Source organism: Quercus suber, unplaced genomic scaffold (assembly GCF_002906115.3).
Source record: "Quercus suber isolate HL8 unplaced genomic scaffold, Cork oak 2.0 scaffold_471, whole genome shotgun sequence".
Classification (NCBI taxonomy): domain Eukaryota; kingdom Viridiplantae; phylum Streptophyta; class Magnoliopsida; order Fagales; family Fagaceae; genus Quercus; species Quercus suber.
Window position 1 is genome coordinate 104,524 of NW_027069922.1, and position 61,276 is coordinate 165,799.

Consider the following 61,276-nt stretch of genomic DNA (forward strand, 5'->3'; position numbering starts at 1 on the left):
GCAGGAGCAGGGGACCTGGGCTCAAGGTGGGGTAGCTCGTCATCAACCTGTTCATCTACAACCTGTCTAGGAGAATCATCAAAAATATCTGGAGATGGAATAGAGAAGTCCAAAGGAGGATCAAGAGTATCTGTAGAAGGAACAGGAGACTCATCTGGAAAGATTTCTAAAACAGAAGAGTTAGTAAGGGAAGAACGAAAATGAGAGAGTTCAACAAACAAGTGGTGTTCCCAAAAGACAACATTACGGGAAACACGAAGACGATGAGAGACAGGATCATAGCACCGATACCCTTTTTGAGTTTCACCATAACCAAGGAAACAACAAAGTCTAGATCGAGGCTCTTAAGATATTCTAAATTTCTTAAGGGGCACTCCACTAAATAAATTTCCTTACTTCTCTTAAAATAAATAAATAAATAAATAAATTTTCTTAAATCTTAATCATTCTTTAATAATTTAATGATATAAATTTTGCCATATCAGTATTCTACTAATAATAATCTTAATTATTTTATTTGTAACATTATTTTATTATTTTAAGAGTACTGTTAATGGAATGTTGACACGGCAAAATTTAGACCTTTAAATCATAAAAAAGTGATTAAGATTTAAAGAAATCTTTTTTTTTTTAAAAAAGATTTAAAGAAATCTATTTGGTAGAGTATCATAGAAAATCTAGAGAATCTGAATCCTATTTATTGTTGCACAAGTTGAATTGCACACGGCCCATGTTTTGTGCACTAATGCACTCCATATAGGCAGTGTCCTAATTTTTAAAACTTAGTACATAATCCGTGTGTACCTATACTATTTATAAGAGGATTTTATTCTTAAGACTGCATTTTTATTTTGTTTAAAAATACTCCTAGAACATTTAATAGGGACAAAACTCAAGAACAAGCTAGTAAAAATATATCTCTAACTCCACATAAAATGCTTACAAAATAGAACACTCTCCTATTAATTCATGTCTTCGAACAAACTTATCCAAAATTAAATTAGNTTAATTTTTTTAATATTTACACTCCTCCAACCTTTCTCTCTCTCTTACCATTTCATCTCCCCACTACTTTTTCAATCTTTCTCCCTCCTTTACCTTTTCATCTCTCCACTACCATCTACATTAATATCATTCTTCCTCTTTTCCTTCATCTTCCTTTATTTTTGTCTCTTCTTATTCACACCCTCTTATTACAAATTTTTCACTATCTCTTCTATTCTATGCATAGTTTTCCCTCACACACAAAAAAAAAAAAAAAAAAAAAAAAAAAAAAAAAAAAAGGTTCTCAATCCACTTTGATATTTCCCTCAAGACTTTGTTTTTTTACTTTATCAAGTACTCACTATTTTCTTTCATTTAATTTTTCTGTTTTTTTTTTTTTTTTTTAAGATTTTCCAGTTTCCTTAATTCCTAATCTCACATACACTAGGCAAAAAAGAAAAAGAAAAAAGAGCAACACGTGATGAGACTAGTATACTTGAAGAGAGTCCCCCAGGTCAATTCTAGTCTAGAGTCTAGACTCTTGCAAATCATGAGTCTTTGACTTACTTAAATAAATACCGCATATAATATATATTAATAATTCAATAGTTGGAATAAAGAGATTTCAACTTTAGACATCTTCATTAAAATATGAAAAGGTTTTAGTTGAGCTATAACCTCTTGTCAAATGCTAAATATGTTAATGGATACTCAATTGCACTAGTTAAAGAATAATCAACTGCATGTCACTATATTAGGAAGTAATAATAGCTAATAAATAAATGCAAATTATTTAAATGAATTTTGTGCAACTCCCCAAAATAAATCAATCAATACTACATTACTTGGAAGAGTATAATGCTGCAGTGGATGAACCTCAGCCCACGTCAACCCAAGAAGCAGTTGTGGCCTCTTGGAATCTTGGATTGCTCCTCCGGTAAACAGCTTCAAGGCTAATGTTGACATAGCAATAGGTCAGCTCATCTTTTAGCTAAGCATGCCAAAGGCATAGTTGATTTTACTACTTGGATGAAAGAGAATCTTTATTTCTTAGAACAAGCTCTTCTACATAATGTAATTTCTTTTGAAAGTGCTTAATTAACTTTCTGTGTTTCCCATCAATAAATATATATATATATATATATACACTAATAAAAAAATTTAACCTTGACTAATGTCCTTCTATACTCACCAACAGAACCCCATAAATTATATGACTCTTTGACTTATGTCTATAAATTTTAGTACAGATTACACCTTTACGATTTATCACGACTCTAATTGTTCAACTTTTTTTTTTTTTTTTTTATATAGAAACAAACTAACTATTAAACACATACACACACTTAATTACACTTTCTCACCATGCTCAAACACATTACTTAACTTAAAATACCGCTACAAAATGGCCTAATTGTTCAACTAATATCTTTTGATAATTCTTAATATTTTCAAAAAGTAGACATACACTATTCAAATTCCTGTCCTGTTATAACTCTTGAAGTATAAAATAATAATAACAATAAGAATATAGGATTTTTTTAGTATCAAATATGGGCATAGTATCCTTATGCTTTTTAATTTCAAGAAAGTACTATATACATGATTTTTAATTATTAAATATGGGCATAGCACCCTCGTGTTTTTCATGTTTTAGTCATATTATTTTTTGTGCTTATTTTTAGTTGCATCATCCAACGTGCAATGCGCATGCCCAGACCAACGCATCATAATATAAGTATTTGTTGACGACATATGATGATTATTTAAAAAATATGCCTTTTAAAATTAAAGAAATTGTATATGTTTGATTTTATTAGGTTTTATTTTTTTTATTTTTATTTTTTGAAGAAGATAAAATCTAATTTAATAATTATTTCTTTTATTTTTTTTAGCTATTTTATTAAAAAGGGCGACCAATAATAATTGTTTTTTTTAAAAAAAATTCTTTACACTTCAAAAGATTAAATTAGAAAATAAATATTCAAATGATGATGTCAAAATTGGATATCAAAAGCTTATATGCTAAACTTAAAAAATGTTTAAAAATTTCTTTTTATATTTTATATTGCTGTAGATATAAGCATACTAGAGTTCCACCAAAAAAAAAAAAAAATGATATAGGCATAAGGAATAAAAAATGAAAAATATAGCATAAATGCGATTTAAAAAAAAAAAGAAAAAAGAATTAGACATATGTCAAAGTATATAACAATTTTTTTCTCAAAAAAGAAGTATATAACAAATTTGAATAAAACTTAGGGACTAAAAAAGTGTATAAAATGGCTATATATGTTATCTCTTTGAATATATTTCAATTTAGCAACATATTTATAGTATCTTAAAAATTGGCTAGCCTTGCCACCGCACAACCTTGGTGTGATGATCATTACACAAGTATCAGTGCTTGTGGGGTGTGGGAGGCAAAAGCCAGAGTTTAAGTCTCCAGAAGAAAGTTTCACACACATATACACTTAAATTAGGCTAAAGTAAAATTTTTATCTTGTATAAAAAAATAAAAATAAATAAATAAATAAATAAAAAATTGGCTAGCCTTATAACGCACATTACGAAAGTTGTACATATTATACCAGAGGGCATTTATTTAATTTTTCCAAGGGAATGAAATGTTCAATACTGATTAATAGCGATATATTATTTCATATACTGTTTCAATTGAATCATGTGTAACTATGTGGTGTTAGACCTCCATAAATTTTCTTGTAATAGTATTTCAAAAAATCAACTATAAGATTTCATTATCTCCTCATACCCTCCAAAATTTCAAATCATCAGGATGATCAAATATTAATATTTATTTTGTCCTAAAAGTTTAAATATCAATTTTTTAACTCAAAAATTATACAAAAAATTTGTCAAAATTTTTTTTTTGTACAGTAGCAAGAGTTTGTAGATCAAGTATTAAATAACATTAAATTAACATGAAATTTCTCTTGTATATTAAGAGCAATTAAAATATGTAATCCCACCATTAGATTTTCAAAAAAATAATTCCATAAAAGCTTGTGAATTTTGATATCATAGAGAGTCATGTTAGGTGTAATCAAATCTTAACCTTATGTGTTTTGTGTTTGTGTGTGTGTGTGAGAGAGAGAGAGAGAGCGGGAATATTTTCACCATCTCAAAATTTTGGCTAACACCCTATAGTCTTTAGGTACATTTGGCATCGTCAAACCCAATGGCATCATCAGGCACTCGAAGGAGCATAACATCTTGGCTTAATAATAAAGGATTGTCAAGCCACATATGTATTGTTAGGTATCCCACTCATCTCCTTGAGCAATGGTCAGAAACTAACTCGTTTGACACTACGTCATGTGACAGAAGATTCCATTCTGACAGGCGAGACTCCATACTTAGCTCCACCTCGTTTACGCGTCCTCCACTCAATTATCTTTATATGGAAAGAACTTGCACACCACACCCAAAAATCTTTTTACATATTTGTCTCCTCCAAACATGGGAAGTTAGACTTGAAGATCTCGAAGCACTAACTCCATACTCTCCCTATAAGGAAAGAGCCTACATTCATGGGATCTTGGTTAGCTCTATACCACTATATAAGCACCAAACCCCCTCTTCTTCAAGGTATGTAGAATTTCCTAACTCTCAATCTTTTAGAGTTATTGGAAATTATTCAGTCACTGACTTAACCTTCAGAGGGTCTTTGGTTGGCACCTCACCGGTACTCTCTATAGGTTCTTCACCGTTTGTTGTTCACGTACCTCTAGTTATTGCGCTTGTGGACAATCAATTTACTGATGATTTCGTACATCATTAATAAATATATATATACACACAAAAAAGTTAAAATCCACATATTTATATGTCCAATATATTACCCCTAAATAATATGTTTTACTGATAATATTACCTGAATGGATTGCGTGAGATGAGAAAATTTTCTTTGCAACATACCCATATATGAAAACTAGTAAAACCCTAAATGTGTTGGTACATGGGGTGCATGTGGTGTATTAAAACTTGAAATCTTAAAACCAACCTTGCTTTTTATGAAGTTGTTTGTTTATTTAGACCCTTGTAAACATAGTTTGTTTAACCTAATTTAAAGCTAAGTTATTACTTAGTTCAATTAAATAGATCTAGGTTAAACAAATATCAATCATATCATAAATAGCGGAAAAGTAAAGAAGATAAGCGATATGATGACTTAGGAAAATCAATGAAACAGTCCAGTTTCAAGGTAAAAAACCTAGAGATGATTTAACTTAAACAATCCTCAAGGCAACAATTTGCTAATAGAAATGAAGTTTTACAATAGATTCGACCCTAAATTTAATGCTACCTCTTGTAGTACTTACTCATGTGACCACACGCAGCTCTAAATCCCCAGACTCTTCTATCTTAATTTGTTGCACACAAACACTCCAATTAGTGATTTTGAGAACTCCACTCAAAGATTTTGATCATCAACACAAACTCTCATATTCGTAACTCCAAGACCACACTTGAAGGTTTAAATCTCTAACACCTTTGATGACTAGTAGTGGCAGCAACTTCTACAACACCGGATCTTAAGTTTCTTCAAGGAATATTGCCAATAGAAGATTTTAGAGAGTTTTAGGCATAGAACCCCTAGATCTACAATAGGAGGCACAAGAAGCATTCATCTCTCTCTAAAAAAAACTATTTTAAAATGTGTCTTAGGGTTTCCTTTAAATACTAGGAGAATTAGATCAGAAACCCTAATCACTTAATGGGTTTATTAAGCTGCTGGGCTTTAATTAAATTTTGCTGATCCATGTCTCAATTGTTCGAACCACAGTCTCGATCGGTTGAACCTAGCATGTTTTGAATTTCCTGAACCTATAGTTTCCTTATTCTTTTATTCTAACTTGCAATACCTTGAGCATTGTCTAATCATACGTATAGACTTTTTTATTTTTATTTTTAAGCTCATACTTATAGACTTAGTAATCTATATCTAGATAAGTTATGTGTAACTATCAAATAATAAAAAATAAAAGCATTAAAGAAGGATAATTAATAATTATACAAATGATAAATAAAAATGTCATAATAGGTAAACTCAAACATATTATGTCACTCTCCGCCTCCATGTGCACGATATTGTCCTCTATGGGAGTGACACAAAGCCTTGTCCCTCAAGATTTTGCTCTTCCCACGTGACACCAAGCCTCGTGGGAAAAGGCCTCATGCACATTAAGGGATGGGACCCTTTATAAACCAGGCCCTGGACACTAACTTGAGTGATGTGAGACTTTTGGCACCAAGCCTCACCCACACCCTTAAAGAAGAGCCGTCCTTAGCTTTGATACCATTTCTCAATTTATGCGTGTCATCCTAGCTCATCGCTCAAGTAAGCGTCCAGAGCCTGGTTCATAAGGGGTGCCTTCCCTTAATGTGCATGAGGCCTTTTCCCACGAGGCTTGGTGTCACGTGGGAAGAGCAAAACCTTGAGGGACGAGGCTTCGTGTCACTCCCAAAGAGGACAATATCATGCATATGGTGTAGAGCGTGACATAATGTGCATACAAACAATCCAAGGTGGTGGTTTTGTGGTAGAAGGGTTGCTCCAATGTGTTTTTTTTTTTTTGGATTTTTTTGGGGGGGGGGGGGTGGGGGTTAAGCACATTGTCCTAGACACAATTTGTCCTTGCGAGTGCGCCTTAGTCATGTGGGCCAAAAGGCGGTGGGTTGGGAGTCACTACTTAGTTTAGCTTTAGGAACCAAGTTGAACCTTACTCAAAGTGAGGTCTATGCACCAAAATTTGATTCTAGAGATAAGGTATGAGATGGGAAGGTGTTAGAAATCCAAATATGCCCGGTTGAATGAGATGGCTTCCACTAGTGTTGATAGGCCCATGTTTAAATAAAGAAATTATTAAAGGAGCCCTATATCCTAATCAAACACTTATTGCATTAAATACAATCCACAAAGAAATCACAATACAAAAGGAAACATATTTAAAATTCAAATTAAATAAGATATATTTAGATATGGAAGATCAAAAATAAATTTAAATCAAACATGTAAGGAAAGATTTTATTTTGGAAATAAATTAAAATTAAACATACCACGACAATGTTTACAAAAGAAAATATAACAATCAATCTGTTAATTAACCTAATCCTAGAATTTTTTTTTTTTTTTTTGAGAAGCAAAAAATAGGGGTCTTTATGGTCATATTACACCCCCGGGCAGGGAGCCAGTGGCCTCGGTTAGGGAGTCTGTAGTCAGTACCCGTTCTGTACCCTCTGTGTGAGAGTTACCTCACATTTTGTGAGTACACCTCACCACTAAGTTTACCCACCAACGAAAGCCTGCGAGCAGCGAGACTCGAACTTAGGTGTGTTGAACGAAGCGTCCAAGCCATACCCACTCAGCCAAGCCCTCGTTGGCCTAATCCTAGAAATTAGAGTAAACAAATTCATAGAAAATATGGATGTGAGAGACTGGGACTTTTTTGGGGAGCTCTCAATCAAAAGAGAAAGGTATTGGCACCTCTCTTTAGGAGTAATGTGGAGTCGCCACTTATTTTTTATTACAAAAAATAAGAAAAACTATGTAAAGTACATACTGAATAATTCCAAGTTTCATTTATAGAATAAATGAATACAATTTTGATAGAAGAACTTTACAAGGCTTTGGTCCTACATACAATCTATGTAAAAATACAAAGCTTTGGTCCCAAATATAATCTACCAAAATATAAAATAAAACATTATTTCTACGAACCTAAAACTTAAAGTTTGAGGGGTAGGTTATAGAATGGAAAGATGTTAGGCACCCATTCTGTCCAATCTTCTAGACTCTAAAATGATCATTTTAGCATCCTTGTGTGATATTAACTAAATGTCATGTTAAATTCTAGACCTAAGGTTAATCCGCTATTTAAGAGTCCTAGATCTGCAATCCTATTTTGTATGAAAAATTGATGAGATTGCTTGGTGAAAAATCTAGATTTGAGTTTTTGTGATGAAAAGAATGAATTTTTTTTTATAAAAAATTCTGATCTAGTTTATATATTTATAAATGGAAAGAAAACAAATTTTTATCAAAGTGTAAATTTTTATGAAAAACACAGATTTGGTTTTGTTAAAAAAGTTCAGATCTGTATTTTAATGAAAAATACAGATTTGGTTTTGTTCAAAAGATTCAGATCTGTATTTTAATGAAAAATACAGATTTGGTTATGTTAAAAGAAATTCAGATATGCATTTTAATGAGAAATACAGATTTGGTTTTTGTTAAAAAATTCAGATTTGTATTTTAATGAAAAGTACAGATTTGGAAAAAAATTCAGATATGTAATTTAATAAAAAAAATACAGATTTGGTTTTTGTTAAAAAAATTCATATCTGTATTTTAATGAAAAGTACAGATTTGGTTTTTGTTAAAAAAATTCAGATTTGTATTTTAATGAAAAATACAGATTTGATTTTTATTAGAAATAAAAAGAATGAAGCTTTCGTAAAAAATTTCTTGCAAATCTAAAAACCTTAAAAAGAAATTTAACCTTAGATCTATGCATGTTAATCAATTAATGTATTAGAACCTAAACTAAGAATGTGAATTTGAAAGAAAGGATAGAGAGTGAGTATGCAAAAACAATTTAAGAAACAAAAACATGTTTATGAAAAGAAAACAAGAACAAGATAAAATTATGTAAGAAAGAAACAAAGTAAGAAAATACCTGCATGAATGTATTCTACAAGGGGGGAGTATTTTAGAGGCCAAAGAAGATGAACCACTTTGAGATCTAAGATAGTATCACTTACAGAAAAGAAATTCCTAAAGTAGAACTTCTAGAATTTCTTTAACATAAGGGGAGAGAGGGGTGCTGAATTTTAGATTTTCTCCTCTATTTATAGAGGTGTGTCTGCTTAAAAAATAAGCTAGGGTTGCTTAAAAAATCATCAGATTCAAATTAGGTCAGGTTTTATCCCTAAAAAAAATGAATATGATAAGTTTAGACTTGAGCTAAAAGTTTCTAGGCTGGGCCTAAAATTTGTGCCAATTGGCACTTGGCCCGGTTTTCTTTTCTGGTTCATTTTGGACTCTTTTTTAGGCATTTTCAGGGCCAAGATTTGTACTTGGATGTTTTTCAAACTTGTATTCCAAATAAAATCCATTTTAATTTGATAATTAAGTCCTTAAAATAATAATTATCTAAAAGATAATTATTTCTAAAAGCTTAATTATCAACAATTCTCATATTATTAGATCATCCCTTTTATTCCTATGCAACCAAACTCGTTTTAATCAAATTCAACAACCAATCACATAAATTACTTAATTAATTTTAATTATTGACCTATCAAAATTAATTTCAATTAATCACCCATGATCGGTTTCACCCAAATGAAATGCATACATATCGGAAAAACTTCATCTCATGATGTCTTTCAATTTGATGGTCCAATTTGAGAACCAGACATACCGTCATAATCGTTAAAATCTCAAGATCATTTTTATGGTATATGATAAATGATTTAATGCATGAAATGCAATTATAATTTTTAGGGTACTTAGAATGATCATTTCAACCATTTTCCAAAATTAAATTATGGGTGCAAAATTGAGTGTCTACAATTGAAAATGCTCAATTTAATCAAAACATGATTTAATCAAAACATGATTTTTGCCTAATCTTAGTTCAGGATGTATAGGCATACTCGATCATGCTTGTGTAGGTACAGAGTCTCAATGACATGTACGCTAGGTTGTCAAAATCGAGATCCTACGTAGGATTGTGGGAGGTAGGTGGGATTGGAAATCGTAGGATCGGATCGTGGATTGTAAGATTTTACATTATTTGGGGGAAAAAAAACACATTGGTATGTTAAATAATCACATAAATTATAAATTTGTTGATATAATTACCATACATCACTACATCTATTTGTAAGCATCATTTAAAGATGCCAAAAATCTCAAAATGTGACAATGTATTGAGATATTTTTTATTTGGGTCCAATTGACACCTCTCTACAGTAGAGTGGGAAAACATAGTCTATTGGGATTTTATTTTTCATTTAGGTCTAACTGAGTCTTCTGTCAAGTTAAAGAAGATTACAGAACACTAAGGTCATTTAGGATCATTAGAATCGTATGATCCTGAACGATCGAAAGATCCAGATCGTTTTGAGCAGGTAGGATCATAAAATCATAGGATCTTATGATCCAAATCGGGATTTTGACAACCATGCATGTACACATCCTAACACATGAACTTGAATTCTAAATCTCAAAATAAACCAACTGAAATTTGAGGATATAAATGAAAAAAAACACGACTAACATCAAACAAAAAAATCACGTTGATATTATCTAACAATGTTGGAAATCATAAAATAGAAACCTACCATACTTATAGATCTAGTTTGAAGATTTAACTGAAATTGAAAACAAGTTTGTGCCTATAATGCCTCATAAAGAAAGATTTTGAAGACTTAAAAATCATGCATAGTGCTGGTGTCAAGAGAATTAAGAGCAGAAAAAAAGTTTTATGGAAGAACAAGAGCGAAATGACACCCTCTCGAGAAATCAATTGTAGAACATGGGTATTTTTAGCTAAATTTTATGATTTTAGGGGTAATTAGAGGGTTCTAGAGCCTCCTAGTTGTCTAAATTGTGCCCCCTTGAAGATTGAAACATTTGGGATTTGAATATGGAAGTTTAGGGGTCATGGGGGCATTGTTGCATATGCAGCATTGTGTACAACCCTAGTTTCTAGACAAGACTATTACCCCGACTTCAAACAAGCATTACTCACTCAATTTAAATCCAAATTGAATAAAATTGGTGTCTATATTGAAGCCTTGGATGTCTATTTTCTTATGGAAAAATTATCATTCAACAATTCTTTTGTGTGTGTGTAGTCAAAATAGGGCCAAAATGGGCTTTTACCCCTTTCTCACAAAATTTTCAGCAAAATGCCCAATGTCTGAAACTAATTAGAGAAATACTCCTGTTTTGAAACTCGATTTTCTAAAAATTAAGTTCCAAATGTAAAACTAGAGTTTTGGAACATCGAGTTATAGACTCAAGTTCATGGAACTCGAGTTCCACTTGAATTTTTTCAAGGAACTCGAGTACTTCACATGGTACTCGAGTACTAACATGCTATAACTCGATTGTCCAAAAATCGAGTTTTAAATTGAAACTTGATTTTTAGAAAATCGAGTTTTAAATTGAAACTCGATTTTTAGAAAATCAAATTTCAAAACAGGAGCATTTTCCTAATTAGTTTCAGATATGAAGCATTTTGCTTAAAAGTTTTGGCGAAATGGGCAAATGCACATTTTCTCCATCAAAATAGTGAGCACATGTCATTTTTTAACATCATTTTCAAAGTAGTTTTAAGCAATTTTGAGTTGTGCTTACCTTTGAGCTATATATTAAGAATACTTCAATTACCCTAATTTGACATATTTCAAGCTCCTCATTCAAGACTAAATATTACTAATTAATACAAAATGAGATGTTTATAGTTACCTCTCCTATGACTATGCTTACATTACAAGTAGAGTCAAAGGCCTGAAGAGATGAACAATTTTATATGTTAATAAACTTTTAAGTTCACCACAAACACACAGACACACAAGCAAGCATGTAAACATGGGGCATGCTAAAAAAAATTTTAGTGCACTTCTAATAAGAAGTGTGAAAAGTTACCACCTCGTAGGGATAAAAAAGAAAAGCATATGAGACATAACTTGGCAACACTAGAATTTTTAAGACACTCAAGATAATGGTTACATAAGGAAGAATTGGTCACTTCACAAGAACTTAAGAAATGAGTCAAATGACCACTCACTTCGTGAGAATATATGCTGGAAACGATTACTCGCTACACAGGCATTTAAGAAATGAACACACACTACATGAAAATTTCCGTTCGAAATGAAATGACCACCCAGGCACCCACTACGTAAAATTAAATTTAAGAAATGGTCAAATACTTATTAGTACAAGAGAATTTACATCGGAACGATCACATGCTATAGAAGCATTTATGAAATGACCAACCACTTTGTGAGAATTTTCGTCAGAAACAATCACTCGCTAAGGGTGTGTTTGTTTGGAGATGAAACAATATGGATGAAAATTTTTGAAGAAAAAATGGAAGGCAAAACTTTTTTGGAGTGTGTTTAGTTGAGTAGAGAGGAAAGAAAATAAATGATGGGATATAAATGTTTTCTCTCTAAACCCACCAAAACGTTCTCTCCAAAATGAAGAGAAATTTGAGAAGGGATGAATTTTTTCTTAATTGATGAAAATGCCAACGTACACATTTTTCAAGTTGCCTTTATTTTTTTTTCTTTTAAATACGTACACATTTTTTTTTCAGTTCCGTTGCTTTTCTCTTTTCTTTTTCTTTTTTTCTGGGCTGTTGCCTCTTTTTTCTTTTTCTTTTTCTTTTTTTTTTCCTGGCAGTAACATTGCCTCTTTTTTTTTTTTTTTTTGGATATTATTTTTTTTTAATAAATTTTGGTGATTTTTTTTTTTTTGGTGGTTATTTGTCACTTTTTGTTTTAATTAAGTATCATTCTTTAACAAGGGCATATGAGTAAATTTATTCAAACTTATTTTTTCCATCCTTCCACTTTTCCACTCTCAACCAAACAAAAATGAGAGAAAATAAAATCTTTTTTGTCCTCTCACTTTTCCATCTTCTCATAGTTTCTATTATTCTACTTTTCCATCCTTCCAACCAGACCAACTCTAAGCAAAGCATTTAAGAAATGACCACTCACTACATGAAAATTTGCATTGGAAAGTTATATTTATGAAAAAAAAAAAATTTGTTTAAACAACATCGTTGGCTTTTTCTTTTTCTTTTCTTTGTTGAAAAAACACATAGTTGGCTAATAGATCTGGATGAAATGAGTTTTTTTTTTTTTTTTTCAGAAAGTGAATGACTAAATATACAAAATCAAATTAAATCTTTTTTACTTTAATTTGACAAATAAAGTAAAATGTATGGGAATAAATTGAATTTTTAGCCTTAAAATAATTAACATAGTTGGTGTGTCGTGTAAGTGAAACTCTTTTGTCAAAGTTTCAAAACTACTACCTTGTTTAAAATTATACTTCCAAGAGATTCTAGATATTCAACAAAAATTTTAATATTTATTTTAATAATCTACAATCACTTTATTGTTTTAATAATCAAAGTTGGGTTGTACATGTTAGGTTTACACTATATGGCTTGATATAAGTATTACAAGTTGTATAACATAATTTGGTCAAGCGAAACTCTATTACCAAGAATTTAAAATAAAAATAAAAATAATTTAAAAAATAGTACTCCAAACTCATTTCTCAAAAGTTTTAATAAATCTAAAAGTAGTTTCATTATTTTTTTATAGTCTTCGGTCAGTTTTTCATAAAAATTGGTCTTTCTAGGCACTAGCCTAATCAATGGATAATTTTTCTTAATTAATTACAAAATAAAAAATGAAAATAGATGAAGTTTATACTTCCGACTTTGGGATGGCTTAAAGAGGATTATTGGAGATAATTCCAAGGATCATAAAAAATAAATGGAAAAAAAGCCTTAAGAAAGAATTTCACTTTCAAGCCATATTCAGCTTCATATTCTTTGAAAAGGCTGGACGGATGGTTGTATAATAGTTTTGAAGCTGTAAACAATAAATTTACAATCAGTTTCTTATTAATTTTTTAAATTTATTAAAAGGAAAAAGTAGTTGCTCATATCTTAGATATAACAATAATTGACTATCAAAAATTGAGAAAAATTTTGAATTAGCATTAGCGTCGACCAGTGTACCACTTTTCTATTGCTTGTATGACTTTTTTTTTTCTTCTTTTTTTTTCAATTCCCCCTCAATGGATTTGAATGATAAGTGAATCAAAAAATGAACTTGTTTAGTTTCCAAGGAACATTCAAATATGCCTTTATTGATTGCTTATTAAAGCATTATTGATTGTAAAATAACAAGATACATCAAAAGTTCACATTATATGAACTAATTAGAGAATGTACAAATAATACAACAGTGTGCTATAAACTTATGGTTTACATAAAACAATATTATACATTGTAGTTACCTGAGCGACAAGGAGTGAAAAAGATTTTTTTTTTGGTTTCCCACGATGTTTTCTCAAAACTTTCAACCAGAAACTAATCATTATTCGCAACAAATGAGCCCATAGCGGAATAAATTACTGGCCTAAGAAGTTTTTTTTTAGGTACTGGTAAAAAAGATTTCGATAGACAAGGAAGTACTACACCAAATCAACAATATCACAGGTTGAGGGACAAGTCAAGTCCTGGGGCTTTAAGTTGCTGATTTCTTGAAAAGCTATTTCCCTGAAAATCCCAAAGACTGGCAATTCTGTTATTAGCTACAGATCCTGTTGAGTTTGAGATTAATGAAGAGTGCTCAAAATCATCAATTGCATCCCTAAGATTCACTCCCATCATGTCTCTTGGTTGAAACCCACCTCCAGCGACCCAATAATCGTCCATGCTCAAATGGTGCACACCATATTGTGGTTTGGACCACACTTCTTTGCCATACCAAACTCCAGCATGGGGTCGAGAATGAAATGGCTTGTGAATCATAGAGCGCATATGAACCCCCAGAGCCCTATTCAAAGACTCGTGATGAAGATGAGGAAGCGTTGGCATAGGTGAATAATATCGGTTCAAGTGACAGTCTAAACTAGCCATCCTCTTCAAGAAAGCTCTCTCGTGTTTGTGGGCATTTTGGTGCCCACCTAAAGCTTGACTGTTGGAGAACTTCTTGCTGCAATATTTGCAAGGAAAATATTGCTTCTTCTCTTTCACTTCATTGAAGGGTTCAGGTCCTTCCAGAGATTTTGGAGACTTTTTATCAAAGCCATCCAACAAATTGTTTGCTACCTTTGATGCATGACCATCCACAACACTATTAGAAAGCCTTAGATCTAGTAACTGATCCAATTCAACCTCCATGGGGAGTTCTACTTCAGCCTTTCCTTGGCCATCAACATTGCTGCATGAAATTCTTTCAGACATTATTGTGATTCTCAATGAATAGGCTAATGGATGTAAATTTTTTTTGTTTTGGAAAAAAAAAGGAGGATGTGTTATTTATAGAGACCAAAGTGAATTAATGTGATCTTCCACATATAGAATAATATCTATATAGGAATATTGCATTAGTAAACATTTTATAATACTCGAGGCAAAACAAAAGCCTAGCTTGATGAGTTTTAGAGACTTTAATTTGGAATGTTTTATAAAATAAGGTTTTATTAATAATTTCTAAAATATATATATATATATATATATTTCATTATACAATTGACAACTCTGCTTCAAACTAGATGATTTTTTGAGTCTTTATTACTCGCCTGTTCCTTAAAAGGAGGTTTTATTGATAATTTAAAAAAAAATATGTCATATTACAATTTACATCTCAACTTCAGTCATATCCTCAAGATAATGTTGAATTGATAAGATTCCATAATACTATTATTAGCTAAAAAATATTTATATATGAAGATAGATTCAAGTTTTATCTAATGTTATACATTTTTTCAGCCATAAATGTTAATGGGATTCCCTAGTGGGAAATTATTGCCTAGTCTCGGACTACAAGGTCTGCATGCTGACCTTGTAGTCCCAGCCAATAGGAGTATGCCAGCACATTAAAATTTGCTTACCTCAACTGAACTGCCAACTCATCGTAATAAAGGAGACTTGTTAACGTCTGTTACCGTTTGAAAGCCAAATTTAAAATTTGCATATTTGAGTTGGCAGGTCATGAAGCAACACATGGGCCCACATCAATAAAATAAGTGATATAATAGTAGGATTCACAACTTAATGGATTAAAAGCCATAAAGACAAGAATACAAAGCAAAGGCAAAAGACAAGCGACGGAGAACACTAAAGGCTTTCTCCATTTTCTCCCTTTTCTCTTCTCTTCAGCTCACTTTCTTTATTCAATTTCTCCATTTTTTCTTCAACTTCTCCAAACTTTAAAATCTTTGTTTCTACCATACTTTTCTGTGGGACAAAACATGGTCGAATTTCCATGGTCGCATTAGCCACTGAGTCCCACACCACCACCACTGGCTGTGCTTGCCCATGTGACCTTCGATCTTAAGGCTTTCTCATCTCTCTCTCTAGCCCAAATGTGGCTGATTTATATTTGACGTGATTTTAATGTTGTTTTTGAAATGCACAGAAGATGTTTGTGAAAATACCTGTTAAAAACTTTGGTTCCAATGCTTTGTGCTTTACAGCTTTGCCTTGATCTAATGTGTTATTTTAGATGGTGGTAGTTGTTTTGCTTATTTTTCTGCCAGTTGGTGTGTAACTAAACTATATTCATATTTTCTTAAATTTTATGGTTTATTATGTTAGAGAGGATTATTTTAAATTTTTAATAAATTCGGAATATTTCAATCAATGCTAAAAATGTTGCTTTTGATCTTATGTTGGTTCAGTTTCATGGTTGAGTAAGAGGACTACTGAAAGTGTGGATGAATTGTAGTTTGGTGATTGTGATATGCAACAACAATTCTGCCAACTGTAGAGCCTACAGCCCAAAATTAAAAATTGATTTTTTTTTTTTTTTTTGTGATGGAGGACTTGGAGGCCACTAATACTGTCTTGTAAGAGTATAGTTAGAGAGGCTGGGTCTGAATGCTTTGTTGTGCCAAGGGTCAAGTTTGGTTCAGGACAATCTGGGTAATAGTTAGTGGCATACCAATGTTTCAGTTTTCATGCATTCTATGTTTTCTAAGTAGTCAGTGTTAAGCCCCAAAGCTCTTTGATAGTGCTTTGCTTAGTTCAATCACGTGTTTCATATATTCACTTACAACCTCCCTGAAAAATAAGACACAAATAAAGTGAATAGCTTTGCAGGCTAGAGTGCGAGCTAAAGTTAAAAATTGAACTTAATAAAAATTGAATCTCCTCAAGCCAAGCCATCTGTGTGTCAAACTGAATAGCTTTGCAAGCTAGAGTGTGGGCAACCTAGTTTGCCTCCCTCTTTGTGTGATGGAATTCACAGCTTAATAGACACAATGGTCTCATCAACTAATAGACACAATGGTCTCATCAACTAAAATTAAACCGATCAATATAGATTCATCAACACTGGCATAATATTAAGTTGGTCATTAAATTGCCTCATGAGTACACAATGGCTCTGAAAAATATCAACACAAAATATAGTTTATAATCTGGTTGCTTGGAATTATAAATCAATGAGTTCATTTGGGAAGTAGATGAATTCTATAAGGAATAAAATATAAGAACACATTATATCAAAATAAAGCTTTGTACATATAGCTTCACATAGTATCGAATGAATGAATTGTGTCAATTTACCTGACTAAGTTGAGCTACAACATCGGTACCTTGCAACATAGATGTAAATGGTACATTTACATAGCTCATGTCCTAGATAGAAAATATCTCGTAATTAGGTATCAAGTATAGCAATCAGATTATGACTATACATTATATATATATATATATATACACACACACTTGAGAATGCATTGTCCAAGGCGAGTAAGATTGACCATATAAGTTAGCACTTGTAAAGCCTGTATAAGAATAGGGATTAAGTGGTTGACAGACTGGAGTATTGTATGCGCCACCAAATGAGACATTTGAATGTTTTTCAACTACTTGTTGTTTTCTTTTTCCTATGAAATTGTACATAAAAAAATCACATACAAAATCAAAATTTAATATACAAAAAATATTTAGTAATGATAAAAATGTTAAATTGTATATTTAGTTTTTAACAAAATACTCACTTGAAGAAATGCATCTTTAAATGTGTTTGCCTTGCGCTTTTCTAAGTGCCCTTTAAGTCTAGTATTTCTTTAACCTTTTGATCTCACACATGGGGGATTTAACATTGACATCTCATTTGGCAAGCAAGGCATTTCATCAGTGGTGTCGCATTGTATGGCTTCATTCTCTTCCATATTTGCATCTGCACGAAACTTAACCCTTGATAACTCCCTTTCAATTTTTTTCATCAAGTTCCAATAGCAATTTTTGGCAAATTCTCTTAAGGCTATCCTCCCCTTGACTTTTAGATATGATTGTATTAGCTATTGGCATCATACTATTACGCCATACTATCTTTGCCTCTTTATCATTACTAAGTGAATGATTGTCTTGTTCGTAAGTCATCATCCCCTTCTTAGCCTCTTTTGTCCAACGTTTCAAAATGTATTGACTTGGAATTCTAGTTAAATTTTTTTATACTAAAAGCCCACAATGCATGACAACAAAGAATCCCCAATAACTTAAATTGCTTACAAGAACAAGAAATATTGTTATTGAGACGATCAAACCGAACAATGCGTACTCTTTCACTATTTTCTTCTTTGACCTTTGTGAGTGTGCCTTTTTCTTTAGCACACCAGCTCAAGGATCTTGGGCCAAGGAATTATAATTTAGTGGACAGGGTTTGGTTTACCGCAGCTAAAGGGCTGTTTCAGAACCAAGTGGTGCACAGGGCAAGTTTCCTACAACACAAATAAACTAACAAACGAGAATATCCGTATTGAATGACAACGAAAACAACAAAGAAAATGCAAAATAATCAAGAAATACGGAAAATAGTGGTTAAGGATCCCCGGATTAATGAGAGGTACTTTGTTAATTTTCTTTGATCATAATTATAATGTGCTCACTAAGATGTGATACAAGGTTCAAATAAGCTAAAAAATTACAGACTTAGTCGGCTATTTAAGCCTCCAAGACTTGCAAAGTTTGAATCCTTTTGAATCCGAGTATGTACTATAGTGGTTGTTCTTGGGGATACCGGGAAATATTCCTCTGTTTTTCTTGAGTTTTACAGAGTTATCTTAACGATTCTCTTATGATTTTCCTATTACTAAGTGCTTTCAACGTTGGTTGTTTCTTCTTTTTATAGCGTGACCCTAGGGCTTTGGGGTACTAGTGATTTCTCTATTTTTCCCCCTAGGCACTAGAGCTTGTTTTGTGCCTATCACTTAGAAGGCTAAGCCTTTCCTTGTTTCTCATAATCTCCTCCTTTCAGTGCTGTTTCTTTGAAAGTCCATGGCTGACTTTCCCTTCCAATGTGTACTTAGAAAGTTGTTCTCAATTTCACGTTCCTCAAAACTTCCTACTTTTTTTTAGACCTAGCTTTTGGCCGTCATCCCTTTAGTCATTTTTTCTCAAGTGAGCGGAATCCTTTTCTGCTGGGTCAAAAGTTTCCTTCCAGCCACTTCCACTTATAGTTTTCTCGTTCTGGCTTCCTTGGGATACCGATCCTTTGTTCATGAATGGTTGCTTTATACATTCTGATTCCTTACTGCATCACTGGGCATTTGAGCGGGACTCATCTATCCTTCGTTCTTTGTGCTCTTTGGTGCTTTCCTTTGAGTCGTTTCAATCCTATTTAGGCTGTGTTGATTTTTTTTTTTTTTTTTTTTTTTTTTTTTTTTAACTTGCTGATCTTGGCCGGCTGGGCCTTTCCTTTACTTTATGGGTTTTAATATACTATTCCTCCATGGGTTTTTGGATCCCACTTCTTTGGGCTCCTCATCCTTTTTTTCTTTTTTTCTTTCTCTCTTCATTACTTGAGCCCAACTCTTTTATTTCTCTATTTTTTATTTCTCATGGGGTTAATCCAATGTGTTATCTCTTTGGGCCTTGGGCTTTGATTTTTGAACCTCAAAAACACCAATTGTATCTTGGCAATCAACTTGATCCCAAACCATTGCATGACTATTAAGAAATTGATTTTCAAATAAATTGAATATCTTACAGGTGTAAACTTGAGCTGCATGACCCAAAATGCCACTCTTCTTAACTGCTTTTTGTGGGGCACCTTGCTTGCATCGAAAATCTTCATCCAACTTCGATGAATGCATACCTGCCAATACATTTTCATATTCAATTACAAACTTAGTGAGGCTAATTGATTTATTTGCTATACCATTCAAAACATGGTTCATGCTCTCACTCCTCGAGGAAGATTTAAATTCAACTGTGAAAAAATCCTTAGTGAATGCAGTGCTCCACTTATGTCGAATTTTGTACATCATAGTAAGCCAATGATGATTCTCAATATCAAATTTTTTTGTAATTTGATCCCATGTCTGTTGAAATTCCAATTCTGAATCACAATATTTTTGGCACTTGTAGAACAAGTACATAAACTCTAAGTTAGAGTTTAAGTCTCCTAAGCGAGAAGGAGCATTTTTTGAAATATGCCACAAACATAGCCGATGATGTGTATTTGGAAAAACTTCCCCAATGGCATTTGACATAGCTTAATTCTGGTTAGTGAAAATTGTTATAGGTGATCGATTCCCCATTAAGTCTAAGAATGACTTAAACAACCATTTAAATGAATCAGTGGTCTCATCCAAAAGGAAAGCACATCCAAACATCACATTTTGCCAATAGTGATTAACACCTACAAATGAAAATCCTTTCGTCGCTATAAAGAAGAATTAGCAACGAAAAAAATTCATCACTAAAAATAATAATAGTTTTGCACTTATATGTTTTTAGTGACGAAATCACAATTTGTCACCGAAAGTATGATTTAGCAACAAAATATAAATTTCGTCTCTAAAAATCTTAAGAAAGCCTGAGTCTTTAGTGATGAAACTGAAATTCGTCGCTAAAAACTTAAAAGCCTAATTTCAATACAATACCCAGCTAACCACAAAACATTTCAACCCAAGCATTTAGGTCAAAAAAAAAAAAAAAAAAAACCAAGCTAGACCAAAAAACCCATCGTCGCCGATAAGCTTCGTTGAGCCAACCGTCGCCGATGAAGCTCAACGGCGACGCTTTAGCTCGCCGATGAAGCTTAACAGCGATGATCAGCGAGCCAATGAACCTCAACGACGACGATCGGCGAGCCAATGAAGCTCAACGGCGACGATCGGCTAGCTGAGCACTTAATGGCGACGCAATCCGCAAGCTGAGCGCTCAACGGCGCCGCGATTGGTGAGCTGAGCATCACGATCGGCAAGCTGAGCTTCGCAATCAGCGAGCTGAGATGAAGCTCAATGGTGACGCTTCAGCTCACCGATCGCGACGCTCAACTCGCCATTGGCGATGATTCAAGTCACCGATCGTTGGCGATGCTTCAACTCGCCAGCGATGTTCAGTTCGCGACGCTTTTGGTGACCCTTTGCCTTCCACCCAGCTGAGTACTCTTGATCTCCCATCTCTCCAGAAAAAATACTTGAACTGTGTAAAAATACATGGGATCTTCTGCATGCTTAGACTTAAAATGATTCAATAAGCTTTGAGCATCTCCAGCACTAATCATTGTCATCTTTTGCATATTCACATGATTATAACAATCTCTTTTGGTAAAGCCTACATTTTCACTCCCTCCAACTTCTTTTGTTAGATATGAATAAGCATTCTTTGTACTTATACCTGCATTCACCATGGTATCAATTACATCTGCTTTAGGTTTTGAAATACGACGACCAAATCTTAACAAATGCATCTCTGATTGTAGTGCAAGTTCATGATTATGCTCTGGATTAAATGCACTAACCCTCCAAACACCATTTTCAACCGTGAAATGAATAAATGCTTTACAACCAGTTCTAGTCTCTAGTCTCTTCAAATATTTCTCTTTACAAAAATCTTCATCTAGTTTAAAACCCTCCTTAGAACATAGAAATTCACGTTGCTTTATGTTCTCCATCCCATAATAATATCTAGGCTTTGCTTTTCGAATACTAAAACCCATTTGCAATGCATAATCGTTATATAAAAGCATATGCTTCATCTGCATTATGGACCACCTTATTCAACAAATTTTCATCATTATTTTCTAGCCTTGCTACAAACATGCAGTCCCCTTCAATTTCTTCAATATCTCTTGGTTTGCAAATAACTACAACAATTTTTATGACAAATATAAATATTAGAAACAAAATACTAAGAAAATTACAATACAATAATTATATAATGTTTCTATATATATTTTTTTTAATCGATATGCACATTGTTTACAATTTTGTATGTCTTCTTAAATGAATATGGTACACTTAATCACAAAACTATAATGTTTCGGCACAATAACAACAACAATGTTTTAATACCAATTTTTTAAATATTTTTTAATAATTTATTTTTTGGGGATTGACTATGGATAACAACAACACTAACAACAATATTTTAGTCTTAAATTTTTTGGGTTGATTATGGATACTCAATAAAAAAAATATTATAATAACAAAAAATTAACAATAAATACAGTAAAAAACAAAAATAAATAAATCATTTATATATGAAAAAAAGAAGCAAAATCTTTATGATATTTTTCTTTGGCTAGACTATAAAATTCATATCATGTAAATACAACAAATTCAACACATTGTTATATAGTTTTATTTGAAAGCAAGTATGTCACCACAAATTATTAAACATTCTTACAAAACATAAATTAAATCAAAACAATACAAGACAAAATATACGTTTATCACTTTCCTCCAAGTCCATTTCTACCATGCTTTTACTTGAAACCAAATAAAACAGTATTCTAGTTTGTTCTCTCCACTGTTTGTCTTTTGCCTTTGCTTTGTTTTGTTGTCTTTATAGCTTTTAAGCCATTAAGTTGAGAACCCTGCTACTATATCACTTATTTTATTGATGTGGGTCCACTGAACAGGAAATTCATGCAACTGTTAAGGTGCGTTCTTCCAACCTTACCTGGCTCTTATCTGCTATTTATGCTAGTCCTAGGTTGGCTGAAAGAAGAATTTTATGGGATAATTTAAAAACTGTGGCCCATCTCCATAATTTTCCTTGGTTGATGTTAGGGGACTTTAATGAGGTTCTTTGTGGTGATGATAAATTTGGTGGTAATCATGTTAATTTGAACAGAGCTCTAGAATTTAAGGATTGTTTAGATGAGTGTAATATGGTGGATTTGGGTTTTGCAAGTCCTAAGTTCACGTGGACAAACCGCAAGCCTATCTCAAGTCTGATTTTAGAAAGGATAGACAGGTGTTTTGCCAATCTGGTGTGGCGCACTCTTTATCCAGAAGCCTTGGTGACTCACCTCCCTAGGGCTTTCTCGGGTCATTGTCCAGTTTTGATTGAGCTGTTTAGAGTTAGTGTGAATCAACGGAATAAACCCTTTCGTTTCCAAACCATGTGGTTATTCCATCAAGATTTTTCGCGGGTTGTTCAGCAAGCTTGGACTGATAGAGTCCTACAGGAAGCTATTTTAGAGTTTGTTAACAGAGCAAAACAATGGAATGTTGAGGTGTTCGGGAATCTTTTTGCTAAAAAGAGAAGATTATTAGCTAGACTGCATGGGGCACAAAAAGCTCTAGCTAACAATCCTAATGAATTCCTTTTGGAGTTGGAGCAGCAGTTGATTTCAGATTCCTCTCTTGTACTCTTGCAGGAAGAGGAGTATTGGGCCTTAAAGTCTAGACTTAATACTGCCACCTTTGGGGACCGTAATACGTCCTTCTTTCATGTCTCTACGATTGTTAGGAGACATAGGAATAAAATTAGCTGCCTTAAAGATACGGAGGGCAATTGGTTGACTGAGGAGGTTGAAATAAAAGACTACATTAGAAATAGCTATAAGAAATTATATATGACTGAACTGAATGTGTCCTCCATGACCTCAAATGTTTCAGCTTTCTCTTGCTGTTTTCTAGAGGAGGAGGATAGAGCTAGAATTGATGGTGGTGTGACTGAGGAGGAGATTAGGGCTGGTTTATGGGCTCTTAAGCCCTTTAAGGCACCAGGACCCGACGGATTGCATGCAAGCTTCTACTAACGTTTTTGGTTGGTGGTTAAAAATTCCATATGCAATGAGGTGAAGGGGATTTTTGATAACGGTTGTGTGCCGAGTTACCTCAATGAAACCTTGATTACTTTGATCCCCAAATGTCAAAATCCTGAAGCCCTGAGTAACTATAGACCCATTAGCTTATTATGTAACTCGGTGTATAAGATTGTGACCAAGATCTTGGTGGCTCGAATTAGGCCGCTGCTTAACAGATTGATATTGCCTGTGCAAACTGCGTTTGTTCCTGGTAGAAAAGGCACAGACAATGTTCTGATTACTCAAGAATTGTTTCATGCCTTGGACAATAAGAAAGGAAAAATGGGTTTTATGGCTGTGAAATTAGATTTGGAAAAGGCATATGACCGATTAGTGTGGAGTTTTATCTATAGAGTGCTCCAAGCTTTCCATTTTCCTCCTAAAATCACCAAGATTATTATGAGCTGTATTACGTCTGTCAATACCTCTATTTTGGTTAATGGAGGTGCCTTAGAGCGTTTTGAGCCATCCAGGGGGATAAGGCAAGGGGACCCTTTGTCCCCATATATTTTTATTCTTTGTATGGAGCATTTGGGGCACCTCATTGAGCAGAAATGTGTGAATGGAGACTGGGTACCTCTAAAGGCTTCTAAGGATAATTTGGGTTTTTCCCATCTCCTTTTTGCGGATGACATAATCCTTTTTAGCAAAGCGGATGCACGTGGGTGTGAAGCAATTTTAGATGTGCTTGGAAAATTTTGTGGAGAATCTGGCCAAAAAATCAGTCTTGATAAGTCTATAATTTATTTTTCTCCTAATGTGAGAAATGAGTTGAAGGAGGAAATTAGTGAAAGATTAGGTATTAGGGAGACTAATAATATAGGGAAATACCTTGGGTTTCCCCTTAAGCGTCGAGGGGTCCCTAGAAATCCCTATAACTTCATTGTGGAGAGAGTTATGAATAAGCTTGCGGGATGGAAGGCAAAGTATCTCTCCTTTGCAGGGCGGGCTGTACTTATTAAGTCAGTCATGTCAGCCATTCCAAATCATGTAATGCAAGGGGCTGTGTTACTTGTGCATGTTTGTGAAAAATTGGATAAAATCAATCGTGATTTTTTATGGGGGTCCACGAATGAACGAAGGAAGATGCACATGGTGGGTTGGAGTAAGATAGTGAAATCCAAAGAGGAAGGGGGTTTGGGAATTCAAGAGGCTAGAGCTAAAAACATTGCCTTATTATCCAAGTTGAATTGGAGAATGTATCATGAGCAGGATGCTTTGTGGGCAAATGTTATGTTAAAAAAATATTGCGCCAACTCAAGAATAAGGTCGAGAGATCCTGAAAAACTTCCATCTTCCCCTAATTGGAAAGCCATCAGCTTGGGTTTCCTTGTTTTTAAAAAAGGTATAGTTTGGGGGATTGGTAATGGTGCTGGGGTGAATGTGTGGATGGATAACTGGGTTATTGGTGACTCTTTACGGACGATGATTGAAGGTCCTCTTAGGCAGGAAGAGCTAAATCTGAAGGTATCGGATCTGTGCTGCTCTCAAGAATGGAAATGGGATTTAATTTCCTTTGACTTACCCCAGTCCATTAAAGAGAAAATTAAGGCTATCCCAATCCAAATGTATGGGAGTGGGAGGGACACGGTGATGTGGAAGTTCTCCAAAAATGGAGATTTCAATACAAATTCAGCCTATAGACTAGCAATTTAAGGAGAAGAGTCTTGAGATTTGGTTAAAGACCAATTGTTTAAGCGAAGTAAAGCATAAAGGTATTACTCCTTGGTGCACGTTATTTCTATTCACTCTTTGGTCTTTGTGGAAGAATAGGAACCATGTTGTGTTTGAAAACTCTGTCGTAAACCCAACACTTGATAAGACGAGTCTGAGTCAAGCCAAGGAATATTATTATTGTGTGAGTAAGGCAAAACAAATAGCACCTAAGATTTCCATTCCAGTCAGATGGACTAAGCCTCTTCCGGGTTGGTTTAAGCTCAACACAGATGGAGCGTCACTAGGAAACCCAGGTAAGGCAGGCGGTGGAAGGCTGATTAGAGATAGTGAAGGGAAATGGGTTAGGGGATTTTCAAGGTCTATTGGGCATGCAACAAGTGTAATGGCTGAGCTATGGGCTTTAAGGGATGGCTTAAAGCTTACTGTTTAGTTGGGTATTGGGTACTTGGAAGTGGAGCTAGATGCCAAGGATATTGTTGAAATGTTAAAAAATAGTGACAGTATTAAAAGTGCTAATATAAAATGTTCTTCATTACTGTCTGGTTGCAGATTCTGCATAGCAAGAGTCACTCAAGTCCAGGTAGCTCGTGTATATAGAGAAATGAACCGGTGTGCTAACTTTTTGGCAAAGAAAGGATGCTGCTTGAGGGAGGATTTTGTTATGTTTGAAACTTCCCCCTCAGATGAATTAGATAAACTACTTGTAGCTGATGTTAATGAATTGTACTGTTATAGGCGAATAGCCACTACTTTGGCCTCTGTGGTCAGCTTGTAATTTTTCTTTTGTTGTTAATATAACTTGCCTTTTAACCAAAAAAAAAAAAAATGCAAATTTTAAATTTGGCTTTCAAATGGTAATAGACATTAACAAATCTTCTCCTTTATTACGATGAGTTGGCAGTTCAGCTGAGGTAAGCAAATTTTAATGTGCTGGCATGCTCTATTGGCTGGGACTACAAGGTTAGCATGCCAACCTTGTAGTTTGGGACTAGGCAATAATTTCCCTTCACTAGTTATCCACTATTGCTTACCATGTCACCAATTTATTAATTATACCTTTATGGCTTTATCTCTTTTATATCTTTATCTCTTTTATCTAAAATTTCACACCTCTAAAAATTAGTTATTATTGGGAGTAAGACTCGAGGTTTAAGTTTTCAAAAGAGAGTTTCACACATATATACATTTAGATTAGGTCAGAGTAGAATTACTATCTTGTATTTTTTTTTTTTTTTTTAAGTTATTATTTGTTACTTGCCTCCATCCTGTTCTGCAGAGACCCTTTGTTCGGCAGATTTGGATCCCATCAATTTCACTGTGAAATAGAGAAGGTTCATCTCATGACTAGGATCTAGTAAACATATATTAATTCGATACAATATGCCACCTCATTTAAAATGTCTAGGATGTGCCATCTCACTTAAAATGCCAAACTTAACGGTGTTTAAACTTTTAAGCATAACTGTGAAAGAAAAATAAAGATGAAGGAATGTGCTACATGAAGACAATTAAAGATCTATCATCTCCCAATATTTTGAAGCTTCAAATTGTTGAGGAACCTATTGTGAAGGCAATTTCTACAACCCTGAATCGATCACTGATATTTACTTGCTCTTAATTCCTACTTCCGTATGTTTCATCGATATGGACTCAATTCCATCTCAATCTCATATATATGATACATAATTAGTACATATTAATAAATAAATAAATAAATAAATAAGTCAAAACAGTAAATTGGTAGAAAAGATAAGACATAATTTAGTCAATTTAATTGGTGTTATGTTACTATAGTTCAAAAGAAATGTGAGTTTTAAAAGACATTGTTAAAAGTTATTTTGAAAATATCGTGATATTTTGTAAAGAATAAGATTTTATGGGAAATAGTGATTTTTTTTTTTTTTTAGTTTTTAATAAAAAGTGTTTTTTGAAGGGAATATGGGGTTTAATGGGAGAAATATTTTAGGAAAAATATTTTTATTGAAAAATAAATCTCTTGTGTCTTGAAAAATCATTTTTCATTTTTAAGAAAATATTTTCCAATGAAAGACCTCGTAACATTTTCTTATGAGAAAAGTTCTGGGGATTCTAATAACGTGGAAAACCTTGTAGAAATCTTCTTCTTTTTTTTGGGGTAAACATGGAATAACATTCAACTAAATAAACAGAAACAAAAAAACTCAGGACAGCGCCTGGAGGAATACAGCCCATTGAAATCAGAAGTGAAAGCAAAACCCAAGTCCACGAGATAGTATATCATGTTTCGGATGTATATGTCATCTCTCTCACAGCAGTTGGGTCCTACACAATTGTAGGATCCAGCTGCTGTGAGAGAGATGACATATACACCCAAAACATAATATAATTTTTCCAAGTCCACAGGCTGACTTTGGAACAGCAAAAAGTCTTGATCTTGGTGAGACCCATCTTGGCAATGTAGAAATCATTTTCTTATAAGAAAAGTTCAGTAGATTTTATGAGAGAGCATTTTTGGGATGAAAATTTATGGGGGTTTTTTTTTTTTTTTTTTTTTTTTTATGTTAGTTCCTTTGGAAAACACTTTTTAAGTGAATCTTATCGGTTTTGGTGAAAATTTATTTGGAGATGAAAAATCCAATGAGTTGATGAAACCCACACATAATTAAGCAACATGCAACGATGTCATCATCAACTGGTATATTTAAGCATGTAATCACCATTTATTTTACTTAAGCATCATCATAATTTCACCATTATCTATATGGTTGATTAGCACTTAAGCATGCTAGTAGAGGTGGACACAGCCTTTTTGCCCAGATTGTCTAGTTTTTCAATTTTTAGGTCCCTATTTTGTGCACATGGTTGGAGACCTTACAGTCCTTACCGAGTTCCGATTTTTGTATTATTTTTATCGTTGGAAAGGTCTCGCAGCGTACCGTAATAAAAGTTATTAACCTCTGAAATTGGTTGGTTCAAGTGAGATTGCTCATTAAAGTTGATTTTTATCAATCTTGTGGGACCAATATCTTACTATTTGAATTTGATATTGTGATGCCGTTTTTTTCCAGGACATAGATAATCACTTTTACTTTGAAAATGTACTAGCCTTTTGGGTCCAATTTTCACGAGCAATGAGAAATTCGGGCACAAAGAGAGAGCACCCCAAGTGAGTTTTTGTGGGTTTCACATAATTTGTCCAATTTTTGTGTCGTTACTTTTTACATCCTTTTTGACCTCCATTTGATTCAAGAAAGGTATTGCTGAAAAGACCATGGCCTCTACTGTCTAAACCAGGGGCGGAGGCAAGGGGGAGCGAGAGGGGGCATGTGCCCCCCCTGACCTCCAAAAAAAAAATCTAGAGTAGCAACCTAAATATTACGTTATCAAATATTTTCACCTTGACACAAACGTTCCAAACAAAACAAAACCCATACTGTTTTGGAACACTATTTTGTCTTTTTCCAAACAAAACAAAGTTTTGTGGGTCCTACTTAAAACCCATTTTGTTTTTCCTTGCCACATGTTCTCAAGCACTGGAAATTCTTTTTCCTGGAGTGCTTTTCTTAGGGCAATTTGTACCACAAATAAGATATTCCCATGTAATCATAATAAAAAAAATATATTTAGGTTATTGTATATCAAAATAAAACCTTAGCGGTCCTTAATCTTTTTCTCTTCTACTTTAACTTTTTTATAATTTCAATTTTGAAACACTTTATTTTAACTATAGAACCAATTTTAACTACTTACTACTTAAAGATTAGAGTAAAAAATACTGAATTTTGCATAAATAAAAATACAACTTTATAATTCCTTTATATTGATTTATTTTCTCAATTTATTTTAAGGAATCAAATTACATATTTAAATTCTATATATTTAGAATAATCTCTTAATATGATTGTTATTAACTATGATTTTTTTTTTGTTTTATTTATTTTAATAATATGAAATATATACTTATAATCAATTGAGATTATGGAGAAGCCAAATTATAATAATGATTTAGATTCAAATTCTAAACAAACTCATATCGAGGTGTATTTTACTAATCTTCCAATTGAACAAATTAAATTATGTATGAAAAAATAAATTAGAGTTTATATTATATTAGATTTTGTACGACAATTGCATTAATAGTATATAATTCTATATCTATTTTGTTATTAACATTGATTAATAATATTTAGATTAATTTTACTTTTAATTTTGTCTTTTAATTTTGCCCCCCCTAAACTGAAATCCTAGCTCCGCTACTGTTACACGGTAATGACAACGGTGGCGTGAGGGAGTAGACGATATATATATATATATATATATAAGGAGTGCTGTTTTGCATGTAAGAGAGTTAGATTACGCAGATTTACAAAGGAAATTTTTTTTCCTCGCATATTACTGATTATGGAAATTTCTTTAAATGATTTGTATCTGAGGGCAAATGGACCAGATTTTTGGGTCTTTGTATAATTTTTTTTTAACATTTCTAAAAAGTAGTATTTTTTTTTCTTCTCAAAACCTAGGGGGCCTGGTAAGCATATTTATTTATAATTGATGATATTTTAACATTGTTATTCAGAAATTTAAAATGTGCTTCCCTCCCCATAAACATTGTTATTCAAATCCATAAACATCAACTTTAAAATAACAAAGAAAGCATTTTTTTTTCGCATTATTGCTTTTACTCTTATTGAAGGACACAATTATCCTAAAATTCGAATATTTTTCAAGTTCTTTTCAAATCCATGCACATATCAAAATTTGAATAAACATAGAAAACATTTTTATTATTAAATGTTGGAAAGGCTATATCTATATTTTATTGATTTATTTTAATTTTCTAATTTTTTAAGGTTATTTAATTGAATGAAATAATTAAATTGATGTGACATGATTTTATTAGACCAACTTGGACATGCAACAAATTTAGGTGGCACATAACAGCCATATCAAACCCTAAATTTAGATTGTAATAATCGAAGTAAAGCATTTGTCACATCGGTACTTAATCCCCAAAAGGACTAATTAAGTTACATTTTGGGCTCCTCGTAATCACTTATAAACTCAATATCTACCTAGTAAATACCTAATGTGAAACTCACCAAATGCTGGCACAAAACACACTTAAACAATCAAATCCAAACAATTCAGGATATCACATAGACAGGAGGGATTTTTTCCAAGCACTATCTAATGTTAGGAGAATAAATCAAAATTTTTAAACTTTAGAGGGTAAAATCAAAATTAGTCCAAACTTTAAGAGCGCATTTTGTAATTTAATCTTTAAAAAATCAAATCAAATCAAATTTGACTGCTATAATTGTGATCAGTGTAACAAATTGGCGGGTGCAATAGTTATATGTTAAAAAATTATTTAGTTTTTATGGGTTTTTAAATAGAATTGATGGTCAGTTGCCAATTAACCAAGTTTGACCGATCAATCCAATTCAATGCACCCTATGATAAATTTATTAGTGGGCGTGCATGGGATAGTTTGTGTTGAGTTCAAATCTTCTGTCTCAACTTATATGCCCCACTCTATACCCCACTAAACAAATCAAGCTGTCAAAGATTGCAATAGTAGCAACAGTTAGATTCAGAGCAGGAGTCAAACTTAGAACACAAAAGCAACGACTTGTAGTTTGTGTAATTCCCTGTATATAAACTGTAGGTAGTTTTAGCTCTATTTGTATATAGCCTTTTAGTGTTGCACATCAGAGAGCATGTGAGTTTTTAGTTTAGTGTTAAATGAGTTTTGTTAATCTGTTGATTTGTTAAGTTAGTTACTGATGCTCTATTTTGTATATAAAGAGCACAGCAGTGTAAATCATTCATTACGTGAATAAGTTTTTCATTTCAACAAACTGTTATACGGTATCAGAGCGTGGTTCTCTCAAGTTCTAGAGTCTCGTTCTAGAAAATCCCCAAATTCTAGGTTTTCGTTCTTGAAAGCTTGGAGTTACTTCAATGGCATCCACAGCTTCTGCATCAGATTCTTCTTCTACTTTGATTGAACGTGATCCAGAATTGGTAGAGGATATCCGTAATCCTTTGTATCTTCATCATGCTGAAAGTCTTGGAGCTATGCTTGTATCAGAGGTCTTGATTGTTGAAAATTACCATGCTTGGGTTCAATCTATGAAGAAGGCTTTAATTGCAAAGAATAAGTTTGGTTTTGTTGATGGCACAATCACTTTATCTTCTCCACTGATCAAAACACCAGTAGTAGTTGATGCTTGGATTCGTTATGATAACATGGTTGGTTCATGGTTGATGAAAGCTGTTTCACCTTAGATCAGAGTAAGCATCACTTATAGAGACACGGCATTGCAGATTTGGAATGATCTCAGAGATACACATGCGCAAGGAAATGGACCTAGGGTTTTTGAGTTTCAGAAGGATATTGCATCAATCAATCAAGGTAATTCTTCAATCACTGCTTATTTCACTCAATTGAAGTTGTATTGGGATCAACTTAAGAAATTTAGGCCTGCCCTAACCTGTTCTTGTGGAAAGTGTACTTGTAATCTTTCACAAAGAATTGAAAGTGTTCACTTTCAAGATTCAGTGATGCAATTATTAATGGGACTTAATGACTTATACTCTCAAATCAAAGGTCAAATTTTGTTAATGGAACCACTTCCATCCATTAACAAAGTCTACTCTTTGTTGATTCAAGAAGAAAGGCAGAGGCGTGTGGGAAGTTCTAATACTTACATTGAGTCCACTGCTCTTGCTATGAAGGGTTCCAATTCTAATTCTTTTTTTTTTTTTTTTCTGGGGGCAAGAATTCTAAGGGCAAGGATAGGCTTGTCTACACTCATTGTAGGAAACTTGGTCATACTGTGGAGAAGTGCTTCAAACTGCATGGATTCCCTCTTGGATTCAAGCCTAAAGGAAAGACTTCAATGGTGAATCAAGTGAGTGTTCAAGAAGATCTTGCAGAGAACAATCCATCAATCACTGATGTTAATCAATTTCCTTTCACTAAGGAACAATGTCAGTAGTTCTTGGCTATGTTGGGCAATCAGATGCAAGCTGCTTAATTTAATATAGGAAATAAGGAGGTCCATATGGCTGGTAATGTGATCAAGTCTCATTCAGACTCTCAAGCAGCACACCAAGCAAGTGTTTCCCAATCTGACTATGTTTTCAATATGTCAGGTATGACTTTTTTTGAAGGCATTACTTTGAGGCATTCTGTTTTCTCTGCTCAAGTAGTGAATAGGACAGTCTTTAATGGAGATACTTGGGTTATTGACACTAGGGCAATTGACCACATTGTGCATTCTATTAATTTGTTTACTAATTTTACTGCCATTAGCACTAATGTTGAGCTTCCAAATGGTGAAACAGTTATGGTAACCCATATAGGTTCTATTTCCCTTTCAACCACTTTAGTTCTTCATAATGTCCTTTGTGCCCCTTCTTTCTCTTTTAACCTTTTGTTATTCAGTTAACTTACACAATCTTCTTCCTGTTGTCTTATTTTCTTAGCAAATCTTTGTTTCATACAGGACCTTATTTGTTAGAGGACGATTAGTGTGGGTGAAGTTCATAACGGATTGTATTTGCTGCAGCAAAACCCTTTAGATGCTTGTACCTCTCCAATCAACTCTGGTTCATCTTTTCAATCTCTCTTCAATTCTGTTTTCAAGTCTATTCTAAATAAATCACAATCTCTTGTAATCAATAATATTATTGTACCTTCTTCTTTATGGCATCTCAGATTAGGACATCCCTCTGATGCTAAACTTTCTTCCTTAAAGAATGTACTTTTTGATGTTGTTTGTACTTTTAATAAAGATTGTGAGATTTATCCACTTACAAAGCACAAAAGATTGTCTTTTCCTTTTTTAAATCACATCCTTTTGATATTGTGCATTGTGATATTTGGGGTCCATATTCAATCCTTATTGTTGATGGCCATAAATACTTCCTTATTATTGTTAATGATTGTACTAAGTCAACTTAGGTTTATCTCATGAAGTCCAAGTCTGATACTAGGCCTCTTTTACAATCCTTTTATTTCATGACCAAAACTCAGGTCAACAAATCTATTAAAGTTATTAGAACAGATAATGGTATTGAGTTTCAAATGACTGATTTCTTCAAGAGTTATGGTATCATACACCAAAATAGTTGTGTTGCCACTTCACAACAAAATTCTGTTGTGGAGAGGAAACATCAACATATTTTGTGTGTTGCAAGGGCTTTGAGAATTCAGTCTAATATCCCTATTGTCTATTGGGACGACTGTATTCTCACTGCAGTGCATCTCATTAATAGGCTTCCATCCCCTCTTCTTCATCATAAAACCCCTTTTGAGCTACTTTTTTGTAAGATCCCTAATTATCATTCTCTTAGGGTGTTTGGTTGTCTAGTTGTCTATGTTTTGCATCCACATTGGCTCATAACAGGTCTAAATTTGATCCTAGAGCCATCAAATGTGTTTTATTGGGTTATCCTTTTGCTGTTAAAGGTTACAAATTACTTGATTTACATTCTAAAAGGATTTTTGTTTTAAGGGATGTTACTTTTCATGAGTCAATTTTTCCCTTTTACTCTATTCCATCTTCAACTTTGTCTTCTCCCTCTGATCCTCTATCTCAGATTTGTACTCCCAATGCCCCACCTTTACCTATTGATGATCCTATTCCACATTCTAAGGTCCATTCTCATAATGTTAGTCCAGAATCTCACATCCTTGAAGATCATTTTTCTGATCTTTCAGAAGATTTGTCCATATACTTACCTAATGACATTGTTGATGATGCTATTTTACAACTTGATCCTATTCCTTCAGCCTTACCTACTGCTTCTATTCTCTCTCTTAGAAGGTCTACTAGGGTGTCTAAACCTCCTCCATATCTTCAATCCTATTAGTGCAATACAGTTTCTACTAGATATCCCATTTCTAATTTTGTTTCTTCCCAACATTTGTCACCTGGCTATTCTCACTTTTGCAATAGCATTTCTACCCTTAAGGAACCTTAATTCTATCATCAAACTGTTGGTGATCCTAACTGGGAAGCTGCTATGGCTGCTGAAATTGATGCATTGGAACAAAATCATACCTGGTCTGTGGTTCCTTTGCCACCACCTAAGAGGGTTGTTGGCTGTAAGTGGGTATTTAGAATTAAATACAAAGCTGATGGTAGCATAGAGAGGTACAAGGCACGGCTGGTTGCCAAAGGTTATACCTAACAAGAGGGTTTGGACTACACTGAGACCTTCTCCCCTGTGGCTAAAATGGTCACTATTAAGCTGTTTTTGGCATTGGCTATTATGTAAGGTTGGGTTCTTCACCAATTAGATGTTAATAATGCTTTTCTAAATGGTGATCTTCATGAAGAAGCCTACATGTCTCTTCCTCTTGGTTTGCACAGTAAGGGGGAGTCCAAAGGGAAATTGGTTTGCAAGTTGCATAAATCATTGTATGGCCTTAAGCAAGCTTCAAGGCAATGGTTTTCAAAGTTTTCAAACACTTATTGTAGCATGGTTTTGTTCAATCCAAAGCTGATTATTCTTTATTCATTAAGAAGGATGGCAAATTGTTCATTGCTCTTCTAGTTTATGTTGATGATATTCTCATTGGTAGCAATGATCCTAAAGCTGTAGAAGATCTTAAGGTGTATCTAGACAAGCATTTCAAACTAAAGGATTTGGGTAGTTTGAAGTATTTTCTAGGTTTGGAGGTTGCAAGATCACAAAAGGGCATTTCTTTGTGTCAAAGAAAATATGCTCTTGAGATTGTTCATGATGCTGGAATGCTTGGTTGTAAACTAGCTAGAACTTCCATGGAAGCCAGTTTAAAGTTGAACAAAGATGATGGTGAGTTACTACATGATGCTGGAATGTATAGAAGGCTGATAGGTAGACTACTATTCTTAACAATCACTAGGCCAGACATTACTTACTCTATGCACAGGTTAAGTCAATACATGTCTAAGCTTAGAAAGCCTTATTTGAAGGTAGCATATAGAGTCATTCAGTACATTAAAGGCACGGCAGGTCAAGGGTCATTTTTTCCATCAGATACTTCACTACACCTAAAAGCTTTTACAAATGCAGATTGGGCAGCTTGCCTAGATTCCAGAAGGTCCATTACAGGTTTCTTTGTTTTCCTAGGTGACTCATTGGTCTCTTGGAAGTCTAAGAAACAAAATACAGTCTCTAGATCTACTGCAGAGGCTGAGTACAGATCAATGGTTATGGCTGTGTGTGAAGTGACATGGATTTTGTACTTGTTGAAAGATCTAAATATATAACATGATAAGGCTGCTTTGTTATTCAGTGACAGTAAGGTAGCAATCCACATAGGGTCTAACCCTGTGTTTCATGAGCACACAAAACATATTGAAATAGATTGTCATATTGTGAGAGACAAGGTGCAAGATGGAGTTATAAGGTTGATGAATATTAAGAGTCATTCTCAATTGGCAGATTTATTGACAAAAGCCTTGAATCTTAGTCAGTTTACAGTCTTGATTGGCAAGATGGGAATCCTAAATATTCATTCCAATGGTGTCCATCTTGAGGAGGAGTGTCAAAGATTGCAGCAACAGTAACAGTTAGATTTAGAGCAGGAGTCAAACTTAGAACACAAAGGCAACGACTTGTAGTTTGTGTAATTCACTGTGTATAAACTGTAGGTAGTTTTAGCTCTATTTGTATATAGCCTTTTAGTGTTGCACGTGAGAGAGCTTGTGAGTTTTTAGTTTAGTGTTAAGTGAGTTCTGTTAATCTGTTGATTTGTTAAGTTAGTTACTGATGCTCTGTTTTGTATAAAAAGAGCACAGCAGTGTAAATCATTCATTAAGTGAATAAGTTTTTCATTTCAACAAACTGTTATACAATACAAGCCATGTGGAAATTATTTAATAAACACAAGCAGAAGGGTTAAATAGAGTCAATCTCTTTAGCCTCCCAACTCACGTTCCAAACCAAAATTTTTTTTAAAAAAAAATCACAGCTGACAGCACCACCATCAAAATATCTAGCCACCATCGGATTCTACCACCAAAGTCACTGCTAGAGAAGATGACAAGGATGAATCTCCTCAACCACCAACTCCTATTTCGGTACATGCAAAACAAATCACTGGACTACCACCCACGGTGGTGCGTAACAAAATTCTCTGCCCCCTACAACATTACAAAACCAACGCCAGTGCTGGTGACGAGAAAATTCTTAGCCCTTACCCATGATTGTCTTCTTGGCCAAAAACCCATCAACCTAAAAATAAAAATAAAAATAAAATAAAAAATAAAAACACAAAATTCCAAAGCAAAGGAGCCCATCACTTAACATGTTTTATACATCATAGAAAGCAAAGGAACCTACAAATTCCTTAAGTCCAAATCTATAATGGATTTGGTTTTCATTTCCGTGTAAGAAACAATCTCACATGGGTTTTGTGTGAGGGAATAAAAAAAATTAGAGGAATGGCTTGATCATTGAGGCTTGCAAGCTCTGTTCTTTGCTGTGATATCACCCTCTTGATCTTCTCCAATAGTGGTTTTAGTGGTGGAATCTTGTGTTGGCTGGGTATTTTGACTGTGGTGCTTTTTTTTTTTTCCTTGTTTGGGTTTGGAATGTGAGTTAAGATTGAGGAGATTGACTCCATTTAACTCTTTCGTTTGTGTTTAATAAATAATACGTGGCTTGATTTATTTGATAGAGTATAGAGTGGAGCATATAAGTTGGGACAGAATATTTGGATTTGTTTGTGTTAGGTTTTAAGTATTTTTCAATAAAATTAAACCTTTTTTGGTTGAAAAATGCCCAACCTAACCATTAAGATTGAGTTGGGTCAAGACTTTTTTTTTTTTTTTTTTTTTGGGGGATATAGTAAAAAAGTTGGAAGTTCAATAACCATTAAGATTGAGGTGGGTCAGGACTTTTTTTTTTTTTTTTTTTGGGTATAGTAAAAAAGTTGGAAGTTCTTACATCAATTTACAAAATATCATAAATGATTCCAATTAATTTGTATAATTTAGCCTAATATTCCTACATCAAAAACATAAGTCACAAAATAATCAAATAAATCAAACCAATAAGTTTAAACTAAGTCTCAAAACTCAAAATAAATTAAATTAAAAATTCTTTAAAAATAATTTTTTGAAATTATTAAAATAGTGTGGGGTTGGATCGAGTTACAAGGATTAGAACTTTTGCCACTTGAACCCAACCAAACCCCAAGTTTCAAAAACAAGATAATAATAAATAAATAAATAAAAACAAACCAACCAACGATAAACTAAGCTAAGGCATCATGTTGAGATTGGTTAAATTCATTAGGTTGGTGGGTTAATACAAACCCTAAATTATTGGTTCTAAGAAGTTATTGACACGACATTTACTAGGACATATACCTCAAATCCAACCACTCCTATACATCTATACAAACTTGTAAAATAAAAGCTTGGAAAGATTGCCTATACTTCACTCCTATATTTCCTATACTCGAAAAGTACAAAAAAGAGGGACTATACTCAAAAAGTATATAAGAGGGGGAGAGAGTCTACCGTGGAAGAAATTTTGGGAAGATTACTTCTATGGGGTACATCAAAACAATTACTTTCAATGAGCAATGATACTTTTTGTTAGCCTCAGAAAAGGAATGGGATAAGATGGAGAAGATAACAAGGGTGTTGAAACCGTTATATGATATCACTAAGCTCTTCTAAGGGAATTACTATCCCACAGCCAACTTGTATTTTCATTGTGTGTGGAGAATTCAATTGGAAAATCATGATATGATCATTAGAGCAATGGAAAAAGAAATGAAAGCAAAATTTGATAAATATTGTGGAGTGTTACAATGTCATGCTATTCTTTGCTGTCATTTTGGATCCTCAATATAAGTTGCAATGTGTAGAGTTTGTTATGGCAAGTTGTATGGGTATGCAGCAATATCAATGGCATTGGGCTTTGTGATAAATTATATGTCACCTTTGAGGAGCAGTCGTGGTCTACTACTAGTACTAGTAATATCAATGATATGGTTGAAACATCATCTAGTAGTGGTGGTGTGCACAGTCGTGATGATAACAATGATGATTTCTCCAGTTTTGATACATTTATGAGTCGTCTGATTGGTTAAGATTCAAACAAGTTACAATTTATACTTGGAAGAAACTCAACTTGACTATAGGAGGCATAAGGATTTGGATGTTTTAGGGTTTGCCTCAGAGTCTGCATTTAGTATTGATGACTGCGTTTTTGATAAGTTTTGCAATTCTCTTTTGCCGCAAATTGCAGAAACCTTGTTATGTGCTCGCGATTGGTTATATGGAATACCTAGTATATCGTAATTTTTAATCCTCTATGGAAGTATACATTAATCTTTTTGGCGAAAATACAATTTTGGTCCCTGTTGTCAACTCACTAATAAAAAAGTCCTACCTGAAAATGGAGTGCACTGTTGGCATGGTGAATGCTAAAGTGGCTAATAAAATGATAATAATGGATTTTATTTTATTGAAAAAAAAATTCCACATCAGCATTTAAATAAATTTTAAAAATTACAAAAATTTAAAAACAAAATTCTGAATTTCAAATTTTTTAAAATTGAATTATTCTAATTTTTTAAATCTAATTAAAGTAACTTAAAAAAAAAAAAAAAAAATCCTTCTGAGTTTATCTAATCTGCCCCATCTGATAAATTTTAAAAATTAAAAAAATTTAAAAACAAAATTCTAAATTTCAATTTTTTTAAAATTTAATTTTTTTAATTTTTTTAAGCTAATTAAAGTAACTTAAAAAAAAAAAAATTCCTTCTGAGTTCATCTAATCTGCCCCATTTGGGAAATCTTTTTCTTTTGGTTTCATTTGGTATCTCCCTCTCTCTCTTCCTCCAACCCTCCTTCCATAAACAATCTCTTCAAGCTGTGTCAAACCACTAGAAAGTCACAATTCATCAAGGAGCGCCTTCTTTAATAGGTTTCGGTTTTCAAGGTTTGATTTTTGGTGGGTGTATTTGGATTCCTAGATCTGTGATTTTGGTTTGTAGAGTTTAATTAATAATGGGGTTTTAATAGGTGGTTGTTTGGGTGATTTCGGTTGTGGGTCTTCAAAATTATTTGAATGATGGTGCCATTGACTCCACCGCAACACCGCCACCATGACGAAGCCACATCTCTACCTCTCCTCCGTTCTGTTATCTCGATAATTTTGATAGGTATGTGGGAAATAGATAGTTTTGGATCTACTCTCACTCACTTTGATCTGGATTCGTTTAGATCTTGTTGTCCTATTTAGATTTTTTATTCATATCCGTGTTGTGAGTTGATGATGCTATTGGTGGGTCTAAGGTTGATTTGAAAGTTTTTAGCTCAGGATTATTGTGAGTTTGATGTTAAGGCTTTGCTAGTTGCTGGGAAATTGATGAAGGAATTTGTTTGGTTAAAATTTTGTGTATTTGGTTGAAAATCTATGTCATGAGAAATATTGTATTAGGATAATAATTTTTGGTTGAATGTATAATTGATTTTTTTGGAAGACTTTGTGTACAAAATTTTGGAATATTCTGGGTTTCTATTCTTTTGTTCTTGTGATTGAATATTCTAAGTTTGTTGTTCTTGTGTGTCCATGATCGAGATGAACACAGATCTTAATAAATGTGTTTTTTGGTTTCTTTTTTTTTTATTACAAATTACAATTGATAAATATTTTTTTAAATTTGTAAACTTATGTGGAGCTAACGTGGCATTTTTTGAAAATCAAATAAATTTTATATTATTATTTTATTAGCCAAGTCAGCATTTATTGTGCAAATAGTACATTCCGTTTGCCAGGTGGAATTTTTCTGTTAATGGATTAACGGCAGAGACCAAAATGGATGTGATTTTCTCTTTTCAGAGATTAAGGTAGGCGCAAAATCAAGTTAGGTATGAAAATGAGAATAGGCCCAAAATATAGGGGTCAAAAGTACATTTTCGCCTTTTTTTTTTTTCAATGTACTATACTTAATTTCCTTTTCAGACAAAATATAGGGGTCAAAAGTACATTTTCGCCTTTTTTTTTTTTCAATGTACTATACTTAATTTCCTTTTCAGCTATACATGATTCTGAGGAAGAAAGCCTCGGACTTTGGCAACTTGTGCATATCTCATCAATCTAGATCATTTATTGATGAGGATTAGGTAAATAAATTTTACAAGGATTTTGGAAAAGGTGCACCATTTTTGGTCCTATATACTACTGTTTGCTCACAATGTTTATTTGTTTCTCTCTACCCAAAATAAGTGCATGTACCTTATTTGTCTTTTAGCAATGCTCTCATTTACCACTACTAGTATCTTTAGATTTTGGTACCCCAAATTTTTCTTCTGAAAACTCTTAACTTATGCCTCATTTTATTATAAAAAGACCCAAAAATATTAGAGAAATAAAAAATCTTTGTATCATTAATTAAAAAAAAAAATTAAACATTCATTTATTAGATAGTTGAGATCTACCAATCACATTGATTACCACATCATATAACATTCATTGTCATATCAATTTATGTATTTTATGTAATAAAGTTTGTTGTAACTTTAGCATTATTCAAGGTGGTATAATAACATGTGTGTGTGTGTGTGTGTGTGTGTGTGTGTTTTTAAGGGCTATTTACTATTTTTCTCACCTTAAAAAAGGTATACAAAATCTTATACAAACAAAAAATCAACCCAATTGAAAATTATACACTTTTGGGGAAAAACTTTGTTTTGATACTTTAAGCCAATAATCTATAGATTCTATACAATAGATTGTCGACATTACCCACCTAATTTTTTGCATGGCTACACACCAATCACCAAAATCAAAATTTATTACAATGTATTAGCTTGTCTTAGATAAAATAAACCCCTATTCTAACAAAATAATAATTTTTTGTCATTATAAAATTTATTCTTGAACCATCATAGTTGATTCTCTATTTAAAATTTAATTTAAGTTGGTTAATATTGATTCATAATTTTTTTTATTATTATTCATCAAAGTAACCTTGATTTGGTTATTATTCATAATTTATTCTTGTGTGTGTGTGTGTATATATATATATATACAGTTGGAAGCCTAATCTAAGTGCATATGTGTGTGAAACTCCGTTCTAAAGACTTGAACCTCAGCCCTTGCCTCCCACACCTCATAAGCATTTATACTTGTGGAGTGGCCACCGCACCAAGGGTGCACAATGGTAGGCTCCCAACTATATTAAGTTGGCCCTAATTGGTCTTTTTTATCTCTTAATTAATTTTAACCTTAAATTTGGTTTTGTTGTTCTTAATTTAAAAAAAAAAATCCAATGTCTACAACTCCCAAAAAAAAAAAATTTAATTAAATTTGGTTTTGTTGTTCTTAATTTAAAAAAATCCAATGTCTACAACTCTGAAAAAAAAAAAAAAAAAAAAAAAATTAACATGGTTACATATTTTGAAAATCTAATAGTTAGATTGCATGTTCTTTATATCCTTGACAAATATTTCAAATTATTTTTTATGCATAATTTTATGCCATAAAAACTTGAAATTTAAACAATTATTTGATGCCACAACTATTGATATGTAATCTTCTGGAAATTTTGTAAGTATGAAGGATATAAGGAAAAAAAAAATGAAATCCAATAATGGATTTGTTAAAATTCACAACCAATAAAAAAATATTAAGTGAAATTGTAGCCATTAGCTACAACCAAGTTATTAGCTTCTAAAAGTTTAGAACAATTGGTAAATCGTGAACACAAATTTGTCTAGATATAGATCTTAGAGTCTATAGGTACTATTAGACAATGCTCAAGTTGATTCAAGTCAAGATTCAAGAACAAGTAAGCTGCGGAAAGAAAATTTCAAAATCTACCTGGTTTGATCGATCGAAGAACAGGCTCAACCATTCGAAATACGGCTCTGTAGAATTTTATGTTCAGCCTAACAGCAGTTCAAGCCCAAAAAGGATTAGGATTTCAGATCTATTTCTCCTAGTATATAGAGGAAAGCCTATTTAAAAACATGTTTAGGGAGAGAGAAGAATGTGCATCTTTTGTAGATCTAAAGTTTTGTACCCAAAAAGCTCTCTCATGTCTTCTACTGGTGTTATTCCTTAAAGAATCTTAAGATCTGGTATTGTAGAAGTTGCTATCTTCTCTAGTCATCAAAGGTGCTGATGATCTAAACCTTCAAGGGTGGTCTTGGAGTCACAAACAGGAGAGTTTGTGTTTTTTTATCACAAGTGTGGGTGCTTGTATTGCAAAGGCTTAATAGAGAAGGAGTCCGTAAATTCGGAGCTTGCACATGGTCGTGTCAGTAAGTTCTACATGGGATAGCAATAAGATGTTAGTGATCTAAGTCTTATTGTAAACTTCGATTCCCTATAGTGGATTTGCTTTTTACCTTGATGATAGCTAAGTTAAATCCTCCCCAGATTTTTTACCAGTTTGGTTTTCCTGGGTAATCATATCATTGTGTTTTTTATATTTCAGCTGCTTTACATATATGATTTATGTTTGTTCGACCTAGATCTAAATAATTTATCTAAGTAATCACTTGGCTAAATAATTAGGTTAAACAAATTTGGTTTTCAAGGGTTTAAAAACCTAACACAAGGTTGTAGCCAAACTTTGTCCGTAGAAAATTAGAGCTTAATCACTTTCATACTAAAACTACAAATTAGCTCAACGTAAGTAAACCAAATTTAATATTGCTAGCTAACACATATATGAACTATAACAAATAGGAATCAATATAAAATGCGAAAAAGAAACCAAACTGAAGCTACACACTAAGAAGTGTTTAGAAAGAGGAAAACCCAAGCATAAAGGCAGCAAAACCTCTTTCTCGACCACACTATCGAACAATTTGCAATAAAATAATTAGTTGCAATATATGTAAGACTATGAAACCTCCACACTCATATCCCTCCATGTACTTGAGTCTTTCAAGCTCTAACTTACAACTGGTTTCACAGAACCATTTCTTCATCTAGATGATCAGAGACACCACAGTTAAGCCACCAACAGAGAGCTACCAATAAATTTGGCCTTGTAATTACCCTTATTGTTTCTATCATTTAACACGAACTCACAAAACACTGAAGATGGTGAATGGGGAGAGGATAATAAATATTTCTTTCTAGTATGTGAGAATAAAGAGGTTGAGAGTACTTTTTTAGCTCTTTGGGAAAGGTCTCTTTCTCTCTCCAAGATAAATGAGATGAAATGAGATCTCTGAGTGTATATAATTAGATCCCACTATCTAGTCACAAGTCACAACGACCATGCACAAGGAGTGAATGGTGGACCATTGATAAAGGTTGAAAAGACAGATCATGATAAAAGATAATAATCTATCTACATGCCATGCGGTAGGTCACGATAGTCACACCCGTACAACCCTTCATATTCCACATGTCGCTCACGAACTGGTAGATCGCAAGAGCAGCTTCGCCCATAGTTTGACCAAGCTAAAGTACTTTCTGCCAAATACAATTTTGCCCAAAAAACACATTAAAATGAGAGAAAAAAAAAATAACATAAATTGCGTTTAGATACTGTTATTTTTTTGAAAAATTGAAAATTGAAAATAATAAAAAAAATATTTTTGATTACTGTTCACTCCACTAGACACTATACATTTGCCAATTTGCACTATTCATAAAAAGCGCTAGTATTAAAAAAAAAATAAAATAAAAAAACCGCCAGACGCAGGAGTATCCAAATGTATACAAAGCTTTGTAATTAAGCCAATAAAAATATAGACTTAACAGTTCAATTTAATGAATCGTATTTTGTCATTCCTGTCTACAGAAATTAAATCTTCTTTTCAATGTTGTGATGAAAACAAATAAAAACTCAATTTTGTTGTCAACGGTTTAAGTCACTAAGAACATTAGTATTGCATGTGATAGTAGTAAAAGTTTGTGTATTATATTTCTGGTGGAATATTCATGTGTGTTTGTAACTGTGAACAGAATAGTTCTATTAGCACCTGTTTTTATTCATGGGTATGAAACCAATGAATCATAGAACTCTTGTTAGCCACAGATAAGGGTGTCAAATGGGTGGGTTTGGGTAAATTTAAGGTGGGCATAATTGGGTTAGGTATATAAAACTCATTTACCTATTAAAACCTATTTAACTAATTGCTTCTAACCCAAATCCAATCCAACCTAATTATTATGGGTAAACCCCAACCACCCAATTATTGTTTCATGAAGAAAAAAGAAACTCATTTAATTAATTGCTCCACTACAAGGGATCATCGTTTCACCACGTGATCCCTGGGTTCATGTGCCAGGGAGGTGACTTCACCGCCGGAAACGGCACAGGAGGCGAGTCGATCTACGACGCCAAGTTCGCCGACGAGAACTTTATGGAGAAGCACACTGGCCCCAAAGTCCTCTCCATGGCCAATGCTGGTCTCGGAACCAACGGATCTCAATTCTTCATCTGCACCGCCAAGACCGAGTGACTCGACAAAAAACACATCATATTCGGCCAGATCATCGAGGGCATGGACCCTGAAATGTTTGAGGGCTGGGTTTCTTTTTTCTTTTCATTTTTTTTTTTTTTTTTTAGGGGAAGTGTTGAATTTGGGTATATTGTTTTTGTGTTAAATGGGATTCAATGGTTTTTTAGTTAAAACCCAATAATCATTGGGTCTAATTGGTTTGATGCCCATTTAACTCAACTAATAATTTGGTGGGTTTGGGTTCAATTAGAATGAATGAGTTTGGGCTTACTTTGTCACCCCTAGCCACGGACAAGAGTTGGGTTTTTGATATACAATAACTTTCTTTTTTGATAAAGATAAAGTTGATGTGCAACAACTTGAGAATCTAAAAGTCATTACTACTACTCATTTGTATTTGATGCTTTTTCTATTTATCTTACTTCAATAAAGCACTTCATACGGTTTTGGTTTTTTCTTTTTCTTTTTTCTTTTTTTAATAACAGCTGTGTGGCTTGTGGGCTCGGCTACTTTTCATGGTTTCGTAACCATGAACATACCAAAATAAAAGGAGAAACAAACTGCAGAGATGCAATTAGCAGGGCAGAACAGTTAGCTTTCGTGATTTGAGAATTGAGAATAGATGTTTATCTATATATATGTTGGGCTCCATGGGAGCTATTCTTTTGACATTTGGATGCTTTGAACTTTTTAGCTGCTGCGAATTAAACTGAGTTTACATTAATTAGTTGCTTGTGTTATCCTCTCCGTGTGATGATGTAAATTTCTTTGTTGATTTTATTTTGATGCATAAGTACTACTTGTCACATTTATTCTCTATATTATGGTATATTCACAGCTGCTTATTTTAACTTTTTAAGTTATTGGTGGGTTGTATGAGTTCTCTTGCGTAATTTAAGAATGACACCGTTAGTTGGCAGCCCAATAAAATTCTCGGCAAACAAGTCCAGTCTTAAAACAGCCCAAATAATCATTTAAGAATCAAAGAAAAAGGGCTGGGTTTTAGAAAACAACATCGGCCTTGTAAAAGGAGACTAAGAAGTGGGCTTGGTTCCAAACCCACAGCTAGTCAAAGAAGCCTATGTTGGGACCCACAGGTTCAGGTATGGGAGGACCTTTGCCTTAAACTTTCATGTATAAGTAATTGCAAAAGATAACTCAAAAAAAAAAAAAAGAAAAAAAAAAAGAAAAAGGATGGAGCCATCAATTGACGTTCCATTACAAAAAAAAAAAAAAAAAAAAAAAAGAGACTGTATTTTGACATTCAATTTGGAAATTATAACAAAAAGTGAAAGTACCATAAGTAGACAAATGGACTAATTGAAGCTTAAAACAAAGGAAGTTTCCTAAAAATGGCGTAGGTCATGACCGTAAGGTGATGACTTTTAATCATGGTTTTCAGACTCATACTGTTCATTAAATCGTAAAAATGAGAGGTTCAAAGTTTTTAAGGTCGAATAAAGGTTGAACCGAGGTCAAATAGTGATGACGTCATAATTAATTTAATAATTATTTAAATATAAATAAATATATTAAATTAGTATAACTTAAATTAAATGACTCAATTAAATATAGAAATCTATCTTTCAAATGTATTTTTTCATATCATAACTTTCATAGTTATGTTACAAAACCATGCTTAAGTTATTATGCAACTTAATATGTAACTTAAGTTATTAAGGACAGGCTCACCTCCCGTTCAATACCCTCCTGTTTTCTCCATTTTTTAAATAGATGAAGGACACATGTAAGTGAAGCAATCCAAAGGCCAAAAAAAAAAAAAAACTCACAAAGCAACTTTTCTTTCATTCTCTCTCCATTATTCGCTCTTCGTCTCTCTCTATCTCTCAACTCTCTCTAGAACTCCAGAACTGAGCATCAAAGGTGTTTATCTTTCTCATTAAATTGTGACTTGCTCCTTCCTTCATCTTCTACACAAAGACAAATTCCCTTTTGTTTGAATCTTATATTCAATTTTTTGGGCTTCTGGGCATCATTACTTACAATGGAACCCCTTCATCTGTAAGAATTTTTATTTTATTTTTTTTCATTTTTAGGTGAGTTTAAGCCAAGCTTTTGTATTTTCTTGAAACCTAAAACAACTATAGACTGGGATTTACCTGCTTTGGTGTTCTTGTGGAACCATTTATGATTGAGTGGTGAGGTTTGGGTTCAATTTCCTTTCCTTGATCTTGTTGGAGATCCCATGGAATATTTCATCCAATGTCCCAATTTCACCCTTTCCTCTTTGGCAAGCACTGATCTTCTCAAGTAAGGTTTGATGCTTAACTCTGAATAGAGCTAGACGAAGAGTGTAATGGAGATAGTTGATTTTTTCAGTAATTGCTATAGTACTGGAGATTTGTGCACTGCTTTGTGGATTTCTACCATCTAATGAAGGAAGGAACAAGACAATTTACTAAGAAATACTCAGTTCTGGAGTTCTAGAGAGAGTAAGTGTATGTTGCTTTGTGGGTTCTTTTTTAGCCTTTGGATTGCTTCACTTACACGTGTCTTTCATCTATTTAAAAAATGGAGAAAACAGGAGGGTATTGAACGGGAGGTGAGCCTGTCCCAAGTTATTATATCATAACTTTCAGTTAAGTTATGATATTTTTTCATTTTAACCCATTATTATATCTTGGATATTTTTTCCTAACCAGAGTCTCTTGTTTTGGTGGGCAGACAGGCCAATAAAGTAAATAAAGAAAAGTAAAGAATATTAATATAAAATGAAAGTGCTCAACTTCCAAGAATGCATTGGTAGCACCTCCTCCACCCAAAGTGCTTCAAAGTTGGCATTTTACAATTCAAAACTTTTCTTTACTTCTTTCTTTGAAAGTTTCAGATGCAGTTCTCAAGACCTCAAGTGAATTTCTATTCTTCTCTTCACTTGAGCATCCTCTGCCGTGTGCTTGTGAATTTCTGTTTTTTTCTTCCTTCTTCCTTTTTTTTTTTTTTTTTTTTTTTTTTTTGTCAACAACTTCTTTCATACTCAGGGTCATTTTCAGTCATGCCATTGCATACTCAAGGTCATTTTCATTAGGTATCAATCTTCTCATTACTATTCTTGCTTACAAGGTGTGAGAGTTCAGGTTCGGATCCTGGTAGTGGTAGCCGCATTTTTCTTTAATTTTTTCCTGTTCCATGACCAGTTGAACTGGCCTACAGTTCGTCCAGTTTTTCTAGTTGAACCTCGGTTTGTCCGGTTCTCTCAGAACTCATATATATCCGGTTCTTTATGCTTAAAAAAATAGATTTTAGTCCAGTTCTCGATTTTTTCGGTCGGACCGCCCAGTCCGGTCCGGATTTCAAAACCATGTTTTTAATCTCATGATACTTCCCTTCAATTCACCAAAATACATATGATTCTTTCCTTTTTCTCTAATGATTTCCACTAGAACTCTTCTATTTTCCAAATTTATTGCTTGTTGGCTTCTAACAGTTTCCATGTTCAGTTGATGCGTTTTGATGTTATATTTCTTAATTCCCTATCACATGTCATTTCTCTCCTCCTTATTGCTTTAGTTTAATTTTAGTTTGGATTAACATTTAGTTGTTTTTGAAGTAGGAATTTTAATTTTCATCAAAACACAATCTACTTGGCAATGTATTTAAATGTACCTACCAATTTTTTGAGTTATTTAGCGTTAAAAGGTCCTTATGGCTTAGATTTAATTTTAACTGTGGTTAATGAGAAATCTTAAATACACCAAAACAATATATTTGAAGATTTAGACAATTTAGTTGTATGAAAGAAAATTTAGGAAAACAAAACCCACTATAACACAAGTTCAATTAAAATGATTCCTCTTAAAAATAGAACAATCTTAACTGAACATACCCAAAATAATCAAATTAAAGAGTGAGAGTCTAAATGAATATAAATGAGTGATGTTTATATGCAATTAGGAAAGAGAAAAAAATGGGGACGTGACTTTATTTCTTCTAAAGAAAACTAATCCTAATATATTATTTTCAGCAAATTTCAAACAACAAAATATACATTAAACAACATTATTATGTAATGACATATTCATGAGAATCACGCAATGCAAAATTAAAAAAAAATGAACTGTTCTTTAAACTTTGAAAGAACTTATTCCAAATTTATTTAATTATATAATAAGATGACAAGCATGCATTTAATTACAGGAAATCAATGGTTAATTATTCATAATTCATTCACGTACGTACAACAATGCGAAATTAAAAACTACAAACATAAATCAAAGCTTAAGAGATAAGTCAAGCCCCATAGGATCATGCTGCTCATTCTTCAATTCTATACCCTTTTGCTGGTCCTCACAACCAGAAATACCCCCAAAGTATGAAACATGGCCCTTCTGTTGAAGCTTTTCATTCCATCAGAATAATCCTCCATCATCAGTAGGGGCATGGTGGATTGCAGGCTCTTAATACTTGGCATTGACTGCTTTTCAAATCTATAACCAGGTAGAGGATGGGGCCTAGGGTAAGTAGATTGATGATTCATTGAGTGCATATGCATCCCTAGATTTCCAGTGAATGAATGTTCAAGAGGAAGAGTTACCATGCCTAGATAGCTACTGTCTATGTGCCTTATAGAAGGCATATCCTCTATTCTTTTCAATTCTTTAGCCAAAGCTCTCTCATGTTTGTGACCATTTTGGTGGCCACCTAATGCTTGGGCACTAGGGAACATTTGGTTGCAAAATTTGCATGAGAAATGCCGCCTTTTCGCCTTTGTTTTGTGAACCCCGTTTGAAGATGCCATTGACAGTCTGGAAGGAGAGTTCACCTTGCTGTTAGAAAGCTTCAGGTCTGAAAGGTTATTTGCTTCTTTATATGTTATTTCAGCTTCTTTTTCAACCTCTCTTTCTTTGCCCTTGGCTTCAGCATCGTTGTGGGGAATTTGCTTAAATGTCGAGGTGCTTGATATGGCAGGATGACAAACGCAGTCACTTTTTGTTTCCATGACTAAACTTGGAGACAGCTACTAAACCTTCTGAGTCTGAAAGTGTACATGTCACAATTATGAAACATATATGGTGATAGATATAAATGGTTGGTTAAATTTAAATGGTAACTTATAGAAGAATTCTAAGTTTTTTTTTTTTTTTTTTTTTTTTTTCCTTGGATCAAGATAGAAATTCTGTTCTAACCTAATTTAAGTATATGGGTATGAATCTCTAACCAAGTGACTTGAACCTTACTCCACAAGAACTTATACTTGTAGAGTGACCATCATGCCAATGTTGCATGATGGATTGTGTTGTCGTCATCTCTCCAAGAGATATATATGATTAGAAATTGGGGAAATGATGACACCATGGTGAAAAGATGAGAGCATGAATTTTCAAATAAACTAAGATAAAATACTGCACCATGACATTCTTTATTAAACTGCGTTTATTTTAATGTAAAATATTTTCTTTTTCGGATGTTTTGGTCAATTTGAACCTCTTCAACACTCTAGCTAGATAGGCAGTGTAGTAATAAATCAATTCTTTTATGCCCAAAAATGAAAAAAACTAAGTCCATGATAATCTAAGAGTAATATTTTAAACCTCTCAGCACAACTCATTAGCATGAACTCAGGATTGTACTATACATGGTGACTTGTTTTAGTAACATGATGTCTGTCCTTGTAGTCTTGTAGGGTGCTAGAAGCCTAGAAGATAGGTATGTAACATTTCTTATTCTAACCTGGAATAACTTTAGAGGAAAATTGATGAAATAATAAGATCGAAACATTTTAAAATTTTCAAGGATCAAAATATAGTTGAACCAAAATTCGGAAGATAAGTCTATGTGAACCAAACCTTTTTTCTCTTGTGTGATGTTTACTCTGGTCAGTTACCAAACAAGTCGAATTGCTTCTGGTTCTTCCTTAGGGACCTTAAAGAGGTATAGTGTTTTTGTAGGTAGATCTTGTCTCTGTGTCTGTGAGAGTGATTTATGTGAAAGATATCAAGACCCAATATATATATATATATAGCGAAAACTTTTACTATATAGCGCATTTGTTGAGATTCTCTTCATTTAGACTTTCATCTCAGCAAATGTTGCATTAATGTCAAAGTAATAGTTCATTTAGATATGCCAATGGAGTAAATGCATATATTATTATCAATAACTGTGCATTAATTGTTTATGAGAATGAATTTATATGGTTTTTTTTTTTTCACAAATTTTAGTATATGAAAATTACTTTTATTTCAAATAATAATAATAATTCAAAATAGATATTTTTCCTTGTATTTTGTCACTTTGAAAACAATTGAGACAAAAATATTAAAAGGTCAAAGAAATTTTAATGGCATGTGCCATTTAAAAAAAAAATTTATTAAAAAAAATATACGTTGGAAGTAGTTGAAATAATTAAATATTTATGAATGCACTAATATCTATCTTAAAATTATATATCTCCTAACTCCTTTAAGTGATGTGCCATATATATGCGACACCAATATTGTGACAACCTAAATTTGTGCTACGTAATTAAAAGAAAAGTTATTAATAGAATAAAAGGCATTTATTTTCATGAATTAAATATTTATAACTAGTGATTAATTATTTATGTAAATGTAATTTTAAAATTATTTTTTTTAAATTTATGTTAGAAACAATTGATTTGAAATATATAATTCCTTTTTGAAAAAAAAAAAAAAAACTATATGTTTGAATCAGTCAAAATAATTAAATATTTTAAATTCACTAATATTAATATTAACATATTATATTTTCTAACTCTTTTAATGATGCGTGATATATATGTGAGAACAATAATGTACTAACCTTAATTTGTGCTACTTAATTTTTAAAAAGGTATTAATAGGATAGGATTAAAGTTTTCATTTTCATGTATTAATTATTTATAAGTAGTGCATTCATTATTTTTGTAAAATTAATCTTAAAATTATTGTGTAGATTTATATGAGAAAAATTGATTTGAAATATAACATTCCTTCTCAAATTTAGTTGTTTTTGTAACAATTATTACTAAGTCCAACAAAAGAAAATTTAGTAACACACAAACAAGAATGTAAAAAAAAAAAAAATAAATCATTGATGTGCCTAAGTTTGTGGAAATAAATCAATATTTGTCAACTCACTCAAGCAATAAATTCATATTCTTAGTTTTATTATTTTTAACAATGTTCATTTCATTTTTTTTTTAATGAAAAGTAATTTTTATTTTTGAAGCAAGTGTAATTCAATTGAGGCTTATTGTGTCTAATTATTATTATAACACGCAATAAATAAATTGTTTTCAGAATATTTTAAAGTACAATCCACATCGCACGGGACATGAGCTATTTCTAATAAAGTCTCCAGTCTAATATCTTAATTTCATTGTTCTAGGACATTATTGTAATGCAAGTAAATAAATAGGAAGTTTACATAGAAAAAACTTGTTTATGTGGGTTTTTGCTTTAAGACCTGTTTCACATAGACAGTTTACAATAATTTTGATAAGCATATGAAGGTAATACAAAAACAAACAAAAATAATAATAATTGAGACAATTTAAAGTCATGGGACGATGTGGCTAAAAGTTATGAATTAATCCGAAAAGTCACTAATTTCTCTTTTAAATGTGAGCAATTATCTCCTATAAAAATAAAAATAAAAGTGTATGCAATTATCACCTTAAATATAGTATTTAATACATCCATCAAAGTTGCATTATTTTTTCTGATCATTCTTTCGTACTCATTTTTCACATATTCCTCGCCACTATCTAGTAGAAAATGTAAAAAAATATAAATAAAAAATTAATTAAAATAATTATAATTAATTATAATTAAAATTAAAAATTAAAAGTACAGAAATAGAATTAATGTACAGTAGACTCTTTTTTCTTTAATTATTTTTATAATTTGATAGATATAACATTGGAGTAGAGATTTGAACCGTAAATGTCCACTAATAATAATAATAGTAATAATAATAATGATAGATTCAAAATATATACCTTTCATCATGTTTAGTTCACTTTGGAAACAATTGAACCAAGAAAATCAAAAGGTTAAAGAAAATTTGATGACTCGCATAATTAACACTTAAAAGTTATATAATATATATATATATAAAATATATATATATATATTTGAATTAGTCAAAATAATAATTAACACTTAAAAGTTATATAATATATATATATATTTGAATTATTCAAAATAATTATATATTTGTGAATTCACTAATATATTAATATTAACATTTTATATTTTCTTACCCCTTTTAAGTGATGTATGATATATATGTGAAACCAATAATGTAATAACCTAAATTTGTGCTACTTAATTTAAAAAGAAAGGTATTAATAGGATAAAAGCATTTATTTTCATGTATTAATTATTTATAAGTAGTGCATTCATTATTTATTTAAAATGAAATCTTAACATTAGATTTGTAAGATTTATATGAGAAAAAGTTGATTTGAAATGTAACATTCCTTCTCATTTTTTTTTTTTTTTTGGTTATAATTATTACAAAGTGCAACAAAAGAAAATTTAATAACACACAACCAAGAATGTAAACAAATAATTGATGCACCTAAATTAGTGGAAATAAATCAATATTTGTCAATTCAGTCAAGTAATAAATTCATATTCTTAATATTATTATTTTTAATTATTTTTTTTAAAAATGAAATGTAATTCAATTGAGGTTGATCTTCTCTAATTATTAGTATAACATGCAATAAAGAATTTTTTTTATAAAATATTTTAAAATACACTTCACATTGCACGAGGTATCGGCTAGTTCTAATAAAGGCTCAAGTCTAATATCTTAAGTCGATTGTACTAAGACATTCTTCTAATGCAAGTAAATAAATAGAAACTTTACATAGAAAGTTTACAACAATTTTGATAAGCATATAAAGTAAGTAATACAAACACAAACAAATAAAATAATTGAGACAATGTAAAGACATGGGACAAGCTAAAAGTTATGAATTAATCTAAAAAGTCATCAATTTCTCTTTTAAGTGTGTGCAATTATGAATCCAAATTTTCTGTCTCACTTTTCCTGCTTCACTCTATACTCCACTAATAAATACTTGTCACGCGTTCACCTAATTAATTAAATACTATCATTATTAACTTATTAATACTACAGTTATTAATTAATAGTAGTATTTAATTACTTAGGTAAACACATGGCAAGTATTTATTGGTGCAGTATAGAGTGGAGCAGGAAAAGTAGAACAGAAGATTTGGACTCGTGCAATTATCACCTTAAATATAGTATTTAATACATCCCTCAAAGTTACATTTTTTTTTAGGTAAAATATCATTTTCGTCCCTAAACTATCACAAAAGTTCGTTTTTCGTCCCTAAATTTTCAAAAGTTCTAATTTCGTCCCTAAACTATCACAAAAGTTCATTTTTCGTCCCTAAACTTTCAAAAGTTCTATTTTCGTCCCTAAACTTTTCCAAACGTATTGATTTTCGTCCCTCCCATATCAGCACTCAGTCAAGCCACGTCAGCACTCCATCAGAACTTTTTAAAGCTTAGAGACGAAAATAGAACTTTTGAAAGTTTAAGGACGAAAAACGAACTTTTGTGATAGTTTAGGGACGAAAAATGAACTTTTGTGATAGTTTAGGGACGAAAATGATATTTTACCCTTTTTTTTTTTTTTTTTTCATTCTCATTTTTCTCATCTTCTTCAAGATTGTCTAATAGAAAATGTAAAAATAACAATAAATAATAATAAATTAGTAATGAACTAGAATTAATGTATATATAGTAGACTCTTATTTTCTTTATTTATTTTTTTTTTAATTCAATAGGTACAAGAAGAGAGTGGTGATTTGAACTATAAATATCTATGTACGAGTTCCAGACACCAAGAGTTGTCAACCCATATTAATGTATAGTAAACTCTTACACTTCATTTGGAAGGTCATAATGGAATAGAAATGAATGGAATGAAATGAAGTAATCTTGTTTGGTTATTTTATAATAAAGGAATGGAAATTAGTGAAATATAAGTAACTCTGATTAAAAGTAACATAAAAATAGAATCATTTAATAACAATATTACTATTATACCCTTATTTTAAAATACATAACTGAATGTTTATTGGTATTTTGGGAGTTTTAGTACAAATTTCATTTAATCTAATTCAATTCTCTCCGATTGCTCCTAATAAACACTCAAACCATGATGTGCCTCATTCAGGTGCCATTTCCCTGCAGCTGCTACTATCACCTTCGCCGCACTAGTTAATGGGCTTCCCAAGGGTCTCTGCGTCCAGTACCTATTACTCCCTACCAAAAATATTGCAAATGTCATTGCCATTGCTAACAATCCAAACCCTGTTGCCCACCTAAAATTGTTCTGCAAAAGAAATCTGAGTTTTGTTTTGGAAATTTTTACTAGTCAGGTTCTAGGAGCTTTGTCCCTCACCTATCAGTGCAACTCATTCCAAGTGTGGTGGCAAAGTGAATAAGGTTATTGATTAGTTCAATGAGTGAGAAATATTGACTATAGAGTTTTCTTGAGTGTTGGTACTATAGTCATAGAGAACTATATAGTCTATTTTGGTATTCCATCATAGGTTGACTACATGAAAGCAATGAGACTATTTGGTAGTCAGGTGTGGCTATTGTGAAGTAAGTCCGTAATGTCTCCTTTGTATTCGTATTTTCCTATTTGATTATAGACATTATACTTTATAGTGAATTGTTTGTTTCGAACATTTCGCTTTATTGCTTTGTTTTTGTTCAAAATATAAAATTTGGCCTAAGTTGTATTAAAAAAAGAGCACAAAAACAAACAAACCTTGGGTGTTTCGTAATTTTTATTTTATTTTATCCGAAGCAAACCTTATCACATACATTTCATTTTTATTTGGGTTATTAAAAATTAAAAGATTTTGATTTTGGATTTTAGAATAATTCTTCGATGAGTATATGTGATAAGTAAAATTATAGCACGCAAAGTGCCTCGGGTTTAGCCCGTCAACCTTGGTCGTGAAATAGATTCTACTGCTTAAGCTGACGAGGTAAACTATGAGAGAAGCTGAAGACCAAAATATAAGCTGGCGGACGAATGCTTGACGGGAAGAAAGTCACCTCACGCTGGAGGTAACACCATCAAGAAGCTGACGTCATTATGGCTAGAGAGAACAAGGAAAACTGACGATACTAAAATTGACGGTCTTAGGGGAACCTTGGCTTGATCACCATTCATGGGTATATAAAGAAATGGTTTGTACCCCACGTTTAATGTTAGTGTCCAACAAGGAAAGGATTCCGTAATATACGCTTATTAGGATTTCTATAAGGAAAGGATTTCTAGCCCAAGGAAGAGAGGGCCAACTCTCTACTACTATAAAAGCCTCAATACTCTCACAAATCAAGGTATGCATAATTACGTCCTCTCTAGCACTCTAGAGTTGTAAAAAGTTCTAACTTGACTTTCGAAGGGTATTTGGCCGGCATCACACCGGTGCTCTTTGTTAGGTCTTCTCTTTTCTTTGTGCAGGTGTCGTTTCGAGTGTGCGAGCATTCTGTGGCTCATTGGTGATATTTTCGGCAGCATCAGTTGGCGCCGTCTGTAGGAACAGGCTACTTAAGCTTGCGTAAGCCACACTATAGTTTCCCGGATAAAAGAGTTGCATGGTGCTCACCTACTCGATGGCAACCACAAACGATGTTCAAGAAGAGGAACCACCCTCGACCGCCCTCGAGAGACAAGTTTAAACTCTCGTCGTTGCCGTGGAACACCTCACAAAGCAAAACCATGACCTGGAGGAACAGCTGCGACAAAAGAATGCACCACCGAATAACCAGAGAGATGATCAAGAGGGAACCAGCGCTAAGAGAAGAAACCAGGAAAGAACCGAAGGCAGTAATGTTCCAAACCAGCAAGAATGACAGGAGACCAGTCGTCCCTTCGGTTTTGACGCGGCCCCTCCTTACATGGCCGCAGAGATGCAATTAATGAAGGAAAGGATAGATCTTATAATGAATGCCCTTAAGGGACAGGTTTCTAGCGACCTCGATGATTTGGTTCACCGAACCGATTCGCCGTTCACTACCTCTGTCAACTCCTTCCCCCTGCCCCAGAAGTTTCGCATGCCGCAAATTGAGAGCTACGATAGAACCAATGACCCCCTTGATCACTTAGAGACCTTCAAGACCTTGATGCATCTTCAAGGAGTAACGGACGAGATCATGTGTAGGGCCTTCCCTACGAAGCTGAAGGGCCTTGCTATAATTTGGTTTAGTCGGCTTACGCCTAACTCCATCAGCACCTTTAAAGAGTTGAGTGCCTAATTCACTTCGCACTTTATTATAGGGTATCGGTACAAGAAGTCTACCACATGCCTAATGAGTATCAAACAACGGGAGGATGAAACGTTGAGATCTTACATAGCCCGCTTTAATAAGGAAGCACTCTCGATTGACGAGGCTGACGACAAAATACTCGTGGCAGCTTTTACGAATGGTCTAAAGAAGGGTAAATTCTTATTTTCACTATATAAGAATGATCCGAAAACTATGTCGGACGTGCTTTACAGGGCCACCAAGTACATGAACGCCAAAAATGCTCTATTAGCTCGTAAAGATAGACCTAAGAAGAGAGAAAGGCAGGAAGATACCTGACAGGAAAGAGGACGGAAGATGGCAAGAACTGGAGAACTGAGGGAGGATAGGCGGTCTAAGCCCTCTATGGGGAGATTCACAAACTTCACCCCACTAACCACTCCAATTGACCAAGTCCTTATGCAAATCAAGGACAATGGGGCATTAACTTTCCCTGGAAAGCTGAAGAGAGATCTCAACAAGCGGTCATGAGATAAATACTATTGCTTCCACCGCAACCATGGACATGATAAGGCAGACTGTTACGACTTGAAACAGCAAATTGAAGCCCTCATAAGGCAAGGGAAGTTACAGAAGTTCATTAGCAAGGAAAGGGCAGATTCACTACCTCAAGAGCAAGCCCCCCAACGAGACAACGAGCGACCGAGACAGCCCTTAGGAGAGATAAGGATGATTGTAGGAGGCACAGCCGCCAGCGGCCTATCGAAAAGGGCTCAAAAAACCTATCTTAGAATGATCTAGAACATTCAGCTCATCGGCGCCATTCCAAAAATGTCGCGAGTCAACAATCACCTCATCGGCTTTTCAGAAGAAGATGCCCAGCGCCTCCACCATCCGCATAACGATGCACTCATTTTTAACATCCAGGTAGGGGATTATAACATGTACCGGGTTTTAATGGACAACGGGAGCTCCGCAGATATCCTTTACTACCCCGCATTCCAACAGATACGAATCGGCAAAGAGCGACTAACCCCGACTAATGCACCACTCGTTGGGTTCGGCTAAACCAAAGTGTACCCCTTGGGCGCAGTCACATTACCAGTTACCATTGGAAACTACCCCCAACAAATCACTAGGGACGTTACGTTCCTTGTGGTCGACTGCTCCTCTGCTCACAATGCCATTATAGGACGACCTACCCTTAACTCCTGGAAGGTCGTAGCTTTGACCTATCACCTGATGATTAAGTTCCCCACTGAGTACGAAGTAGGAGAATTGCGAGGGGACCAGATAGCCACACACGAGTGCTACATTGCAATGTTGGAGATGGACGACCTGCAAACCATGAGCATAGAAGAACGAACGAGGGCAGAACCCATAGAGAAGCTCGAGGAAATAACCCTCAACGGCTCCAGGATAGACAGAATTACCAGGCTCAGTACTCTCACTAGCCCGGCAATTGGCTCAGCACTCGTAACTTTCCTTCAGGAAAATCAAGACGTATTCGCCTGGAACCATGAGGACATGCCCGGAATTGACCCTTCAGTCATGGTATATAGGTTGAATGTGTCGCCATCCTATCCACCCGTCTGACAGAAGAAGGTGTCTTCGCCCAAGAGCGAGACCGACCGATAGCTGAAGAAGTCGGTAAGCTATAAGAGGCATGCTTCATTAGGGAGGTGTACTATCCCGACTAGTTAGCAAACGTTGTAATGGTCAAGAAAGCCAACGGGAAATGGAAGATGTGCGTAGACTTCACTGACCTGAACAAAGCTACCCCAAAGACAGCTATCCCCTCCCACGAGTCGACATTCTAGTAGACTCTACAGCCCAGCACAAGCTGTTAAGCTTCATGGACACTTTCTTTAGTTACAATCAAATTCAGATGCATGAAACCAATCAAGAGAAAACTTCGTTCGTAAATAGTCAGGGACTCTTTTGTTATAAGGTGATGCCGTTCGGTTTAAAAAATGCAGAGGCAACGTATCAAAGGCTTATGAACAAGATGTTCGCATAGCAAATCGGGAGAAATGTCCAAGTCTACATTGACGATATGCTGGTGAAAAGTTGAAGGGAGGAGGATCACTTGGAGGACCTCAAGGAAATGTTCGACACTCTTCGCTCTTACAACATGAAGCTTAATCCCGCAAAGTGCGCCTTCAGGGTGACCGCAGGAAAATTCCTAGGATTCATGGTGTCGCAGAGAGGCATCGAGGCTAACCCAGACAAGATCCGGGCCATAATGGAGATGGCGCCACCAAAGAATGTGAAGGAAGTACAAAAGCCTCAACGGCAAAATTGCTGCGCTGAATAAATTTGTATCAAGGGCAACAGACAAATGCTTACCCTTCTTTCACACGCTGAAGAAATCTTTCGAATGGACTGTCAAGTGTCAGCAGGCATTTGAGGAATTAAAAGCCTATCTTTCTTCCCCGTCGTTACCCTTCTTTTGCACGCTGAAGAAATCTTTCGAATGGACTATCGAGTGTTAGCAGGCATTTGAGGAATTAAAAGCCTATCTTTCTTCCCCGTCATTACTAAGTCCCTCGCAACCCTGTGAAGAGCTTTTCCTCTATCTAGCCGTCTCCCCTGCCGCCATCAGCGCCGCCCTGGTCAAAGAAGAAGAAAGAGTGCAGAAGCCTGTTTATTACGCCAGTCGGGCACTTCGCGGTGCCGAAAAAAGATACCCGCCCATGGAGAAACTCACTTTCGCACTAGTTACGGCAGCACACAAACTCAAGCCGTATTTTCAAGCCCATATGGTAGTCGTCCTAACCGACAAGCCCTTACGGAAGGCAATGAGCAACCCTGAAGCTGTTGGCAGATTGGCACTATGGGCCATAGAGTTGAGCGAGTCTAACATCCAATATTGCCCACGAACCGCCGTTAAAGGGCACCTCGTTGTAGATTTCATAGCGGAGTTCACAAATGGCGAGGACTGGAAGGCAGAAGAGTCTCCTCAGTGGAGCATACATGTAGATGGATCATCCAACAGACAGGCCGGGGGAGCTGGCATCGTGTTATTATCACCCGAGGGGGACACGGTTCAGTGTATGATTCGCTTCAATTTCCCTACTTCCAACAACGAAGCGGAATACGAGGCTTTAATAGCAGGGCTTGATCTCGCCAAAGCTGCAGAAGCCTCCAATGTGGGCATTTACTGTGATTCTCAAGTCGTTGCCAACCAGATGAACGGAGACTACGAGTGTAGGGGTGAAAGAATGAAGAGGTATCTGGACCAGGTAAAGAAAAGGGTAGATGAGCTGAAGGCCAAAATCATACAAATCTTCCTGGGAGAAAATGAGCAAGCAGACCGCTTGGCCAAAGCCACCTCAGCCGAACATATGACCACTATGTATAATGCACTCTACTTTGTTCAGCTCTCTCCACTGATAGATTCCATTAATGTGTAGGAAATAGGCTCCGAAAGTGATTGGACCACGTCGATAGTCACTTACTTGAAAAATGGCATACTACCACATGAAAAGGAAGCAAATAGAAAGCTGAAGGTCCAAGCGGCAAGATTCGTCTTGATAAGAGACATCCTGTACAAAAGAGGTTTATCCCGCCCGTACCTAAGATGCTTAGGTCCTAAAGAAGCGGACTACGTCATGAGAGAGGTACACGAGGGAATCTGCGGAAACCACTCAAGGTCAAAATCATTAATGCACAAGCTAGTGTGAGTAGGATACTTTTGGCCCACCATGAAGAAGGATGCCGAGGCCTATGTCAAGACCTGCAATAAGTGCCAGAGGTTCAGCAATATCATTAGACAACCAATCGAGGAGTTAACCCCAATAACGGCCCCGTGGCCGTTTGCTCAATAGGGACTCGACATTATGGGACCATTCCCTACCGCGGTACGGCAGCTGAAGTTCCTAGTAGTCAGCATCAACTACTTTACAAAATAGGTAGAAGTTGAAGCCTCCACCATTATAGAGAAAAACGTACGGAGTTTTGTTTGGAAGTGCATCATATGCAGGTTTGGCATCCCCATAGTTTTGATCTCAGACAACAGGAAGCAATTTGACAACGACTCCTTTCGAGACTTTTGTTCG

General features: G+C 33.8%; 3 protein-coding genes across 3 annotated transcripts; 1 reads left to right on the plus strand and 2 right to left on the minus strand.

Moving 5' to 3' along the window:
- Positions 1–14,264: 14,264 nt before the first annotated feature.
- Positions 14,265–15,020, minus strand: LOC112035604 (zinc finger protein GIS). The gene has a single exon (XM_024068441.2). It carries the CDS (start codon positions 15,018–15,020, stop codon positions 14,265–14,267), a length of 756 nt encoding a protein of 251 aa, XP_023924209.2.
- Positions 15,021–34,527: 19,507 nt separating this feature from the next.
- LOC112018411 (uncharacterized mitochondrial protein AtMg00810-like) lies at positions 34,528–44,942 on the plus strand. Its single transcript, XM_065762720.1, has 4 exons — positions 34,528–34,684; positions 34,784–34,902; positions 34,986–35,699; positions 44,769–44,942. Exons 1-4 carry the CDS (start codon positions 34,528–34,530, stop codon positions 44,940–44,942), a joined length of 1,164 nt encoding a protein of 387 aa, XP_065618792.1.
- A 4,285-nt stretch (positions 44,943–49,227) lies between these two features.
- On the minus strand, positions 49,228–49,899 carry LOC112019952 (zinc finger protein 7). Its single transcript, XM_024052512.2, has one exon. The coding sequence runs from the start codon at positions 49,897–49,899 to the stop codon at positions 49,228–49,230; it is 672 nt and encodes a 223-aa protein (XP_023908280.2).
- Positions 49,900–61,276: the final 11,377 nt, after the last annotated feature.

Coding starts and splice junctions, on each gene's coding strand:
- LOC112035604 (XM_024068441.2), bottom strand. CDS start 15,020: ATGTCTGAAAGAATTTCATGCAGCAATGTTGATGGCCAAGGAAAGGCT.
- LOC112018411 (XM_065762720.1), top strand. CDS start 34,528: ATGGCTGCTGAAATTGATGCATTGGAACAAAATCATACCTGGTCTGTG. Junction 34,685..34,783: donor GGCACGGCTGGTTGCCAAAG/GTTATACCTAAC, acceptor CTATTATGTAAG/GTTGGGTTCTTCACCAATTA. Junction 35,700..44,768: donor AGGCTGAGTACAGATCAATG/GTTATGGCTGTG, acceptor TTCATGTGCCAG/GGAGGTGACTTCACCGCCGG.
- LOC112019952 (XM_024052512.2), bottom strand. CDS start 49,899: ATGGAAACAAAAAGTGACTGCGTTTGTCATCCTGCCATATCAAGCACC.